We start from the raw sequence: 72089 nt of genomic DNA on the forward strand, positions 1-72089 counted from the left end.
TTAGTTTTAATTTGATACAGAAGGGAAAGATTAATAAAAGACCAAGTAGAACATAGTGTTTAACATTTCATCAGAATACTTTTTTTTTTCTTTCAGCTTTTATGTTTGGTGCACAGTGCACGGAGACAAATCAGTGGCTGAAAAAAAAGAAAGAAAGCATTAACACTCAATGCAGCAAAGATGTGTTGCTTCAACAAATGTCTCAAAACCTACAGAGAGACAGAACATAAGCTAGAAGCTTTTATTTTTTCTCATTTTCATTGTGAATTAAAAGCTAATTTGCTTTATGTTCAGTTGGTTACATGTCAATGTTTTGAGAATGCCTTTTATGTGTTTCCCTTTGAAAAAAGAAAAAAAGAACACGTCTTATGTTTCCTTTAATTCTACTAACAGATTGCTGCAAAGACTGCTGGCAATTGATTGCAGAAGTACATGCAGGGTTTAATCCATGTATCCTGCATAAATCACACACTAACCTTGACAACTGCCCGCGCCAGACATTTTATCTCTATTAAATCTGTAAATTATAATTAACGTCGTCGGCGAGTCCTGTTTCAGTCACTACGGCCATATGCTCATCTCCCTCAGCTTCGCAGCAGCTGAATCGGTGGTTGCCTATTTCGACCAGATAACGCAATGTGACAGTATTTGGCAAAGTCTGCTGTCTTCTCTTAATGCCACTGTGGGTGCCAAAGCTTTCTCTTGAGAGCCGGATAGGGTGCACAGGAGGGGGCAGTGTTGCACTTCCACAGTTTCTGTGGTTTCTCTTGGCCTTTGCCCAGGCCCAGCATTGATTAATTAGCTTAAAAAATGTCGTGCAGACTTTGGTGCATTGGCTCTTGTCCGTTTTGGCTCTCCACCTCAGGCTGCAGACAGATTAACAGATAAATGGATCACCATATAGTGGTCCAACGGTGCAAGTGGAATCAATATCTTTTGTCCAGTAATGGCATCAGTGGAGAGACAAGAATTTCTAATTCTTTTAAGTTCAAACCACAGCGCCTTCAAACATAAGGATATGACGTATTGTCTTATTGTAAGCTAAAGCACACCACAATCACACCCAGAACAATGTACAATTCATTCTGAATACGTCTTTAATAATTCATACATCAAGTGATGGAGAAAAAAAAACTTTTCCAAATTACCAGTGTTTGCTAAGCACACTGTTAATTTCAATGAAAATTAATTTCCTTTCATTTTAATTTTGTAAGGTCAGCCAACTCTGAATAGCTAAAGTGAGAGTCCACTATTATCATTAAATGTGTCTTGATTGGGATTGGCCTCGAATGAGCAGTTTGTGTGCTCGGAATAGAACAGGAAATTGTGGGTGCAAGCCTCCTGGGAAAATGATAAGGAGAATCCTCTCTTTTTTAATGAATCAATTGTGTTTCCAGCAAAAGAAATTAATTACATACCTAAATATCACCTATTGAAACAGACAAAGAAGCTAAACACTTGGCAATCAGCTGAGACAGAAAGACACTTCATTTCTCATATAAATGAAATGGCGAATGAAACATCATTAATTAGGAAGAACAATAAGAGCAGTTGTTTGAAGAAGCCAGTGAAGGGTAAAGGCACAAGCGAGTGATCAAAAGCTCGAGAGCGGAGAAGAACTTTGGTCTTTTTCAGATCAGATGAAACCATTTAAATGAGCTAAATGGATATAAACTGTTGAACAGACACCTGAGCATTTAGTTACAGTTCCTTGCAAATCTATTCCTACCCCTCAAACTTTTTCACATTTGTCAGGTTACATCCACAAATTATTTTATGGGATTCTATGTGTCCATCAACTATACCAAACCCACCATCATTTATATATCCTATACCCGCTTATCCTTACAGTATCACAGAGGCGGCTGGTGCCTATTTCCAGCGGTCATTGGACAAGAGGTTGCTAGTTCATCCCCGGGCAACACAGAGACACACAGAACAAACAACACCAGAAAGGGTAAGAAAAGACCAACTGACCTGACAGTCTTGTTACTGGACTATTGAAGGAAGCTGGAGCACTCCCAGAAAACTCATGCACACATGGAGAGAAAAATCTTTGGCTAGGATTTAAACCTAGAGCATTCTTGCTGAAAGGCAACAATGCTAACCAACTGCACCTCTGTGCAGCCAATATTAATAATAATAATAATAATAATAAATGTGTGTGGTGTGTGCATATGTGTGTGTATTCTCACCCTTACCCTTATACCCCTTGGGCAACCAACTGCGTTCAGAAATCATCTAACTAGTACACCAAAAGTATGTTAGAGAACATTAGTGAAACAGCCTGATGAAGACCAAGGAACCGTACAAAGGACCTCTTGAAGGCTTAAAGCAATTCTGGTGTCTAAAAATGGTTTCGCTTGTATCATGTGATAGCAAATCAGTTTTGCGATCAGTTGAATGATGGTGTTTTATGTGCATGTGTGTGTGTTGGGTGGTCGTATTGCGAGTATTGCCTGATGGGGCCGACCAAGTTCAAATGCGTCCTGTGATCCATGCCACCTGCCTTTGCCATAGGTAGTGTAGGATATACTGCAAACATGTAGGAAAGGTGCTCTTGAAATGCATAATAAATAAGCTTTTTGTGCAGCATAAAAAATGGTGTATTGTAGAAATGATGTTGTGGTGGAATACTAACAACACATATCATCCCAAACGCTGTAGATAGAGAGTCCTTTCGACGGCTCCCTTATTCAGGAGTTGTCACAGCAAGTCATTACAACTCACACGCATAAACTGGATGCCCTTCCCGGCATAAATGGGATTCAAACTGCTAGTCAAAGGCTTAAACCACTAAATCACATTTGGACCACCCCAAAAACTTTAAACCATGATAAAAGGGTGGTGGAAACATCACACATTCGTTTCTTCAGTTGGGGTGGGGAAACTGGTCAAAGTTGATGAGTATGGGCAGAGGTACATATGGGGTAATCCTGGTAGAAAACCTCTTGAAGGCTGCAAAGGAATTGAGGCTGGGGTGTAGATTCATCTTCCAGCAGGACAACGACCCTATGCATATACCATATGCCAGAGCCACAACTCAATGTTTAGATCAAAGCACATTCGTGTGTCAAAATTTCCACAAAATTTAAACCTATATCCATTTCAGAATTTTTGCAAGACTTTTGTTCCCATCTGACTGGGCTCAATGGGATGCCAGTCTCTACATGTGTTAAGCTGGTAGATACACCAATCAACTGTGACTGCAACCACTGGTGGTTCTACAAAATACTGATCTGGGTAGACTTAATACAGTCTTTCCATACTTTTATTTGTATGAACCGCCTTATATCTGCCCTATTTTGTGTTGGTCTACCACATTGAATACCCCAGTACCCCTAAAATACACAAGATTTTATGGCTGCACTGTGACAAAATGAGTTCAAGTATGGTATGGAGGCACAGTAAAGTATTTTTATATGGTCAAATTAAAATAACAATACATCTTTTTTTGTGCAGTTTTACAACATATTTGAAGGCTTGATTGATAGTTTACCAAAAGTATCTCCAGTTTTATATATGTGTGGCTTTCTTTCCCTGTCAGAGTGCGTTGATATAAAGATGTCAGGATTCTGCAAGTATCATGGACCACTGAGTTTATCCCTTCTATTCCACAAAGAAAAAATATATTATGACAGACGCTGTGACTGTGTTTCTGTTGCTGACAACGTGCTGTGCATTCTTACGTATAAATCCCTCCTCAAGAGGAACAGCAACACTGGCTTGTCGACAAATCTTTTAAGAACCCAGTCCTTGAGTTTGATTGCTGAATAATTGCTGAAGCGCAATTTACAATTGCGGCACAGGGTGCCCTCTTAACCCAACAATCCGATTTTTAGACAGCCTCTTTTAGAGAGTCGCCACTATAAAAGGCCATCACTAACTTAACATCCAGTGCTCCGACCGGGCAACAAAAAGAAAATGTCCCCAAGAAAGAAAAGAAAGCTGCTGCTTAACATAGCCAATGCCAGTCGTGTGTGAATACAATCATAACCATTCTCTTTGAAACCCTTAAAAATGGTAATTAAATTTTCATGGTGTGAATTAGAATCCTAATTTGGGAATGTAAGATCAAAAGAAAGTATTTCAATAGCTGGCGAAGTGGAAGTAATCCTCCGTGGCCAAGGACAAGAGGCTGCAGTGGTCAGGATATTCCCGGTGGAAACGACACAGTAGAAAGCAAAGAACCGACTGTTTCTTTTTCTTCTTCGCTTGACTCCCATTAATAAACCGTGTACCAATTAAATCACAGCAATAGTCACATTAGAAATGAGTCATGCCCCTTTTTTCAATTACATCCTGCACTTCTAAACAGCAGTAATTCTGTGCCCTCTGTGATTGGTTCATGGGTACTGCAACCCATAAGTTGTGCAATGCATGTTTGACAAGCAGCTTAATGAGCTTCACACACACATTCAAAGCACAAAAAAAAAGGAGCAATTGCGTCGGGTTAGAATCAGCGTTGCAGGCTGGATGGAAAGGCAGCTGGTTGCTGAATCACTGAAAAATCCCGATCGGGCCTTGTTGCAGTTCTAATTAATTACAGCCCAGAGGGTAAGAGATCATAGAGGGACCTACAGCGGAGCACACTTGCAAATACTGACATGAAAAGGAAAATGATATCCTCGGATTGGTTCGCGTGTATCAGTCAGTCTGCTCACAAGTAGTTAATTTAGCATATACTTCACCGCCGCTTTCCTTCAGCTCGTTGCCTCAGGTAGACTCAAAGAGTCACAGTTCCTATTTTACAAGAATCAATTCAGACACTGTTGTCAGTTTCTCTCGCTGGGGTTTTCTCTGGGTGAAGTAGAGAATCACAAGATAATCCGCTGGTGCGTTTTGAGGAACAGACATGAAAACTTGTTTCACGATGCCTACACACTCTGAAGCGGTAATCTCATAAGAATAACAAAACAGATCGTGGATTTTAGACCATGTTTGATCCGTTGCAGACAATAGCCTTGCACTGAGTTTATTTGCTAAATTTATTTTAGCAAATAAACAGCCAAGGAGGATGTTATACAACGTCCTCCTTGGCTGTAAAGTTAACAACGCAAACTCACAATCAACTACAGTTTAGATGTTACCTTTAATTTACTTCCTTTCCTTCCCTTGTTTTTCATTTTTTTTTATCTTTCATTGTTTCTTTCCTTCTTGAAATCACTTATAATTTCAGTGTTTCTCAGTAAACACTTCAGCAACCTGCACAAAAGCAAGCCTTATCAGCCTACACACAGACTTACTTTTGAGGGGTAATGGTGGAGCAAGTCATTGGGCCTCCTGCTGGGATCAGAGCTGGAAAGCATTTTTTTTTCTCTCACTTGTTTTTACCTTGGAAGCTTTTTTGTTCTTACTTTGATTAACTTTAGGAATCATAAAGACTTAGTTTCGAGAAAGAAAAAAAAAGATATCCACAGTCTTTTATAACCCTGACTGTATGATGATATGAAGTTGTGAGAAATTCTTTCTGCTGAAAAGCATAAATATTCAAATCAGCCATTCAACACATTTTGGAGATCAGCATTAACCTTCCAGATTCTACCTGGCAGAACAAATGGCTTCCTGCAGGAAAAATGCTAGTAAATCATGTCATTTATTTTATTTACAAAGCTTAAATCTTTTAATCAGCCTTAACCTAAAATAGAACTACACATTTTTTATTAATCATCACACAACATTCACTTTACTTATTTATTTTACAGTTTTTGCCATTTTTGTCAGTATAATACCACAAGAAAAAAAAAAAAATTCAGAGTGGAATATTTGGGGTGTTTTGAGGGTTATCCCGTCTATTGTGTGTTGTGAGGCTATATTTTATCTCTTTGTAATAATGCAACAAAAATATAACAGAGGGGCTCATTTTCGACCCGTGGCTTAGCTCTGCTGTCAACAAGTGAGTCATTGTGTTATTTCATGACATTGCTTTTTTGAAATTGTAATTTCAAATCAGAGGCTAATTTGGAACAGGCAGCCACAAGTGTCCACTTATGTAATGGCTAAATGAAAGTATATCCAACAAGTGTCATTTGAATTGTTATCACTGGGGACTTGGTTGGGTTGGGAGTCCTATCCGGATGTGTGCAGTCTGAGTTTTGTCATCTGGAGGAAGCTGGAATTAGTCACAGCTCTTCCATGTCAATATTAGTCAGTTGAGGTGTTTGGGGCATCTGATGCTTCATAAGTTTTTTCTGGCACTAAAAGGGCAAACTCTTTACTCACATGAGAAACTACTTATCCATACTTTCCTCATCAGCAACAAATCCTTAGGAAAGGAGCTGAAGCGCATTGCGGGGCAATAAATTAGGTTTCCCTCCTTAACCTGGCACCTCTCAGTTGAATAACCGGAGGACAATGGACCAAATGGTGGGTGTAATTCAAATGTTGGTCCTGGTGAATTGATCTTTTGCAATGACTTAGCAGATGGACAATTACTTTTTCTGTCAAACTGTAAAATGCCTGCATCTTTTTTTCAGATGTATTAAAATAAATATGAACAGATCTGCGTGTTTGTCTTAAGTTGCAAGTAACAAAGCTTAGAAATACAATTTGAAATGCAATATTCACTAACTTGCCTGGTATGCACATAAATCCCACTGATTCATCCTTTCTGTGTCTGAATGAGTCATAGGTCAACAATAAGTGGCTTAATAAACAAACTGCTGTTGTTGAGAAAATGTAAAAAAGGATTTAAAGGGAGTGGGAAAAAATGTACATCTGAAAGTCTACCACAAATCCTTTTTCAGGAATTTCTGGATAAAATTCACTTATGAGGAAACAAGTGTAGTTTGAGACATTTTACATAGTGCTGTTACAGTTAAACTATTTAAAGTTACACACAGACTCTCAACAGTAAATGTACTAGGTACACCTTTCTGGTGCTGAGTTGGACCAGTTGCCTTAAGAACTGTTTTGTTTGTGGCCCGGATTCAACAAGGTGTCTGAAACACGCTTCAGAGATTTTGACCTATACTCATATGACAGACTCATTGCTATTTTTGGTATGATTTGAGATTTGTAACATGACACATTGTCCCGCTGGAAGCAGTAGTTAGAAGGTGGGCACACTGTCGTCATAAAGGGGTGAACATCGTCAGCAAAATTCCCCAGGTAGGCTGTACTGTTTGAATAATGCTTTTTTTGGTAATAAATGGCCATAAGTGAGCCAAGAAAAACACCCCACACATCAGGGGTTTTCATGTTCAAAGATCCAAATCTGATTTTGGGATAATGTTAAAGGTCTGGAACACCTAGGAATGGGAAAAATCCTACTAAATCCATCCATCTCCAGTGTTCATTGGACAAGAGGAGGGCTACACCCTGGACAGATCGCCAGTTTATCGCAGGGCAATACAGAGACACACAGGACAAACAACCATGAACACTCACACCTAAAGGCAATTTAGAGTAACCAGTTAACCAAACAGTTATGTTTTGGACTGTGGGAGGAAGGCAGAGTACCCAAAAGAACCCACACATGCACACTTCATATATAAAGATCACAGGTCAAACCTGGGGTTCGAGCCCAGAACCTTCTAGGTGTAAGACAACATTGCTACTAGCTGTGCAGCCCCTGCTGGTTAAGTCTGTCAGAGGCCTAGTCCACACATAGCAGGGTTTTTAAAAAGACAAATACCACCCGACACCATTTTTAAAAATAATACCATACACACAGGAGATTTTTTTTAGAAAAGTTTTCATACCAATACACAGAAAAATGCCACTGAGCATTTTTAAAATAAGGCAGACGCATGGGGGGCAGTTTACCGCAAGATAAAATTTTATCAGCCAATCAGAATCCTTCAAAACAACCACCACTTCCTGTTAGGAATTAATTATGGCTCTGGAGGTTCGATGTTGTGGACAGACACCATATTAGAATCTAAAGTTACTAAAACTCAAGACAGTGTTAATTGGGAATAACTTTTAAGTCCACCATATGGCCAAGTGTATAAACAATTGTCGCACATGCGTGCCGCAGAACAGTGATATTCGTCGCAGACCGTGATGCGCCGGACATTAATATTTGTGTTTTAATGGACACAAGCAGGCTCGAAACAAGGGCGTTTATACATCTCCACTTTGGCCGGAGTTTTTAGGATCATTTAATGGATATATAAGGCCATTTGTGTGTGGCTGAAAGGCACTGCATAAAAATGTCTCGCTTTTCCCAGATATCCTGCTATGTGTGGACTAAAACTGACAAGCAAAACAAATAGCATTTACATTTCTGAAAGTAACATGCAATGATTCGCTGTTACACAATTGATTAAATATTTTCATTGTTCATATTGGAATATATTGTAAGGCAAACACATTCTTTAACCTTAAAGGAGCAATAAGTGAAATTTCACCACTAGGTGGGGCTTGAGCACTGTGTGTAGAGACCAAAACAAGATGTGTGACAAGCCATGCGTCTTTTCGACTTTCATTCCATCTGCCACTCAATCCCTCCTTTCTCATCTCATGTGTCGCCTCCTATATGTATATTTGTAAAGGATAAATACACAGCAAAACAGCCTCACCTTTCAGAGGAATGTTTCTAGTGAAGAAGTAGGTAACTCATAACTTAATAATGCTGTTAGTAAGAGAACATCTTGATCTGCTGCGCTGCTCTGACCATGGCATTTTAGGGCATGTTAGGGGCTAAGCCCTGAGAGGCAGCTGTTCACGTGCACGTACACGCACGCGTGGTCGGCCTGGCTTTGTAAACAAGAGACTGGAGAACAACATAGAGAGATGCGGTGTGACATCACCGTAGTCCATCTGAAACATTACATTTAGTTCTTGACATACCTATTTTTTAGTTCTTTCTTTCTAAAATAATGAAATTTCCCTTATTGCTCCTTTAAAAAACATTATCTAATCAAGGGGGCCACATGGATCAACGGTAGAGCAGGTGCTCCACATGCAGAGGCTACAGATTCCTGGCCCTGGTTCCATTTACTGCATGCCTTCCCCTTCTCTCGCTGCTCTTCTTCCTGTCCAGCAACTATTAAATAAAGGCCAATAGAGCAGCAGATTATCCAATCATATGGTTTTAATGTATGTAGTTTCAACAGTTTAATTGAAAAATAACCTCACATTCATTAGAAATTAAAAAAAATACTTGTCACAGATCTGTAATTGTTTTTGTTGTAAAAAAGCAGCCAACGTTTCATATGACAGTCCTTCCTATAAACCAACTCTGTGGATGTGAACCTAAATTGCCCACTTTCGGTATAAAATTATCTATAGTGGTAATGTAAAAGTATTCAGACTTGTGCACCTTTAATGATGACAGTGCTCTAAGCCTTTTGCCTCGCAAGTCGTAGTTATTAAGGAACAGTGCTACGCTGCAGTCAGGTCTCTATCAGAAGGCTGTCTGTCTATCTGAGGGAGAGCTGAGCTCCGGCAGAGAGAGTCACAGAACCGACAGGCTGAGAAAGCAGCCAACAAGACAGGCTTTCTTTTAGTGCTGTTCCACTTTGAAGGTTGGTAAATGGGCACACTTATATGACACTTAAATCTTTGAAGGTTTGTTATGTCAAATGCACAAATGACCAACATTTAGGGTACTTTACATGTTATATGTCAAATTCTGCTATTCGGTCTTCATTTCCTGCAGCATGACCCTGAGTCTGGACTTGGGGAAAGGCTGCCCCACACCATTACACTACCACTAACTTTCTATCTGTCAGTTCAAGACAGGAACCATGCTTTTATGTCGTTTACCCCAATTTCTGAGCTTACCCTCTGAATCTTCCAGCTGAAAATGAGAGTCATCACGCCATGTTGTTCCAACCCATTTTTGTCCAATTTTGCTACTGCTGCAGCCCGTCTTCTTCAAGGCGCAACATGTCAAGGTTAGACGTGTTGCACATTCAAAGATGGTATTCTGAAAACCCGGGTGGTAATGTAGTTACTTGAGCTACTTTTTTCCTTCTATCGCCTCCAAGCAGTCTACTGTGTTCTCCTTTGCCCTCTAACACCAACAATGCATTTTCACTCACACAACTGCTGCTCGCAATATGTGTTTTGTCATCTTTCAGAGCATTCTCTGTAAACCCGACATTTGTTTGTATTTGGAAATCTGAGTAGACCAACAGTTTCTGAAGTACTCAGAACAGCCCTCTGGCACCAACAACCACATTCAAAGTCACTTAAATTGTCTTTCTATCTGATCTTTCTGTTGCTCTGCTGGAACTACAGGAAGTCGTCTTCACCACATATAGATATAGTGCATGTGATTGGCAGATTTATTATCGCCTTAACAAGCATTTGAACATGTTTGCCAAATAAACTGAACGTGAGTTTAAGGTTGCTGAAGAAAAAGCTAATCTAAGCAAGATGATATGATGGGATAATCGATCAACAACATTTGTTAATTTATTTTGAAGAACTTGTTGACTGTTTTAATGTCGCCCTTGTGTTCATGGCATTAGTGCTGCGAGTGTGTGGTAGGCCCTGATTAGCAGTAAAGAGGCCAGCCAGAAGCTTCTAGCACAGCTATGTTTGCAAACACTGAAAGGGGCAAGGGCATCACCGGGTTGTGTATCTCTGTGAACCAGTGTGTGTGCATGCATAATGGAATGCCTCTAAATTAGATGATGAGGAGTGCAGCTTTGCTGACTCAAACTTTGCACATTATTTCCAGATTATCATTGGCTGTAAAATATTATGATCTTTGGCAGAGCTGGGATTAAACCAGACTAATCTGATGAAGATGATGATGATGCCATGGATATTGAAGTAAAAGTTTGAGACAATTTAAGTAACTTAAGTCTAGAGTTTAGCATTTTTCCTAATGTGCTGAGTGGGTGAAAAAAAAAAAAAACTTCAGCTATGGCAATGTCAAATTCTCACACTGATGGAGAGTACATATTTTTATAATCGATTTTGGAGCAAATCCTCCAATGAAGGCAAACAGGGCTTTAGTATTCATGGGGGCATCTGAGCCTCCCTCTGTGTTAATAATGGTGTCCTCAGACAGCGTTAGGCTATAATGAGGATTTACGAATTCAAATCACAATCTGCTACATATGTCAATGACGTCAATATATCAGAATTCAGGCTCCACAGTTCCCTCTCCGATTCTTTAAAAATAGGCAACTCATTGACCCCTCCCGTCTCGACAAGGAAGTAGTGAGAATGGTATCGGATCTTACATCAGACGATGTCAAGATAATGATTGGCCTCTGGCCCAAGCCTAATAAGTCTGTCCTTTACAGGAGACGTGATGGGATGAAAAGGATGCAAAAGTTAAGAAAAAGGATCCCTAAGATCTTCTGCTATTTAGCACTATTCAGTATTTCAGCAAAAGGTGGAAGGTAACCAAGTGGTGGAAGGTAATATGGATGGAATTTAATCCAGATTATTAAACAGGCTTTTGTCTGTTTTGGCTTCTCTGTATGACATGTCAGCTCCTGTTAACAACACAAGTTTACTCCATCCATGCTATCAAAGCTACTTAGCTAGACTTTTCTGGGTAGAAGTTTAAAATTAATCAAACTGACCTCACAAAATTTGTCACTTATAGAACATGTTATGGTTAAGTTAGCGATTTTATTGTGAAATATTATTCAGTCTATATACTGTAAGTATACCCAAGCAATAAAAAAGGTCCTAAGTGCTTCTCATTACCTCACCTAATGTAATTAATTTATAACCTTTTCAATATCTTCCAGTCTTTTTTCTTCTTTATTTTCATGTCTTTAATCAGATTCCCTTTTCTATTGTTTTTATTTGTGCTCTGTTCACTAATGCCAACAGTTCATCTTGAACTTCTTGTGATGTCATAGAGCCAAATCTGCCACAACACAGAATTTGTATTTTTGTTTTCATCTGGGCCCCATTTCAGAAAGCTGGACTAATGGATATCCAGAGTAATTTCTGGGGTAAATCCCTGCGTACCCTGACCTTTTCATGTTAAAAAGCTCAGAAGCCTTTACCCTGAGTCAAACACTCGACAGAAATCTCTGTCGGGAGAGGCTGGTCAGACTTCGAAAAAATGTCTTATTATTTCTCGATTAATATATTTTCAAGCGTTACCAGTTTTCCATTCATATATACAACACATTTGTTCACTTAAATAACACCACCTTTACTTCGACTTCAAATATAATTATGGCCAAAACTGAGGTTGGCACAAATTATACACACAAGAAAATCAGTGTCAACTAATTTTTAGGACGAGTGAAGCCACATTCTGGCAAAAAGATTAATGAATATATCAGTTTTTTCAATAACTCGCACCATCTCATCATTAATTGTAAATGTTGATTATAGCCAATTAATGCTTTAGAAGAATAACTTAGAACTGGACCATACCTGATTAAACAGTGTTTTCATACTTTTGATTTACTGCCACTTCCTTTTTATGTGGTTGCACCTAGACACGTAATCGATTGATATCACCTGTTCTGAAGACGAAAACACTGAGTATGACAGCATGAGGTAGAACTACTCAGAGTAGCTGCTTTCTACTCACGGTAGATCAACAATTCTCTCTGAAACGGGGTCCCAGGTGTCCTAAAAAAATATGCATTTTGTGAAATCTTGAAGTAGCATCCATCAATTGTCACCACGCTGTGTTTTTATGGTCTGGGTTGATTTGCTAAAGAAAGACATACCCCATTGGAAAGTATCTTCAACTGTTACCGGTTCTGCTTTACATGAATTACAATTTGATTGTTTGGTTGAAAACGGTCTTTAATGATTATATTTTCCTCTCATAAAGGTAGAAAGCAGTGAATCCATTATATTGTTACAATATAGCTGAGCTTCTCGCAGGCTACTCTTTGTCATGTTCACTTCCTAATAGTTCCTTTGAAGAACTTCGGGTCATTAAAGCCAAAGTAGTTGATTAATTAAGCAGTTAAAAGTGAAAGCACAAGGCAGTGGTTTGCTGCCTTTTGGTCAACACTTGTTTGCTGCTGTTTATTAAAAAGAGTCCTTTGGGTGAATGGACCTCCTAAATGAGGTTAGGGCTTGTTGAAAGCAGCATTTGGTGGTGAATAATTGGATTGCAGCCTTGAGCATGAGTTTAAATGCTGAAGTTGAATGGTGCCTGGAGTCTGTTTACCCTAACAAAACACTATGTTGCTTTCTCTCTTCTTTAACTATACTTTTCTCTTTCACTTTCATATGTGCTGGTAAGGGTACCCACTGCCCCAACAAATAACCTTGACAATCTCAGGGTTTGCACACACATTATCTTTGGCCCACTGTATAGACTGGACAAGCTATGTTGTGAGGCAGGTGTGCATATGTGAGCTACAAGACTAAAGGTCAGACAATAATCTGCTTAACACTCCACAGTATCTGATGCCAGTATACAGATCACTCTACAATGTAGACTCTACATGCATATATTTGTAAACATATCTCTGTTTTCTCATTAAAAAATGTACTTAATTTTTGTTCACTACATGAAAGCTTTCAATCTTGAACAAACTGTTAGAATTTCCTCAATAGACTTGTTGTAATAACTTGCATGCATTTAATTTGGGTAGATTTTAATCAGTGCATCTGAGTTGAAATTATGTAAATGTTTAATGTCAGGATCCCCAGGGCTTTGATTATTTATTGTAGCTCCCTTATTTATTGCAGTATGTTTTGCACTTTAGTGACGTTAATCCCTAGATCAGCCACTTCTAGTTCTTTAGTCTTCTGGCTTCACCTGTCATCCTACCCTGTTCTGGTTGCTTCCCTGTCGTGTTCCTAGTTCCTGTTATCCTGTAAGCCTGTTTCCTTCAATAAACAATCATAATTTGTATGTGTGACTGGCTGCCGAGCTCTAGTCCAACCACAACAAATCTGGCATCAGATAAAACTTGGTAATTTCCAATTTTAAACATACTTAATGAACACAATTATTTAAATGTTAACAGATTTTTACAATTATTTTTCTTTTAATTGATTACTCTAAAAAACTTAAGGGTAAAATATTTGGTTTTAGAATAAATTTAACATGAGAAACCACAGGATAATTTTATATTGTTGTATTATTCACAATGAAATATAAAAAAAATCTGCACCACTTCATAAACAGTTGCTTAACACATTTTCTCCGTCCCGAGTCTGCCTTAAGAAACATTTAAAACCAACAACCTCACATCGATCAAAAACAAATAGACTTAATAAATGAGGAGACATTTATAGCTCCACATCTCATAAGTATGCAGGGGATCCCTTCACGATGACTTACAACCATCTTCATGTTTTTTTGTTTTTATTTAAATCATGTGGTCTGTCCTGAATTGCTTTGCAATTTGGGGCATAAGAGTTAGTGAAATAGTGATAAACTTTGTAAATCTATTCAAACAAGATGGGATTTATTCCTTTTGTCTGACAACCTGCAGCTGACCAACAATTGCCTCAGGGTTAATAATAAGCTCAGCTAGCAAGTTTAACTGTAGCATCAGTGCATCCTATAAATCTGGATACAAACTTAAATTCTCAGAGACTTTCTCAACCAAAATTCTTATGACAGTTCTTAATATTATTAGGTTGATTTATTCATCCACCATACAACAACATTTAAATCAGCCTTAATTTTCCCTGCTTGACATTGCAATGGTTGACTGAGCCAGCATTGTTACTTAAAATTTTATCAAAATGTATAGGTGGGATGTGTTGTAATAATAATAATAATAATAATAATAATAATAATAATAATAATAATAATAATAATAAAGGTTGTTAATGTAGTTTGAACTAAACACCACCAAGCAAGCACCACAGTGAAAAATCAAGCAACTTAGGAAAAAAAATAGTTTTATGGTACAGAAATTGAATGACTAACCTTAAAGAAATTTCTCACTCTCATCTAAGAAAAACTTTCATGCTTGTCAGGAAGTCAGATAACAAACTGGACAACACCAACCACTTAAAGTCAAAGACTCCTCATTTTATCAAATGTCAGGCAGCCATCAGCATGGATTTGAATCAGTTTTGACTAAATCTGTAATATTACTAATTCTAAGTGACCTGCAAAAAGAAAGTATTGCTGTTTAAAGGGTATAAACAGATTTTATTCACCCTCCTGTGTTGCTGCTCCATTCTTAATCATTTCAGTTATTAAACAATTTGGATGATTGATGAAAAAAGGGTGAAGCCTGGACCATTAATCACTGGCCTGTAAATGAGAACAAGAATGGAGAAAACATGGCATGCAGATTTGTATTGCACATCACGCATCTTAAGCCATCCACCTCCTTTGCAAGTTGAAAGGTAACTTGCAGGAAGTGGGGGGAATGCAAAGCTCACAGGGCTTTCAAGCTTTTTGGCATCTGTCTTTGAAAGGTTGCTGAGCAGTCCTTATCATGGAGTTTAAGTCATAAAATCCTTCTTATACATGGGAGTACAATAACATTTTCTTAGTGCTTTATTATATTGGAAATCTGGCCTGGTTCTTATGATACTGCATCTTTTTTGCTAAAAATAGAAATGTACTCACATTATGCAAAAGGTAAAAAAAAAAATAAACTTCTGGTTTTAATTATCATGGTGATCTTATAAAGAAAATGTATAACAGCCCTCCATAGAGACAATCAAATTATACTCCATCAGTTTAATCAAACATCTTAGCAAGCCAACAAAGGAAAAGATGATACTTGTTAGTTACATTCAGCTGCCTTCGTGACAGGTGAATCAAGACAATTGTACAAACATGATTACGTGTTTAATCCACTAAAACGAAATACACAATTAATTTTGAACTGTGACAAGTCGTGTGAGAACGGATCTTTTAATTACTGCTGGGGAACCACAGCAGCCTTCCATACACGGCACCATTTCCTTTTATGTTCAGAGTTATCCTCCTCTGCTTTGCCAGAATGTCAAATTCTTCTCTTGCAGGCATGTGTAATGCCTGTTTGATGTTTTAGATAAATTATTTGAAGGCCAAGCAGTTTTATGACAATAACTCCACTTAGAGAGTCTAGAATAAGTAACGTTGTGTTTCCAATGGAACAGCTTTTCTCGTTGTTAACGTGTTGTCCTTACAGTGGCCGTCCCAAAAGGTAAGAAAGTGAATAGTAGTTTTGGGCAGTAGGTTTAAAGGATTTTTGTGTTTGCTGTAATGCATCAACAGTTTTAAGCTTAAAGATCATAACAATCTCTATTTTTCTGCATTTGAAGCAATACAGCTATTCGTTTCAGAACTAAGTTCATTTATGATAAGTTTGAAATAGGGGTCATATGGCTCAGCTCTCGAGAAAGTTTATGTCGCCTTGCTAGGTATGACAATATTATTCCACAAGCACATTCATATGGCTTACTTACAATGAAATCTCTGTATTTCCAATATCATTTTAGGATTTAGCATTAACTAATTTTGCTTCAGTAATTTCTGCACTTGCATCAGTAAAGTTATGTGCCAGTTTTAGTCACTTTTGTGTGACTGTAGGCAACAGTACGCTCGACTATGAAGGGTAAAACGTCCATGGAGAGTCAGTGCGAATGCGGGAGCCTTAAACAGTAGGCATCATGAGAAACCACAACAACTTAGGTTGGTCAAGACATTTCTTGCTGTTCTTTAAAAGAAGAAATTGGTTTGGATGTGGCTTTGGCAGCTCTTGCCTTCATCACTGCTGGTATGTCCAGCCTTAAACCATAATATCCCAAAGTGATTGGCTCAAAGCATTTTTGGTTCGATTGAAAGCAGGACTAGATGGAATCTTGTGTGTTTGTGAACGCACAAATACCATGAGAATTCAGCTTTCAGGCAAGGTTATTTATCTGGCATAAGCCAGTTTACAACCCTGGCTATGACCAAAATCGCAGATTCTAACTGCATGTCTCAAATAGGAAAATGCCTGATGGTGTATTATATAAAAAAACTATTTTATAAAACAGATGATTACATTTCTGACACATTTGTTTTCTTTGCTCATTGAAGTTTTCTGATGAGGCTGTTTGTAGCCCCAGAAAGTGATTTGAAAGATTTTTCCCTTCTGTTAGAGGCTTAAAAAGCCTTGCTGGTCCAAAATACACCTTTCAACAGTGCATCTGAGATAATCGTGGTTTCCTTGACTTTATAAAACTGGTCAGCCGAGAGTAGCCCACAGCTGAGTCTGTCTATGAAAAGATACTGAAAAAGTACAATGCCTTGCAGGCTTATGACACCAAGCAAAGAATGTAGTGATGATTCATGGGTTAACTAACTCCTTTTTCCTCACTAAAAATATTATTCTGTCCTCATCGCCACCAAAGTAAGCCCAAAGTTTCTCTGTGAACTTGATTGTAAATCATTATGACCTCATTTAGGTTCCCTAATGCCGAACAGCAGCTGTTACGAGCCCAGATTCTTCACGACCTTGATTGTTGTGACACTTGGCTTAAATCATGTATTTTTATTATCTCGTTTCCCACCCCAATGCCTGAGACCAAAGAAACATGGCCGGCTCAGTAGCTAAAAAAAAGTCATCTCGTTGCACAGTGCTGTTCCTGGACTAGGTTTTAGATTTACTGTTGTCAGACCTATAAAGGGCAAGACCGTGGAGCCTTTTATCTATGTTCACATTTTTGTTGTGAGGAGGACCTATTACAACATGACACTGGGGATTAAACACTGCTTCATAGTGTTGGCATTGTAAAGGTCACTGATCAATGGATTTTGCTGTAGAATTTATTTAAGCAATAAATAGGTGTTATGCCATATTGAAAGTAGTTTATTGCTATATTCAAAAGTTACCTTGAAACAAAGAGGCAGGCTCTTAAATTTGTTAAAGTTTGGAGAGGGGTTTTGTTGGTGTTGTTCGTTTATACTTGCAAAACTGGTTATAATTGCTGGATCAGGCAAGGAAATTGTGTTTAATAAGGTCCTGAACTTCATCAAGACACACAGCATGACGCCATTATCTTCACCCAGAGAACCATGCCAAGCTCCGGTGGTTGATGGGATTAGGGAACAAAGAGCATCATGGGATTAGTTGTTTGTGGTAGTGGTCCTGGAGTCTGGAAGGCAAGCGTTTTGTTTACTTTTGTCCTTATTCTTTTATTCCATTTTCTTAGCCAACTTCCCGACACGAGAAGGGAGCGCTGAATGTGGGTGCAGAGTGATATCTTGTTTGACTCCTGACAACATCACTAGGAGAGGAAAATGAAGAGAGTAGGTGATAACGCAGTAACTTGTGCATTCGCACGGCTCTCATGCTGGCCCCGTCCACCCCACGCTGCTTATGGGGGCAATCCAGGCATGGCAATTTAGGACTACGTGAAAGTAGAAGGTAAAGCCTAAAATGGTGTGGTGTGAGAGAGAGAGAGCGAGAGAGAGAGAAAGAGAGAGATAGAGAGAGAGAGGGAGAGAGAAAGAGAGAGAGAGAGAGTAAAAGCAAAGAAATAAAGGAGACCCATGGAGTGATTGGTGCAACAGTGGGGGACAGATGTAATTTTCAGACAACGGCAGGGAAGTGATGTAATTTTCAGAATGCAATTTGTGTGCGAGTGTTTGTACACATGCATATGTCTGCACGCTGTGTATTGTCAGACAATGCAGATGGCAGCTCTTGGATGGAGGGCTCATCAGCAGAGGGGAAACAAAGCATGTCATTTTGGCACTTAGATGTTTTTTGAGAGATAAAAATTGCTACAAGTTTTTACAATATAATGGGTATCTTTGAAATAAAAAAAGGAAGTTTGTATTCTCTGAATAAAAAGGTCACAAACACATTTGCTTTTAGGAAACATTAAATGTGGCTAGACTTAATAAATGTTGCTTTCAAGTAACACATATTTCTAACTTTCCTTTTTGCTTGTCAATCTAAAAAAACCTGATAAAGTTAGCCAGAGCAAAAGTGTTGCAAAGAAGCTTTAAGTTTCTTATGGTGATATGTCTATCAATGCAAACCCAACTTATAGTTTGCAACCTGCCAAACCAATGCTATCTATACCAGAACACAACGTGTAATGTGTTAGGCTTTTGGCTGTGTTACTGGACAGTTAGCCTGACAAATTAATTTAAGAGTATGAGGCAATTTTCTGCAAGAGAAAGAGCCCTCCTGTGTAAACAAATTTTCATTCACATGTGAACAGTAAAGTGTCACTTTTGCATCAAAAATAAAGACAAAAAAAGAAAGGATTTGTCAATTGACTGGCATATGTATTGCAAAGTTAAGTTGTGCTTCAAATGTTTTTATGTCTGTGCTAAGGGTGGGAAATTTATCCTCAAATGTATAATTGCAAGCAAATAAGAGGTGCAGCTTGTGCACCCTGTGTCGATGATTGAGACTCTTATGTTCAAAATAACAAAGTGACTCAATAACTACTTCCTTTCTTAAGTTGGGGGAAAAACACTCCTCTTGATAAAACTCAAAAGTATTGAAGAAGCCTTGAAGGAGCTATAAGTAATCCTGACACCTTGCAGCTAAAATCAACGCAGCAGCTTGCCAATCACAACAATCTAATATTACGTTTTTAAACGGTGTGTTGCTGTTGTGAAGTTTTACTTCCGCAGGATAGGTTTGTGATGTTGTATTCTGTTCTGTTTCTGGTCTGCTTCTCTTACTCGCTTCCATGTTAGCAGGCTGCTGCTCTTTTACCAAGATAAAATACCAAATTCTGCGCTCTGTTTTGGGAACCCTGGGAAATCTCATAAGACTGGCTGAGGAACCAGGAAGTACACACGGGCTGCACTCTGTCTTAATCGAAGTAGTTCCGGTCCGTCTCTGGGTTTGAAAGGAGGAAAACGTGACTAAGACAATGTTGATGGAGAAGACCAAATGTTTATAGGGAATGTTACATCCATCCCAGGTGACAAATGAAAATGATTTAGGCTGATTTGACAGTAAATATCTTACTTATAGCTCTTGTAATCTACTGTAAAGCTGATGTGACACTGTTTCCTTGCCTTGTATGTTGGCATTTTGAAGAACATCTCTTATATGGGTCTAAACATGTATAAACTAAGAAGATGCTTTGTAACATAAATACTTATGATGTTTGTCCTTTTGGTACACTCTAGATGTAAGAATTTCATATTGGAGATCATTTGCAGGGTTAAAGTGTCTTGCTTGGTCAAGAGTGTGTATGTTAATTTTCAATGTTTCGAGATTGCCCTCAACCTGTTAAAGGCCACTACATACTCGAAGCAATCCGAGACAATTTATCCCGCTCCTGCAGCGAATGACATCTTTTTTTTTCTCCCAGCCCTGTCTCGGTGGGCTCCCTGCTTTGTCTCAACACAATGTCAGGGAAGAACTTTTTTTTCAAGGGGTTTACAACTACTGTTCTGTGATTTGACATGATTTAGATGGACATGTTTAGGATGGAGAAACGGATTTGCCTCACGCATCTTTAGAACTGCAGTCATGCTGTTCAGTTTAACTCTGGTTAAATCACTAGAGTTAAACTGTGATCGAACATGCTACTTCCGTTCACTTGCAGCATTTACTCTATAAATTATAAAAAAATGATTACGTGTCTGCTCTGTAATCAGCTCTCCGTCCCCCACACCCCCCCCACCAACCCCCCCCCCCCCCCCCCCCCCCCCCCCCCCCCCCCCCGCCCAATCTTCAGTGATCTGTAGCTGACTTATGTAGCTGAGCGTTTCATGCAGTGTGAACAGATGGAGCCAAAACAAACTTTTTTCATGTTCTACCAGACAAAAACTCTCTGTTCTCATGGAGTATGTAACAAGCTTTAGTCATTATCAGTCTGATTATTATGTTTCACTTTCATTTTCACATCTAAGATAAGTAAAGCATCTGTATTGCATGCAGTTAAATTAAGAGCTGTTATTATTGGGTCATTGTGACATTTCACTTGCAACTGCAAGGAGTTACACCCCTGTTATTTTAGACAAACAGAAATGCAAATAAATAGGCACTGTTACTTTATTTTGCCACTTTCTACACTTCCAATTTCGGTCTGTTCTTTCATCTGGACAAATCAGAGCCAGCTACAGGTGTTTTTGTACAAACTGTGCAACTTTTCGTTCATTCTGTACACACTCCTAATACGTGTCCACAGACAATGTAACCCTTAAGCCCAGAGGGTTTTAGAAGCAATCTCGGCCTGAAATTGAATACCTGATTTTGATCAAGTAAGAGAAGACCTAGAGGAAGACCCAGGACACGCTATAGGGACTATGTTTCTCAGCTGGCCTGGGAATGTCATGGGATCCCCCCCCCCCGGAGGAGCTGGCCCAAGTGGCTGGGGAAAGGGAAGTCTGGGCCTCCCTACTGAAGCTGCTACCCCCGTGATCCGACCCCGGATAGGCTGAAAAAGATGGATGGATGATGGATGGATGATCAAGTATGGCTCCACAACTATAAAGTCTAAATGGCAACTTTTGGTATCTGTGTAAAGGTAAGGTGTAGCACAATATTCTTCCAGTGGAATCACTGTTGCAAATGTCACTATATCTGATTTATTGATGAAAAAACATAGAAATAATAAAACATTTTAAGCCTCGTCAAATTATAGGCCTGTTTTGCTACTTCCACAATCTTCCAAAATTCTGGAACAGTTATTTTTGGGAGATTGGAAACATTCATTAATAAACATAAACTACTCTCTGAAAGTCAATATGGATTTAGAGCACAAAGATCTACAGCAATGGCAGTCCTTGAAGTAATAGAATAAGTCACTAGCTCACAAGATAAAAAGACATTTGCAGTTGGTGTATTTATTGATCAAAAAAGCATTCGAAACAATAAATAATGAAATATTAATCAAGAAATTTGAGTGCTACGGTATCAGGGGAGTAGTCCTACACTGGATGAAAAGCTATCTAAGCAACAGGCAACATCCATCCATCCATCCATCCATCCATCCATTATTTAACACGCCTTTCCCTTGTGGGGTCACAAGGGGTAGTGGTGCCTATCTCCAGCTGTCAACGGGCAAGAGGCGGGGTGCAACAGGCAACAATTTGTGCAAATGGGTGACTTTCAGCTATGATGGAGTGGCGTCCTGTCCATGGTGTACCCCACCTTTTGACCATTGACAGCTGGAGACATCAGCACCACTCGCGACCCTAATAGGGATAAGCGTGTTGGAAAATGGATGGATGGATTTAAAACCCCAAATAATTAATTGCGCCTAACAAAAAAACAGATGTTTACATACAACACCTCTTACTATTGCTGCAAAGAAGGAAATAAACACAATAAATTGTAACTACAATGTATTAGTTACATCTTTGGCAAGTTTGTTGTCCACACAACAAACAATTGAGAAGTTCTACATGTTTAGATTGAAAAACAAATCCAGGCAGAACCCATACTATTTGGTGCCATTTTGGCACAATTTTTGAAATTTATTCTTGAAATTGAAACTATGGGATGCTATTATATATTTGGTAGATACCTTTGTAGAGGAGTCTCAGATGAAGATCTGGACATATGAAGTGTGTCTCTGCCTCAGTTAGTCAGCTACAAGCACATTATTGTTGCTAATAAGCTCAAGCCCCCTTTAAAGGGGAATCACAGGCTTAAGGGGTTAACTGAAACTTCATTAGATTAAGTTGGTAGTCCAACTTCTGTTGATTCTACTGCAATGTACTTTCCTCTATATCTTTTATTTTCTTATGTTCTGTTCATGCACAGCAATGTGAATTGTCTTGTTAGTGAGATGTACTATACATCCCTTATCTGGGGCACAAAAGTTGGAAAAATGTGTTTGTATGGAATCTGGCGAAGCAGGGTAGCCAATGGAGTTACAAGGATATGAAGGGATCCTAGAGCCTTATATGACAAAAAAAACAAAAAACTCCAGCAGGTATATACGGAAAGGCTGAAACGCTTCTAAGTGTTCATATGGGGTGGGGGAGGGTCTCCTTTTTTAAGTTTTCAGATCACAAGTCACAAATAAACTTCACCTATTGTTATTTTTTGAAATAGCAGATGGGTATTGCAAAGATGCTGGAAAAAGACTAGCAGTAAGAGGTTAAACAGGGTTTGGTTGGCTTGGTCTCAACAGACAGAGGCTTTTTACCAACCTACATTCATAACATGGGTGCTATAGCTATAGCTGAAGTAATCAGCTGTCTATTTGTGCTTATCTTTAAACTTTCACATGCTGAAACAGATGTACACAGTGTATATGTACAAACCCTTTTCCACATTGATGTAAGGTTTTATTGTGACAGCCTCTGGGACAAATTTCTACTACATGAAGACTCCAAGAAAGTTATCCATTGTGGGTAAGTTAATAATGGCGTATACTCTTTTAACAGAACCACCTGAACTACCCTTTTAAAAGCACAATATTGCTCGGTTTTCACATGTATGTGAAACACTGAATATCATCAATGCAGCTCCTTCCAATCTGACACTTTAAGCAACTGTGATAGCTAACTGCGCGGAAGCTAGTGATTTAATCTTTATCACTGTTCAGATAACTGAGCTGGCTCCTGATTGTTACATTTGTATTCCCCCACATTTCTATGATTATTTTGACAGAGTTAAGAGATTTCAAAACGTTGCAAATTTGCAATTTAAACCTATTGATGGTGTGTGTGCGTGTGTGTTAAATACGCCTGATCAGCTTTATTGGGCTGTGTCATCATGTGACTAAGTAGTTGATTCAGTAAATCTTCCAGCCGGAGGTCACCGAAAGGCATATGCATTAAAAACTGTCTCATAATCTGCCCACATAATTGGGTGGTTTTAAAATAAGAGCCTTTAACCAATAGGGGATGTTATTAAAGGCGTAAACACACAGGTCATGACCTCATGAAATCACAAAATCTTTGCAGCTGAGCAGATTTTATTTGGGCATTCACCTGAAAAAGAATAAAAAAATAATAAGAAGACAATGTTTACTGGCTCAAAGTGCGACCTTCTTGTCCTTGCAGTACCTCACTAGGGCTGTTAACATCTTGATGGAGGGTTACCAACTAATATAAAACACTCAGCCTTTGCAACAACAACTTTATGGAACACCTGTGGGAGCTGGAATTTATGAGCTCATTGGCTGCATGATTTTACACTTTCCGGTTGACAAGGTGACATATGCTGCTGGAAACAAACACACCGTCCTGAAAAACCTTCCATCAACCTGACGAACAGCACAGTTTTCACCAGAGCAGCGTTCTCCCTCGCTGTTCTGCTAACGACACACTGATAAGTCAGCATTAACAACAAACGCATCTTTTCATTTTAATATAATCAAAGCCGAAACAACGAGTCAGCAACAGTTTGATGCTCATTTAGCACTCCCTTTTTTTTTTTAAAGACCCTCCTGTAAGTATTTCCATTTGCATTTCATTTACATGACCAAGCTGGCAGAGGCAGATTTAGGACAGCTCTAGTTATATATCTCCTTGCAGACAAGTGCTCCGCTTCTTCTGGGTGCAGTTGAAATTCTGCAGGAGCCCAGTTTTCATTTTCATGGCTACATTTACATGCTCTCCTCCAATCTGCCCCTCTTTGAGTTATACCAAGGAGGTGGCTTTATCACCTGAAATAAAGCAGAGAGAAATGTTGCTGAGAAAACGTAAAGCATCCCCGCTCCATGTGTGTTTGTACATTTGTATGTGTGTGCAGTTATGTGTAATTTAATGCTCTAAATCTTGAGCCTGGATGTGTGTGCAAACTATGACCGTTGTGCAGACTCTGCTTCTTGGCATTCTTGGGGTTCTGCTGAAGGGGCACTTTCCGCTCAGGGCTACAGGAGGTCAGTGTCTTCTGAAGCACTCTCTTAACGCGTGTGCACAGGGGTACACGTTTGTCCACGTGTGCGCGCTTGTATGTTTCTTGACTTTTAACCCCAATATGGATCCGGCTGCCACTAAAAGATGGCCATTCTCTGGTGACATTTACGTGGGGTTATCAGAAATCCTTAGCTAAGGCCACTTTCATTACGCCTAACTGGGAGCACAGACTTCATCTGTGGTAGTCCACTGAGCCATATAGCTCCACAGACATGTGGATGCTGAGCAAAAGGAATAAAAGCTGCCCTATAGAATATAGAGCCATGTCTCCGCAAAATCTTCCCCATTTGTATTTTATGATTGCGTATAGCACTTTGTTCCTGTGGGTGTTTAAAGTGTTTTACAAATAAAATTGGTATGGCATTTGGTCTCAGTGCCACCTCAGACTCAAATGTATTTTAATGGAACTTTATTTGAACAGAAATGAGTAATAAAAGATTAAGTGATAACTAATTACTTATAATTGTTAAGCAGAAGGAAAAATATACATTGTTTTTCACAGTACAACATTCATTTGTATCCATTGCCCTTTATCTAGTGCAACCATTGCCATGAGAAATGATCTAATTTGTAAATACAGACCACCTATGTAGATTTTGATCTTAGAATAAATACAACTCTTTTTTTAGAGATCTCAGGTGTTTGTTATAGAGCAACAGTGCAAACTTAATACTGCACAATACACCAACCATGCCATCTCATGACATGAAAAATGGTGTTGGTGCCCTCATTTTGTCGGAATGCTGTGTCCACGTGGAGGAGAGTGGACTGGAGCAATGGTGCAAATCCACTTTGACTACCGAATTTTGGTAACCAATTAAACATAATTTAAAGGGGAATATAATGCCTTTCCGTTCTTCCTTTTCACGTTGAAATCAGTCAGTTGTGGTCTATATAAAGTGGAACTGCAATTGCTAACAATACTTTTCAAGGTGCCAAAACTGGTGATGAGCTGTGTGGAAATTCCTTAAGAAGTCTATACTTATCAGAGCCTGTACTCATTTTATTTATCCTATTTTGAGAGGGGGTGGGGTTATTTTGCACTGTATAATCAATTTTTTTACAGTTTCTAAGTCATACACTGTTTGTTTTGGGGTTGTTATAACCTCTCCTGAGTTGTTCTCTGAAAACACCGCTCAGGAGAATACCATCCAAAAATCAAGGTTTCATGTAAAAAAAATGTGCAGGAAATACAAGCACAGATTTGCTAATGGGTAATGGGAGCCCGTTGGGGATTTAATAGATAGATGTGCTGAATCCTTCCCTGATGATTGTTTTTCTCACTAATTTGTTCCTCGCAAAATCACCTAATACCCCCCACATTCGATACACAAACTTGATCTACCACAATATTTCTACTTAAGGCATTGATTGACTTGGGATTCAGTGAAGGCTGTTGCAGGAGTGCGCATGAGGAGAAAGTCCCTGGACGAAACAAGAACCTTTACATCTCACAAATGCAAATTGATTCACAAGAAACCAATCTCACAGGCGCAGCAAGAAACAGCAAAGGACAGAAATATTCCGATCATGTAGCTTTGGCGTGAAGTCGTTTCTTTTCTTCTCCCATTTTTTTTTCTTACTGATCCCCCTTGTCTCAGCTGGCCAAGAGTTGCGGGTCTGCATGCACTCATAAGTGGTTAACCAAGGACTGCGGCGGATCACCAATCATTTAATGACACAACATGAAACAATACCGGGATGTAATGTAATATCACAGTGCAATCCAATTTCATTATTCCTAGGGGGTAATTGATGGAGTGGGCAGAGGGGGGCAGTGACACAGCTAAAACCCAATAAAGAAAACAGAAGTAACAAATTCTGCAGGTGCAGTGAAATAAGATGAAGCACCAACACTTTATATCATCTCGCAGTGTCAAAAAGTTTCATCTGCAGAAGTGTTTTCGGGTGAAAAGAGCAAATAGCTACAGTTAGAAACAGGAATTTCTGTCAATGTGGAAAACTCTTCTCTATTCTCTGCAAACACAGCCCTTCCTTTGCCAAGCACGGCCCCGTTACCAAGCCATGCAAGACAGATCAGGACCAGACTGGACTGGATTCCCCTTGAGGGTGCCGCAGTGATTCTAAATACATTGTTTGGAAAACAAGAAATAGATGCAGACAGGTACAGTAAGATGCTGGCGATGCACGGTTTGGGCAGAGAGGCATCCTTTTCCTGAACTCAGCAATTCCCATTGCGACGTGGAAACAAACTTTGTGCCAGTCCAACACAAAAGAGATTTTCTTTCTGTCAGCATAATTTTCTTTGTTGGATCTGAAGTAGCCCTACAACAGATACGCACACAGAGTAGAATTCTATTATCTCCCCTGCCTCCCAGAGCACATTGGCGCTTGTGTTATTGTTAGTGTACACACGGTGCGAGGTGGAGACATGTTACAGAAAATGAAACTACATTTTCAATTGAGAATCAACACACGACAGCAGTCTGAGGAGCCCACCCTTTGGACGCAGAAGAAAAGGCAAAGGCTCAGGGAGGTTATAAGGAGGATGATTGAGGATTTTAGGGGATATCTGAGTGTGTGCTCGCCTGCAGTCTCCCAGCACTGAGAGGAATAAAAACTAGTCTTAAATAGTCTTCTAATCATTGCCTATATTTGAGAAAAAGAATCCAGATTTGTACTGTTAGAAACAAATTTTAGCACAAAAAAATAAACTGTCCTATCATACAAACTTGAGTAGTGTGGGATAGTATTTGTATTATTTTATAAGCTTTAAAGATTTAACAACACATTTACAGTACATTGATGTTGCTCCACTCTTGAGGCACACAATCATGAGCATGAGGATAATTTTCCAGCTAATACTTAAGCTGGATAATTTTCCAGCTGATGTATCAGTTAAATTGATAGTTTAAGATTTTTGGAGTGAGTTTTTCCTAAACGTTTATAGGCATATAATACTTTAACTAGAGCGGATTACTCTCTTGGTGGGTTTGTTTAGGACAAATCCACATCTTTTCCCCAAAGGCTGCACCTAAAGCAGGGTTTTGCCACCTTTACAATACTAAGAAAATTAGTTTGAAGCCACAAATGTTGCATGACCTTTAGAGAAAAGACAAATTACAAAATTGGATGAATATCAAATTCCTTAATGTAAGAAATTTGATAAAATTTTTGAAGAACCACCATTTTATTTCAATCTTTATGTATTTAAATTAAAGAAAAAATAGGATTTTGCGGAACGGGTGGATACATTTTCCTCTACGTGATGCGGATATTTGTGGAAATTGACTCATGAAAAAAGGCGCATCGCTTCCAACCCGATGATGAGAAAAATAGAACAAGCCTCTTATCTATACTCAGCTTCTTTGCAAAAAAATATCTTGTGCAAAAATGACAGTTGCAAACAGTGCAAAAAGTTTAATGGTTAAATATTTTTTTTTACCTTAAATCACTAACACTTTGAGAATGGAGTAGTTTTAAGATGATAGAGGTGTGTTCGTTATATTCCATTCTTCAGGGTATAGAAAAAACTCATCTGAATAAATAGTAAATTAAGACAGCTTACCGTCATGACATTTACTGCAGGAAAGCTTTCATTTATATCTCAGTTCAGAATGTTCTAAAACTATTCTTTTTTTTAGCAAAAAAAATTATTTGTATATATGGTTGCTAAAACAAGTCAACTAACTTCAAAGCCCCAAAAGCCATCTAGTTGCTTTATAAAGTGAACAATAGTGCACTTTAATTTCTTCAAACCACCTTTTGCTATTTTGTCATGTAGATGATGGAATATTTTTTTTTTTTCAAAAACACATACAAATGGGTTTTGTCTGTTTCAATTAACAATCCAAACCTGACAGAAATAAAACAACATTAAAACGGCAAGCAGTTTTTTGGCGGCCCTTGTAGCTTAGTGCTGCCATGACCACGCTCTCCAGTGAAAACTGTCTGTGCTCTAAATGAAGTGAAACCAACAGGTTATCTGTCATTTGACACAGTTTCAAGTTGCTGAGGTCAAGGGCGTCAGAGAGAGACCATTCCAAGGGAAAACGTGACTTCCTGTTCTCAGGAGGCGTGGCTTTGATGATCTCAGCGTCTGACCACATATGATTGTTGGTCACCTAAGAGGGATCAATCATACTAACTTTAGTTTAATTCAGCCTTTCTCAGTGAAAGGTGAAACTTTTTGAATTCTCTGGCGAGAAATTCAAGTTTGAGGTCTCACCACGTTCCTTCAATACAAAAACGAAATTTGTTGATTACTTTTAATCCTCCATTCCTTTAGTGCATACTGACCAAATTTAAAGCTGAAAGCTCAAACTCTCTAGGAGGAGTTCGTAAACATTTGACATGTATGAAAATGAAAAATGACACTTTGACACAAAATGGCTGACTTCCTGTTGGTTTTAAGGCATACCTCCAGCAAACCTTTTTTTCTTGATTTAGAGAGCTCTACCTGTATATCAAATTCCAAATCTTTACAACTTACCAGCTGGCCTATGGGACGTTAGGAGGCACTGTAGAGCCATTTAGCCACACCCACTTTCAATTCCATTAAAATCCATACATTTTTGTTGGGGGACAATTTTGGGTAAAGCTTGGTTTGTTTTTAACTCGGTTAAGTCTTCCAAAAAGACTATTAATTTGCCAGGAGAAAAATGATAAGAAACAGTGCAATTACAAAAGGCCTTTACAGTGCTTAGCTGCTCAGGCCTATTGTTCACAATGTGTCTACCACTTAGTTATCACCCAGCATCTTATTACACATATTAGTCATTACAATAACAAAAGTCTATTTTGGAGAAGAGCTCTACACCAGAATCTTTATTCAGCTTTACTGCCATCTTCATCTGTTATTAGACCTTTAGGAAACAAAATATAGCAGGATCATTTCAAATCAGCTAAAATAATGTGAAAAAAGGAACACTGCTGCTTAGATTCCAGGGTTCATTTGTATTATATGTATATATTCTACAGTTCTGTGGTTGCTCTTAGTTTTTCACATTTTGGCTTTGTGTGTAAAAAAATAAATAAATATGGACATTATGGAACCTGTGTTGTGTAGTTTCTTATACTTAAGATACCACACAGAACCTGATAAAGACCAGAAAATGAATGTTATATTTGATCCTGATCATACCCACACTGTGGTCTAACACAATAACGCCCAATTCTTTTCTTCCCTTAAGCCCCCACTTTAAAATAAACACACTCTAAAGAGGACTCAAACTCAGAGTTAGACTTTAACATTTTAATCTAAAGAAGGCAGAGGCATGATTACAAAGTACCAGTGCTGGGCCCCTTGCTGCCAACCACACAAGCTCCAGGAGCAAAAAGAGACAGAACAAAGGAATTTACAAGTATTTGTCTCTTCTGCTTCTTCCTCCTTCTCCTTCTCCAGTTACTAGATGACCCCTACACGAGGCACACCCACCAAAGGGGATGATGCCTCCTCATCAGTAAGAAAAATATGCCACATCTTAGGTTTTTATATGTATTTTGCATATGAATCCTTATGTGCACCTTAAGTGTCTAAATAAATGCATGCATCTATTCCACACAGGACAAATGTTCCAATAATTGAACCCACTTTATCCAGTGATCAGTGGACCCAATTCGTACTTTTACCAGCTTAATAATGCAACCATTTAATGATCAAGTTATTAACAAAACCATGAAACCTTGAATTGATTAAGGGTGTGCTTTCTTTTTATTGGAGCTGTAGCTAATAACAGTATCTGCTACCACACTAATTAAAGTTAGGTTTCTCTGCTTTATGGCCAATACAATGAGTACTTCAATGCTCTGCAAATGATGCAATTTTTCAAAGATACTGGATCAGCAAATTGGATTTGATACCATTTGATTCATCTTGAACTGTAACTCACTCTGATTCAATCTGTTGTTTTAACAGCATGATAAGAGAGCAGTGGATGAAGCAAGGGAACGCTGCTCTGAAACGAAATGAAACTAATTAAATTACCAATAAAATCTTTATTTTGCAAGAAAGCCTTCTATTAGAGGTGTGCGATACCGGGAATTTTTAATCGATCCGATACCAAGTAAATACAGGGGCAGTATCGCCGATTCTGATCCGATACCGATACTTTTAACATTTAAGCTTGATGTATCATGAAACTGTTGACCTTTCGGGTTTTGTGATTTTTTATTTTATTATTACAATTAAATAATAATAATGTTATGTTCAGTGTTTTTTTCCCTAATCCACCTCTTATATCTTTAAATTCGTATGTAATTTTTTCTGTGTTGTTTGTACCTGCCTGTTGCTTTAATCCTATAATTTTCCCCGTCGTGGGATAAATAAAGGATTAGCTAATGTTACCTTATCTTAAATAACACTTTTTAATAGGATATATGTGCTGGGTTCTTTCAAGGTCTTAATTAAATTTTCTGTGTGGGCTCCAGTAACATTTGATAGATAGTATCTACTTTGAAAGTTAACATGAACTGCTGCTGAAGATGACCACTCTGATCTACCTGGATGTTTTCTGGAGGACTGAAACGCCTCAGTCAGTGACGTCAGTCTGTGAGTCTGGGTCTGTCGGGGCAGTGAGAGAAGTTTCGTCTGTCTCTCGACGTTTTCTTGCTCATGGTTTTTCACGCGCTTGTATAAATTTGTTGTGTTTCCACTGAATGTAACCGGCTTTTTACAAACCATGCAGCTTGATTTCATTTACGGTGTTAAAATATAGCCAAACAGGGCTTATTTCTCTCTTTGTGTTTTTCCGCTCTGGCGGTCTCTTACTCTCTCCATGTCTGAACAGGGGCCTCGCGCGGCGGTTGTTTGTGTGTTGAGTGGAGAGAGCAGAGTGGGCGGGCCAGGCTGAGCCTGCGTGCTGATTGGCTGGCGCCACTGAGCCATGTACAGGGGGAGCAGCAGAGTGCTGTGACACAGAAGGGGAGACTGGTGAAGTTGCTGCAGTTAGCTTGCGCGGGACAGAATAAAAAGGATAGATCCTGTTAAAAGAATATTGTTCAATATCAATGACCGTGTTGGTATCTATAGTATCCGCCCACCTATACCTTCTATCATGATTTCTGAACTCTCACAAAACACGTGTCATGAACTGCAAGGTGGGAGCCAAACCAAATTACAGACATGAGTTAGGGAGCAACAGGATGGAATTCAACATAAACACAGAATGTATGTGTGATGAACAGGAGTCGGACCTAAAGACTACCCGAAAACAGGTCAGTGGTGTTTAGAAGTTTGTTTATTTAAAGGAGAGGGGAAGTGTGGCTCTCGGGACGCGCTGTCTGCGTCTAACCGACCAGCAATCTCCTGGAAACAAGGGAACAGGTTAGTGACCAGCGGGGTAGACGTGAGAAATCAGCAAAGCTGGATCACTAACCTGATTGCGGGCTGAATTGTTCGGGGAAGGTGGTTCTTGAGCTGAGAGCCGTCCGCAGGCAGTTGAGGCCGACAGGCAGAGTCCGTATGGGGTAATCCAGGGGTGTAAATCCAATGACAGTCCGGGTTCGTTAACGTTGGGGCCAAAGATCCAACAGCAGGGATATCCAAGGTTGGGTTCAGGTTCGGCACACAGGGAGACAGTCCAGGGGGAAGGGTTTCCAGACAGACAGGTATCGGACAGACAGGACCAGAGAGGGCTTCGGCAGGCTCGGAAAAACAGAAGGCAGGTCAGGTCGGCAACAGACAGGCAGGAATAAACTTACAGGCTGGAAGGTGCTCGGCAAAAGGCTAGAGACGTTCTGGCACTGGAGACTGAGATTGACGGGGCTTTTATGCAGCTGGAGACAGGTGGGGCCAGTGACGGTTAATTGCAGAGAGGTGGAGACTGAGCAGGTGAGTAAAAAGGGGAAATTGATCAGCTCCAGTGCCAGAATCATTACAGTATGAGCTATATAATAAGACAGTGTGCCAAGAATAACAGCTGATTGTAACATCTAAATGCCTCAATTTATATCCAGTTATACTGAAAGAAAAAACATTTTGCTGTCAATCAGATGCTTACTTAAATTGACATTGTTCATTTGAATATTTCACATACAAATAGTGTGAATTTAGGTATGATACTAATTAGCAATTTTTTGGCACAAAAGGAATGAAACAAATTTTCCAGTTTCAATTGTATGATTTATTTTATAGATGTTACCACAACAGGGTTTTGGGTTACAACAAATATTTATGAGCAGGCAGTGCTTTTTCATCATGATAGTGTTTCAAATGCGGCTAAATACAGCAAAAAAATAAAAAATAAAAAATCACTCTGCTGCAGTCTCAGGGGCTGCTATCATCAGGGGAAAACAGTATTATAAACTGAACAGAGTTACAACTTGAAATAAAACCTGTTTTTTGAACAACCACTGCTCTTTCATCATCAAACTGTTTGAAAACAGCTAAATATTGCAAAATAACTAAAGCACAGTCCCATGTGTAGGAGTGTAAGTACTTATGCCATTAGAATAAAGAATCAAGAATCTTTATTGTTATTATTTGTTACTATAATGAAATGTTTGATGAAACATTCGTCCAGTTTGATGAGACAATGGCCCAGAATGCAAGGTCACGCACATATTTTGGCTGTTGTTAACTGAAAGACAACTTTCTACAGCTTCATACCAATAAGAGCTGCCAGTATGTGCCTGCCTCAAGAAAGCAGAAACAGGTTGTCTGCTATTTACATGCTATGCAGTCAGGTTGTCACAACTGTGCAATTCCATCTTTATTTTGTCACTTCTCAGTATACATATATTAACTGGGACAGTGCAGCACAAGTTTTATTTTTCAATGATGTCCGTTTTTGCAGGTATTGTTTTATTTAGATTGAGCATATTAAACTTGCTTCAGCTCATTTTGCACTTTTAAGTGACCGTAAAACAAAAGTCCACTTTTAAGTCAGAGCTTGAGACTTGTTTTTCTCTAAAATAGTTTTTTTTTCTAAGGCAGCAACAGTAGCATTCTCCAACAAGAGACCGATAACTTATTCTATCTACAGATATATTGGCCAACTGTGTCATGTGATGTAAACAAAACTTTTCCCACACAAATGCTAGCCACCTGACCGCTACTTCGTTACCCGGGGCAGCAGTGATTCTTCCAGGGCTGCCCTGTTCTGGTACAGCAACATACCAGCTAAGTGGAGCGGCAGACCTTTCTTCTGAAGCTTCCCCAGGGTGTTCATGGTCAGAGTTGGGTGAGGTGACAGAAGCTGCAGTTTCCTCACCTTTTGCTGGAATTGAGCCAAAAGAAAGGTAATTTTATGCTGTTCCGGTAAAACTTAAACGGTATATAGCTACATTATATGCTTATTAAAAAAAAGATCATTTTGATTATTATAAAATAAAGTTATATACACCAAGCGCCCATCCTGATAGTGTTTTGAGGTTAAATAGAACCTAGCATCAGGCGCAATGAGCAAATATAAACAGACGTGGCACCATCTACCAACAGTATCACAGAACTATCAGAATGCCAGTTTGCTTAATTAATAAATCACTTGTAAATAATGCCGGACCAAGCCTGACACTCTGTAATACATCGCAGTAAAGCGGCAGGTCGGTGTGATCAAAGACCCACCATTATTTATTAAATATGCCAATCTACAGCAACTTTAAGAGCCTCATATCAGAACATTTACCCACGTCAATCCACTCTGCAGTTACATCTGAGCAATCGGCAGGTTTAGCATCATATCTAACGATCTGTCTGTCTGTCTGTTTGTTTTTTTTCTTCCCTGGATCTTGCAACATTTGTCATTTATTCGCTGGGAGATGCTAATAGTCATTGGCCGATTCCTTGCTTTATCCCTTGCTGTGCATGTGCAGTGTCATACTTCTGTTGTTATTATAAATGAACATGAAAGGCTTTATTTACTAACAAATTGAGAAAAAACAAAGCATAAAACACGAAAATAACTAATATGCCAACAGGACGTGATAATCTTTCATAAATAACTTTGTATGTAGCGAGAGTGAGCTACTAAATAAAAAAAGTCAAATAATGGGGCTATGCACCTTTAAGGCTGGTGGTGTCTAAAAATGGTTTCACATGTATTGTGTGACACAAATCATGATCAGTTGTGTGATCAGGGCAATGTTGGTGATTTATGTGGCAAATGTGTGCTGGGTGGTGGTATTGTGAGTGTTGCCTTATTGGCCCGACCAGAGTGTTACAATAGGCACCATGCCCAACCAATTTTAAACACGTTCTGCGGTCCATGAGTAGTTCAGATGTATATTGTATATTTGGCCCAAATAAGATGCAATATATAAGGACAGAAAATTAAAAAGAAGCAAACACATAAATAGGATGACCAAAACCAGATTGTGAATGCTACCTGATGATTATTGTACAATGAACATTGCCAGCTATGAACATTCAATATGTGATGTATGATAAATGAAAGTGCATGAATTGCTTCTTGTGGTATTGTAATTTTAGATCTAAAGTTATAAGTGGTGAACTTGGAGCTAGAGTAAGTTTATTTTTTTTAGATTCTTTGTGGACTAGTTCTCAGCAAGCATGGCTGTGCACAACTCAGCTGTTGTCATATGTTTTTAATATTGTATCTAAAACAAGACAATTCTTTTTCTTCATTCATGTTTGTTTGTTTTCACAGGAACTAATCACTAATGGGATGTGTTGCAAACATTGTCAAAACATCCAGAGGACAAATACTGTGCATGGATCTGTCAAATACATCAGTTTGTCAGCGCCCCACATAGTTCCCTTTCTTGGAGCTCTTGCAGAGCTTTCAAAGTCACCCTGATAAATTAATTGTCTAATTTCTTATGCAGAGGCACAGGAAAATACAGAAGTGGATGAGTCCAGTGAACAGTGGGGGACAGTAATTGAATCCCAGAGTTATTGATTCAGTCAAAGTATCACCATGGGAAACCTATGGACAAGATACTTTAAGACTGATTAGCATTTACTGTAATGGTAGGGCTCTTGTAATTATGTTTTGGGTATTTTCATATCTTCATTTTATTCCTGCCCCTGCATTTTTTCGTTTACAGCTCTGCAATATATCCTGTAATCACAACTTATACTTCTTTTTGGCCTCTTGTCATATATACTTTATGTTCCCTTCTCCATTTTCAATAATTAGGGCTTTATGAAGCTTTGATATATTTTGTACAAATCTAGGTAAGTACAATGTTAGGATATTTATTCCAAGAGACAAAACTTTGAAAATGTCTGCATTTAACACACAATAGTTGGTTGCAAGGTATTCTAACAGAAATCTTTTAATGCAGCTCTTTTGGTTTGGTGCAAATCTGTACAGCACAAATGCAGTATTTATTTTTTAAATTTTGTTTTCCCAACAAGTGTCTTTATAAGGTTCATTCAAGTGCAACTTGAACACAGGATTGTCTACATACCAAAGCAAAAACAAAGTGATTTAGAGATTTTCTTACCATAAAATGTGGGCACAGTCAAACATTACTCAAATTGGTTTAATCGTTATGTAAGGATTCTACTAATTGATCAAATAAAGCCAAAACTCCAGTCATTTCATTACTGTCCCATCTTAAATCGCTAAACATTTGGACAAAACCAAATTGTTACTAGAAAATGTTACCACTCTTTGTTCACTGTAAATTAACAGAAATTTTTTTTATAGATTATTTTTTGTCATCTTTCTTTCTTGATTAAAATGTTCTGAAAATGTGCTTTTAAACCAAGACAAGTGTCGACCAGTGATATCGCTTTGCCGTTGTTTTTCCTTATTTCAAGATAGTGTTCACGGCAAGCAACCCATAAATCTGAAACTTATAGTCCATTAGTAGAGCTGAAGAAACCTGTAGGGTGAACTGCAAAACGTCTTATAATAATAAAATAAAATAATAATAATTGCAGATAAAAAAAGCAAGATTTCCTTGTATTTACCTCCATCCATTTTCTTTTCTTTCCTTTTTTCTTTACACTCCTGCACAACTTTGTGATGGTGAGTCACATAAAATACCAGAATAAACCACTGTATGTGGTTCTAACGTGACAAAATGTAATTTCATGTCCATAAGTCACTCTACATAAAAATCTGTTTTAACTCTGAAGCCCTCCCTTTTGGATCATAAAATTAAAGCTGAGTGCACTGAAAGCCTGAGATTACTTGAACTAAAATATTTTAGTAAGCTGCTAAAATAACAAAAACCGTCTCAGTTTGCATATATGCTGACCTAAATATGCACACACAAAGCTTGCTCATTTATTTCCCGTAGCAGTAAAACTCTGCATCTGTTCCTGGGCCCCAAGCCAAGGGCCGGCACTGGTGTTTTACAACGGGGGGAACTGCAGCGATGGCACTTCCTCGGTTCTCTGCTTTTTCACCCCTCTCCCTCAGCCCCTCTGTCCCCGGGGATCCATGAAGATAAGGACTGAATATCTCCAGATTCCACTTTGCATATATGTTTAATAGCAGGGAAAACATTAGCATCAGTAATTAAAGCAGTAATTTAACGCCATCAACAGGCAAGCTACTTGCACGCTGGAATAACACCACTGAAATACAGTAATTAGCTTTGCTTTGATTGGGTGTGAGACTAAGTTCAGGGAATGTGGGTCTCTATGTGTGTATATGTGTGTGTTTGTGCACTTTAGCACATCTAAACGCTCATTACAAAGGCGGACATACTTTTCTAATGTTTGTCGAGCATCCGTGTGGGAGAATTTCACAAACTGCTCATGCTTTCACAAGAGTCAGGATTGATTCGTTGCACCCCGCATGCTTATAATCAGCATCGATCGTATATGAGTGTGTGTACATACACCCTACGTGCACAAGTGTTGAATGGAATTTGACATCAGCTTGGACAGTGTTAAACATTGGCCTGAGGAGGTCAAATATTGTCAAAGACTTCCCCAAGGAAGCTAATATTGTCCTGTGTTATCATCCATGTGCTGTAAGCCTTTCTTTCCCTCTAATTCTCCCTAAACTCCAGACTCTAACCTTTCTATCTGTCTGGGACCTCTGGGACAGTAGCCCGCATTCTTTTTCATTAAAGTGCTATGATAGCAATATGGCTGTGAGGGGGTATGATACGTTTTGCTTTTTTCCACTGGCATCAAAAATCGTTAAGAGTGCAAGGAGGTCACTCTGGCTTGTATTTGGCTTTTAATGGCTCCTTAAAGCGAGGCCCCAGGGATGGATGAACACGTACGTGCGTCTGCACGTGTGCGCGCGCACACACACACACGCACACACACACACACACACACACACACACACACACACACACACACACACAAATACAGAAACTGCAGGATGTCTGAACCCAAGCCAAGACCTTGTTTTTATCTCTCCTCTCTCTTTATTTTCCTTTTTTTTGCTCAATCATTCTCCCACCTTCTCTGGCCAAATAACTGCAGCCTTTGATGTATTGCAGAGTACTTTTGCTGGAGCATTAGCGTTATTCTATGATTCCATCTCATTCTACTTTAATGGTCATCTCTTTCTGCACTCAGTTGAGTCTTTTTATTGACATTTCAAAGCATGTATACCCCCGCCCCCTCTTTTCAAGTTGCATCTCTATCAGATTGCTGTAAGAATTTTTCATTCCCATTCCGTTGCTGTTAAACTCCACCTCTGACCTCTTAGCAAAGAGCACTTTCCTCATGCAGCACCCTGCTGATTCTACTCGGTGGGCTGATAGAGTTTCTGTGTGGAATGATTAAGCATATTGAGTTTGCATCAGGAGCGGGGTGTTATATGGCTAGCTGGGTGCACGCATGCCCCACATAAACACTCAAGCACCGAGTCACGAGGCACGCTATTCCGAGTTGTCGCGCGGGGTTCTATCCATCCCAGCTGACAGCTTGTTAATTGCCCAGGGGTTAACTGGAAGTGGTGGTGTAATTGCATCGGAGTTTTAATTCACCCTGGCCTTCTTATTTATTTACCAAGCCATAGATTTTAAAATGGCATTAATTGTCTCTGTGGATTGGGACAAAGTGGGCATTGACTTGTAGGGTTTTAGTCTAGTTTTGGTTCAGATAGTTCGTTCAAATGTTGCAGGAAGATCTGCCCTTTGATTGCACGTTTCTGTGATGGTCAAATGTTGTGAAAGTTCGTACCGACTAAAAACTATGCTAAGTGAATTTTGAATGTGGGTTATAGTCTAGACTTATACAATGTTTTTTATCTCTGCTTTATTTAAAAACCCAACAATCCTGGCTGTGAACCATCACTGTCGCTGTCACATGACTGAACAAAACCCACATAATCAACCCCTCCCCTTCATGAAATTTAGGCACAAAGGGCCACTGGATGGAATAAACATCGATTATATTATTGTCCCAGTTTTACTTGTCGGACCAATACTGATATGTTAAAAATTTACTGACATTGGCCAATGTCGATGTTAATGCTTATATATCAAGCATCCCTAGTCTAAACCACATACTTACATGCACTGCCTAAAAAGACACATCACCTTTTTTTTTTCACTGACATTAAATGGCATACAGTATTTCTTGTTTTAGGTCAGTTAGGATGAATTAAATTATTATTTTTTTCTATTCAATTCAATTCATTTTCAATTCAATTTTATTTATATAGCGCCAATTAATGAAACATGTCATCTCAAAGCACTTTACAAAGTCAAATTCAATCATATTATACAGATTGGGTCAGGTTACACAGATTGGTTAACAATTTCCTATATAAGGGAACCAGTTGAAGTCCCGACAAGCAGCATTCACTTGTGGGGAAGCGTAGAGCTACAGGGAGAGTCGTCTGTATTGTCCATGGCTTTGCAGCAATCCCTCATACTGAGCAAGCATGAAGCGACAGTGGAAAGAAAAACTGCCCTTCAATGGGAAGGAAAAACCTCCATCAGAACCAGGCTCAGTATGAACGGTCATCTGCATCGACCGACTGGGGGTTACAGAAGACAGAACAGAGACACAACAAGACAGACAAAAAGCACAGAAGCACACACTGATCCAGTAATCTGTTCTACATTAGATGGTAATAGCGTGTAATCTGTCTTCCCTGGATGAAGTCACAGATAACAGAACGCCAGAGCAGATGTACCTATTTTGAAGAAAAAAAAATTACAGAGAACAAAAAGTTAAAAGCTGAAATGTCAAAATAATAATACATATTGTCAAACATTCTATAGTATCTAGTAGAAGTGCATTTTAAACTCCAAGCTTTCAAAATGTCTCTGAGTCATGCTCAATCCACCATTTGAAAATCGAAACCTGATTGTACAAATGCAAACCTACCAAGACGTGGCCACCCACCTACACTGAAGCCATGTGATGAGAGCACTGACTCGAGAGGCAACCAATGGGCCCATTATAACTCTGATCGAGCTTCAAAACAACCACAGCCCACAGCAAGAGAAACTATCAACAGGACAATTATTGTTCATGCACTCCTCATATCTGACCTTAATGGAAAAGTGACACAAAGAAGAATATTTGTGAGAGAAAGTCATATTAAGTCCTGTTTGCAGTTTACCACAATATATGTTGCAGACAGAGCAAACATGTAAAAGAACAGATTCAGGTGAGATGAGCCTACATTTAAAACACAACGTGTGACAGAAAACTAACTGCACATAAAGCTGAACACAGAATCCCTGTTGTGAAACATTTTGGTGGTAGCCTCATGCTGTGGGGTGCATTTCTTCAGCCTTGAAAAAAGGGGCAACAAAAAGAACAGATACTGGAGCAGAGGTTCCAATCATAGACATCATAAACGTAGACGCCTCGTTGGGCGCGGGTTCGTACATCAACATCACCGCCATACTGTATGTGGCAGAAAGGAGTTCTACAACACTACAACAGAAAAAGTTCTGTTGTAGTGAATGTCGATCAGAGAAGATGCCTCATTCCTGTGGTGCATGGAAATGTACCAACCATTTTATATATATATATATATATATATATATATATATATATATATATATATAAAACGGTTGGTACATTTCCATATATATATATGTATGTGTGTGTGTGTGTGTGTGTGTGTGTGTGTGTGTGTTATGAATATAAAAGTCAATTGGTTAAATTTAAACACTGTGGTCTTCAATATTTCATAAAACCATGTGACCTTTTATGTTCTGGTATAGAAAGAGAAAGTTACTAATATGAGGAAAAAAAAGCCCTAAGACAATTAAGTAAAAAAAAGACAAAAGTGGTAATATTATGAGAAAAACGTCATATTATGAGAATTAAGGGGGGGCATTTCCAGAATAATCACAGTTTGCAGAACTATTTCAGTCCTGGAGTAATAGGGCCAGGTTAGATTATTTTCATTATTTTTTTTCTTTACGAGTATAAAGTCAGGAGAATGAAGCCAAAGGGATACAAAAATAAACTTGTAATATTGCAAAAATAAAAATATTACGAATATAAAGTATGTTCTGAAATTAAACTCCCTCTGATACTGTTTAAGTGACTCAGACTAACTGCAGATGTGCCACATTCAACATGGCAGACGCTCTGACGCATACGCAGCTTAGGCGTCTACGTATATTATGTCTATGGTTCCAATACAATATAGTCCCGAGCTCCAATAGAATGTTTGAGATCAAACCTTATTCATGTGTGAGAATAGCCCCTTCAAAGTTCAAACCTAAATACAATCGAGAATCTGTTGCATGACTTGAAAATAATGTCCACAGACAGCCTCCACAAAGTCTGACTGAAATCGAGCTGTATTCTGCAAGGGCGAATGGTCAAAATTAAAAATCTTTAGAAGTATAAAAAACTACAAATCAGGGGAACATCCTTTTCCTCCCAGTTCACAAATATAGGCCAGTTTGTGTTAGCATATCACATAAAATCCCAATAAATTTCATGATTCTGGTTGTGATGATAGAAAAGGTGAAAAAAAGAGTTGTAAGGGGTAGGTATGTACAGCCCTCTCTTTGAAAAGAAAGTAGCTTTTCAGCCACAGAGAATTCTACAAATTAAAGATCTTTCCTTATTCAACTGGATATAGTTAGTTATTTGCAGTTATTGGTTGTATAAACTATGAAAGGATGGACTTAATATTCACTGCATAACTGTCATATTAATAATAGATTGTCTTGCATTTTTCAAAATACTGAAAATTACAGCCTGTGAGGCCTTGATGCTTGAATGCATCACATTTTATGACTGTTTCTTTTATTTTGCTGCAACTTTTCCCTTTCTATCTTTTTTTTTCTTTCCTTTTTACTTGCGACCTCGAGGAAGCAGCAAAGCAAGAAGGCCTAGGTAATCATCTTTATTTGACAGGAAAGCAACTTAAAAGCTCTTCTGCAGACTAGCCTTTATAGTTCAAGGCTTGGAGTGACAGAATGGACCAGACACTGAAATACCTATATGAACCATGGTTCTGAAAAACGTGTTTTTCTTGATCTATTTAACAAAGATGGCATTGCAAACGAATTGATTAATTGGAAAATGGTTAAATCTGTTCACAATATACTTTCTCTTTTGTATATATATATATATATATATATATATATATATATATATATATATATATATATATATATCTGTCTGTGTGTGTGTGTGTGTGTGTGTGTGTCTGTGTGTCTGTGTGGATGGGAGGTTTGCTCACACTCTGCACCAGAATGACACAGGGTGAAGAGGGCTGGGAAATGGGATAAATTCCCAGAAGCAATCGACATCTACGGCTTGATGCTTCTTGCTTTTTATCTATCCAACTGTCTACCAGCCCATCTTCTGACACTGAGACGCACATGCGCGTGCATGTACACACTCAATCCCTCACTCACTCCCAAGTCCATCCATCCATCTCTTTGACATGATTGTTCCTCTCTTGTTACTTTATGTTCTAATCCATCAACGCTGAGTAAGAACGGGAATTACACCAAGCCACTGATGCAGCTAACAGACAGAGTCAGAATTACGGCATGGCGCATTAATGCAAATTGCTATTAAAGTTCCTTTTTTCTACTAAACCAAGCAGAGCAAGTGGAGAGTAATGGACACTCAGTATAAGGAACATCATTAGAAAAGATCCAGTCATCTGAGTGCTTTAATTGCAGACGGTAAATTTTCCAGACCTTCACTTCAGAAAGTGGGTATTTGGTTTTTACTCGTTTTGTTCTTGCAGCCCTTACTGCTGAGGTGTACTTTGAACCCGTCTCCCAACAGCACATAGAGAGCTACATTATTTACCAGTTGTTTTTTCATGGTTTCCCCTGCACAAATGTGCATTAAAAGGTGAGACTGTGAGACATTTTTCATATGACAAACTGATGCATGAATCCCTGTAATAACAGTCCTAAACTGGATTACTTAATGCTTAACTGAATAACCTACAAGCACCATGCATAAATAAAAAAAAAGACAGAGTACCAGACCCACAAAAAGCATGTTGGAGGAAAGATGAGGGGAAAGGTAAGGTGATGAGTGGTGTCCTATATGCCAATGCTCAAGGAGATGGATTGTTTGTGTGGGTGGAGTTGTCCTTGGTGTGGTACTGATTGTGTATGAGGTTGGTGCTCAGCAGGACAGATGGTGCTAGTGGGCAGATGAGTGAATAATGATGTTTCACCACAGTGCAGTAATTACCTGCTTCTAGGCCTCTTCTGCACAGGCTGCATGCACATGTTCATATAGATGGCTTTACACACACATTCATCCACACCTTCATGAATCTTCAAATGCAAATGGACACATAAAACGCATACAGACAAACAAATGGATAATTTCTAAAAAATAATAATATTTTTCCACTCCTCTCCATGTTTACTTGCTGGAAATCTAACACGATATGATGTATCTGTGATTTAGATCAATTAAACTGCAGACTGCACTGAATTAAATAATATTCGTAATGGTGCTATGAAGCAGATGACCAGAATTTGATTCTAAATATTGACACCTTTGCTAAATGTCTTTCCCATTCGCTTTATCCATCCATCCATCCATCTTCTGACCCGCATAATCCCTCAAGGGGTCGCGGGGGTTGCTGGTGCCTATCTTCAGCGTTCACTGGGCGAGAGGCGGGATACACCTTGGACAGGTCATCCGCTTTATCCCTATTTCCTAATTGTTATGAATAAAGACCTGTGTTGGCACAAAGTCTAAAAAAACAACAGAGAAACTCAAACACTAATTCCAATGCCAATGCAGTAGGTGGTATCAATGATAACAGCAACACCAGAAAATACGGAGGAAGACGGTTCTGAGCAGTGCCTGTTATTCTGATTGATTTCAGATTATTGCTACAAATATTAAACCAGAGTAGAAAGAATTCTTCTTTGTTGTCCAACAGAGTTGCCTTTTACTCACCAACTTACAAAATAATTATAAAAGAAGGATTGAGCACAAATGACATAAATATACATATAATAAACAATTATTTAGCTCAATTATCTAAGCTTTTGCCCAATTTTTTTTAGACTCAAATCTGAATTTAAAGACTAAATTATTTTATTTTATTCATATACTGTAGTTTCCCAACTATAAGCTGCTACTTTTTTCCCATGCTTTGAACCATGTGGTTTATAATGAGGTGCGGCTTTTCTGTGACCCGTGAGGGGGCATTTTAGCAGAAAGTAAAAAAAAAACAAAAAAAACGAGACAGGTGGGAAGTCAAAGTTGGAAATCAAAGAAGAATAAAGCGCTAACTTTCATTAAGCACATGCAAGCAGCAGGCACAACGGAGGATTTTTTTCAAACCCATACCTACTCATCATGGAAACCACACGAAGAAGTTATGATGCCGCATTTAAGTTGAAGGCCATCGATCTGGCAATACAGGAAGGAAATAGAGCTGCCGCACGTAAGCGTGACGTGAATTAATTCATGGTTTGGGACTGGGGACGGCAGTGGGACGAACTCATTCAATGCCAAAAGACTAGAAAGGCTTTCAGAGGACATAAAAGCAGGTGGCCTGAACTTGAAAATGTTCTTGAAGACTGGGTTAACAATCAGAGAGCAGGTGGCCGAGGTGTATCCACTGTGCAAATCCGGCTGAAAGACAAATCAGTCGCCCACAAAATGAATATTGACGATTTTAACGGAGGACCGTCTTGGTGTTTCAGATTCATGAGAAGAAAGAGCCTGTCCATCAGGGCGTGGACAACTCTGTCCAGGAGGATTCTTTTCGCCGGAAAAAAGCACTGCTTGTCTTGGACAGTATGAGGGCCAACATGACCAATTCAGTGAGCAGTCATCAAGAGAACCAACTCAATTCCTGCTGTGATTCCTGGAGGTGCAATAAGGTTTTTGCAACCCCTGGACACCAGCATGAATCGAGCGTTTAAAGCAGCACTCCGGGGTGAATGGGAGGCTTGGATGACTAGCGGCGAAAGATCCTTCACAAAAACTGTCCGCATGAGAAGTGGATCCTAACAGCGTGGAACAACGTGAAGGAATCTACCATCACCAATGGGTTCCGAAAGGCTGGACTGCTGCGTGAAGAGGGCACCGCAGCTTCAGAGCTAGCTTCACCCCAGGATAAAAGCGGCACGGAGAGCAACTCTGACATCGACACAGAAATAGCATGTGATGAAGCTCTTCTGAGGCTGTTCAAGTCCGACACTGAAGAAGATGACTTCAGTGGTTTCAGTGCGCAGGAGGACAATGACTAAACCAATCAATAACTTTTCTGTTTTGTTTGATAAGCACTTTTATTTTTATGCTACAGGCACTATTCTGAAACTAATCAGTTCAGTTGTGTTCAGTTAAACTAGGTACCGGTAACCAGTTCAGTCGATTTCAGCAGCTTTTAGTCTGTTGCTAACCTGACTGCGCCAGATGGATTTGCTTCGCATATCCATCTGGAAACCTTCCGTTGAAGTAATTTTGGGAAGGGGCGAAAATACTGGTTAGCTGATTGGCCTATGTTGGTGATAGACGGGCCAAATAAACCAATCAGATCAACGAAGCATATGACGTACTAACAGCGATGACGAAAACACAACCACAAGCTCTTGCCGAAACCAGTCGGGAGAAGAGCAAAAACATCTTTTCCTCTGAGAAAAGCCTCCAGAGCAGTGTTTTGCTCTTCTTTCAGTGAAGAAATACTCTGTAATTCCCATAAAACTTGCTTGATAGCCACGCTAACGCTAGTTTCATCAGCTGAAGCCGCCATGTTCTTTAGACTGAACAGTCGCGCTTCTCGTTGCGTCACACCTCAACCCGCCTCAAAGCCAACGCTGATTGGACGTTCGTTTGGTGAACGGCTCCAAACTTTCTTTAACGGAAAGTAGCCAGACTGATCTGCGAGCGAAACCTTGAAAGCTCGCGAGATCAGGATGGTCTCACGAGGCTAGTCTGGAGCTGCTTATATTTACGTTTCCATAAAAAAAAAAAAAAAGACTTTGTAGGTGTGGCGTATATTGAGGTGCGCTCTACAGTTGGGAAAACACGGTATAATGAACTATACTGACCCCTTCTACTTTTTAACTGAGGGTTACCTCCTTTGCCCTCCTCCTCACTGTGCATGGAAGCAAAAATTAATTAAGTGAGTGGTCTGTGTGCGGTATTGGTTTTTAAATTGTTAACATTGCACTGCTGTGTAATAAAATTTATATAAATACAATTTGTTTGACTGATTGACCATTTCCTAAAAATCTTTATTTGTCAACAACAAAATATTGCAATATAAATCAAGCTTTAAAAAAAATCTTTTCATCTGATGGCTTTTGTAAAAATTTTAAAAATGTTATCAATGTATTTGAAAAATACAATTTGCATGTTGTTTACAGCAAGTATTCAAGCAGAAATGGTTTTCTTTAGTAAATATCTGTGATAGTGCAGACAGGGACAAAATTATACTACATGTTTACACTTCTCTAAAATAGAAATGCAGGATCACTGTGTCCCACTGACTGGGTGCTTTCAGGATTACACTGTTTGGAATTTACTGTCATATTTCACATTTCTAATTCCCACAGTCATGTAAACTGAATTAACACTGTTGACCTTTCATAAAATTACCACAACAGACGGAGCCCTTTGACTTAAATTTTTTCTTTAAATGCCTTGAATTTTACCTCCATAACAAGTAACCATTTTCACTTTTAATACAGCTGGTTTAGTTCATTATTTTATCAAGCACTAAAAATGTTTATTGTGCTTCAAACATTTTCCTGGTGCCCCTTTGAACTTTGCTGGATAGACGACAGAAATAAAGTTGGATACTAAAGTCCCATTTTATACATGTAAAACTGAAATGGGTGGAATTTGATTGTTTCGTACATATGTGTGAAGCTGAATATTGAAATTGTTTTTTGAATATTGTTTAAGTTGGAAGGCTGGCTGGTCTGAGCCCCTCTGACATCTTGGCAGTTATAAGGGGGGTGAAGGTGACAAAGATTAACTGATATAATTCAGGTAATGAAACTTTGTCTGAATAGAAAAAATGTGCAGAAAAAATAGGAAAAGAAATGAAAAATGGAGCAATTAATTATCAACGGATCTGACCGATATAAAGCCAATTTCATTAAAAAAGTCATGATACTATGAAAACAGAGCTATGTTTCACTTTTCCTGTCTTGCAAAATCCATTCCTGATTCACAGCCAATTTCCTATTCATCATTTAAGGCAGTGGCCTACAGGGGAACGGCAAAAGTGCAAAAAATACAATAAAATAAAATAATAATAATAATTAAAATGCTTTATTTTCCCGACATTGAACCTGTTAATCAGTCTGGTTTTCTAAATACAATGCCACTTTAATTTCACATCTAATTTCTTCTGTTGTGAAACATATCAATGAAAACCAAATACATAGCAAAGCCCTCTGCATGTACCGAAGAGGTCAGATGTTTCATTGAGGGAACCAAATAGTAATAATTTTGTACCTGCTCTGAGTTTATCTTTAAAAAACAAATCATTCTTAGATGACTGCCTACAACAGACTTTCAAAACTTTTCCCAGATGTGCCAATGTATACCCTTGCATTTAACATGTATATTTTTATTTCCTATTTGTAGCTTCAATGAAGGTCTGTAATGTACTAGGTTCTACATGTCAAAACTGAAAATTGTTTCAAATTCTTATCAAATATTTGATAAAATGAAAAATATATTAACGTAATAGTTTAAATTTCCAAGTAGATTTAAATAATTGTCCAGTAAGACAACTAGATTTAAATAAATTAAAATTTACAATCCCAAATACCTTTGCATTGCAAACGCATTCATACCCAATGAAAAATTTCACATTTCTCACCTAACAGCTACAAACTTCACTGCATCTTACTGAGATATTTTTTGTGATGGACCAACATAGACTGGTGTATGAAGGAGCATTAAATGTTATATGGTATAAAAATATTTTTACAGATAAAGATTTAAAATGTGAGGCAATTAAATTCAGACCCCTTGAGTCAATACTTCAAGTACCCCTAAATGCAATTACTACATCAACTCCTTGCAAGTCAAATCTGATTTAGACATCTAGGATTTAGGTCTGGACTTTAACTTGGCCATCCTAATACACTAATATGATTTAAACCATTTCAATGAAGCCCTGGCTGTAAGTTTAGGGTAGTCTGCCCTCTGGAAGGCTAACCTCCACTCAAGTGTTTCACAGTCTATGGCAGCTTTTTATTTTCAATAGCACCATCCATCTTTCCATCAACCCCGACCAGTTTCCCTGTCCCTGCCCCAAAAAAAGCTATTCTCACACCACAATGCTGCCACTGCCATGTTTTACGATGGGAAATGTACTTTGATAAATATAATGTTTTTCATGTAGGCCAAAAAGTTTGGTATTGATTTCATCTGACCAGAGCCCCTTGTTCTATATGTGTACTCTGGTTGCTGTATATGTTATCTTGTCAATAGATTCTCCCACCTGAGTTGTGGATTTATTCCAGTGTTTCCATGGCTACTTCTCCTCACCCAATTGTTCAGGTAAGGTGGAAAGCAATGTCTTGGTAGGTTTGCAGTTTAACCATTCTCTTTATGTTTTAATAATAGATTGAACTGTGCTCAATGAGATGTTCAAAGCCTGAAATATTTAAAACTTATTGGAAAATTTATAACTCAACCCTGATTTAAACTTATCCATAAATGTATTCCTGACGTGTTCTTTAGTCTTTATGATGCTGTTGGTTTGATAATGTTCACGGACAAACCTCTGGTACGTTAGCTGTCCTTATGATGAGGCTAAATTACACACAGGTAAGCGGTGTTTAATATTCCGGTGACTTCCAAAAGCTGTTTATTGCACTTGATTGTTTATAATACATCATAGTAAGGGGTAGGTGTGTGTGTGTGTGTGTATGTGTGTTTGTGTGTGTGCGTACTAAATATTAAAGCTCACTACACTTTTTAAAATAATCAAACTATCTTTTCCTTCAACTATGTGCCACTTTGTTGATCAATCATATACGATCCCAATAAACACATTTGTCATGGTCTCGTTTAAAGGAGCAATTAGTAAGAAATTTACTGCAAAATCAACCTAAATCAATCTCACTTGTCAACTGAGATGGAAGTAACATTCCTTATAAACAATCGGTTCTCTCCATCAACAATGTCTTAGTCAGAATTTTTTTCTGTCAAAATTAGAGGTATGGTCAGGAACTGCTTCGGTGCAGAGAGTAGCCTGTGTTTACTTCCTGGTTTCTCCGCCAAGCATAATAGAGCTCTCATGGTTCCCAAAACAGCAGCATTTGGTATCCTGTGTAAATAAAAAATCAGTGGGGAGTCACACCAGCAACGGACCATTGAGAAATGGCAGTTCTCTGTGAAGATGTGTATGTATTGTTCCGATTTGCAACACTAGGTGTCAGTATTACTTATTGCTTATATGCCCAGGAGAAAGTTTAAAGAGGTTTATTGAATACAATGATAATGAATGTGAAGATCTGGATCTTGGGCTTTCCAAGGGTCTTAGGAAGTGGGGATACAGAAGAGGAAGAGGTGAACTGGGAAAATTGTGCAAAAAAAATCAAAAATAAAATCAAAAATCTTTGTCAATATGTGTTACCGTAATGAAATTTTGGTGAGACACCAGCTCAGACTGCAGAAAGACTACACATAACGGACTTCCACAGCAAGACATATTTTTTTTTTGTTTCCAATAAATTAGTTGATTTCACCTACACATCCTGAGACACTTTAAGTGTACAAATAGTCAAATGTTCGAGGCAAAAAGACTTTACCCTAAAATACTGAAGTATTGGCAGCCAGCTCCTCATATAAAACTCTATCCTCCAAGGACCTGACAGCTCTGGTCAAACAGCACCCTCTGGGGGAGACCCAGAGTCAAGGACCAACCACACAGAACCAAACACCGCAGATTCCGAACAGCATTGAAGTCTGTGCTTGTAAAAGATCGTAAAACGTGAAAGGGTTCAGGAAGTAAGTGGCAACTATTACGGCTATATTTTTAATCAAGTATTTTAGCATCATATTGAAATATATTGTATACAGGTTTTGGTGTTTTGTTTTTCTTTTGTGTTACTTTCCAGATCATTTCTAGGGTATTTTTGCCATTTAGTTCTTGCCGTGTAGGTTTATTTCTCAGTATTCATCATTGTTGATGGGTCTTACCATACTAGTTCATATTTTTGTGTTTAGATTCTTAGTGATTGTGTTCTGTTCACTATGCATTTTATACTATTCTCTTATGGTTTTAGTTTAGAAAATACTTTTGTGTCTTAGTTCATCTCCCTTTGTGTTAATTAGTCTCCCTCCCTCAGTTTCTCTGCTCTCATTCTGCCATAGCTGTTGCACATCCACATCCCCTGATCATCTCCCCAGGTTCTTTAATCATTTTCCACCCCTGCCACAATTCTTAGCTCCTGTTTTTTTTCTTCTTTTTTGCGTAATGTCCGGTTCTGGTTGTTCAAGTCCTTTAGGTTTTTCTGTTTTCATAATTGAAATCTTCAACATGCTCTTTCCAAGTTCACGTCTGCATTTTGGTCCAAGTCTCAACCTTCAAAACATGATAATCAAGCTCAAAGAAGCTGTTTTTCTAATCATTTTGGGGTGACATCCAAAGCATGGTTTGATAATCTCAGGGACATAATAAGTGGAATAGAGTTTAAGTCTTCTGCGAAGATCTGGATCTAAACAGTAAAATGTCTGAAAAATGGTAGCTTTCTGGGTGCCAATATAGACAAGGTGCAGTAGAGACTGATTACTTGGAAGCTATTTTGCAGTAGTTCAAACGTTTACATCTAGGCATTATATATTCTGTGGTGGCAGCTCACCCTTAATCAAAATTATCTGTATGAAAGTCTCACAAATTGCACACAGGATTTAACTTCAGAGCTTCAGTAATACCAATCAATTTCACTGCTATCACAGCTGATGTCATATATGGTAAACATAGCTTATGCTAATGAAGGCAGAGGGGAGGGTGGAATAGATGATTTGATTATATAACCCTAAATTGCAGTTAAGTAACAAATGTTGCGTGGTGAAAGCTGCAATCTAAATTTGTCCTTGGAAGATAATGTCATGGTTCATATGTGACTGTAACTAGACTAACATCGATATGCAATACAAATACCATAATGATTTTCAGATAAAGCCTCCGACAGTACTATCCCTCCACTATTACTGCTACCCTTGGTAAGGATGTGTCAAAAGCCTTTTAAAGAAATGGTTGTTATGGAGACTTGGTGACTCCAAGATGCTACGCTTTGCTGCAAGGTCTCTAACAGTGAGCTTTAGTAGATTTTTTTTACCTCCTTTATCACCCTCTTCACTATGTGTAGAGACAAGACAAACTAGGGGAATACGTAGTTTAGGTGAGTAGCTATTTTATTGTAATCATTTCTTGACTTTTGAGGAATAATTTTGAGCACAGGCAGAAAAAGCTAATGGGTGTGAACACGACTGTGCATATTGCTACTTTCACCCATCCATTTTCTGACACGCTTATCGCTATTGGGGTCAAGAGTGGTGCTGGTGCCTATCTCCAGCATTTCAATGGGCGAGAGGCGGGGTACACCCTGGACAGGTCACCAGTCTGTCGCAGGGCAACACAGAGACAGACAGGACAAACAACCATTGACACATTGACACATAAGGACAATTTAGAGAGACTAATTAACCTAACAGTCATGTTTTTTTGGACTGTGGGAGGAAGCCAGAGGACCCGGAGAGAACCCACGCATGCACAGGCAGGACATGCAAACTCAAATGCATACATTTACATACTGGTTTTTAAAGTATAAAACAAAAGATTTGAGGTTAGAAAATGTTATGTTTGGCTAAATGTAATGTCCACATATGCAGTTAGAAATCATTAATAAAACATTGTTACCGCCTTTCTTTCATGAGACACAAATCATAAAGAGGTCCTGATAAATATAAATCTGTAGGGTGTCTCTGACAAGGTCTGCTTTAGTGGGTGCTATATAAAATTCTTAAATGAACCAAAATCATCAATAATCTTGTTCAGTTATTAGGACTGTAGCCTTAAAGCAAGAATGTCCCAGGTTTGAACCCCAGCCTAAGATCTTTCTGCATGTTTTGCATCTTCTCCCCTTGCATGCAAAAACGTTACTTTTAAGTTCAGTTCAAGTCAAAAAACTTTATTAATCCTAAAGGGAACATAAGTTGTTGTAACTCCTATTGTCGAGGGATTCTTCTGAGATGTTGTAGATGCTGATGGCTTTGGGCAGGGAGGATCTTTCTGCTGTGGGATGGACAAGTCCTGCACCAGATCTTAAGAAGCCTCTCACCGAAGACAATCAGTTGTTGCAAAGCAGTCTGATGAAGATAAGGCTCAGGATTACATATAATGTCCTACATTTAATTTAGGTTAATTAGCTACTCTGATATGCCTCTAGGAGTGACTGCCTGCATGCGTGGTTGTTTGTGTCCGTGTTGCCCTGTGATGGAAGAATGAATTGCTACATGAATTACTACTTAAAAGCCCATAAACATTCTGATCAACCATAATAAGTAAAATCAAAGTAATATAATTGATTCAGTTAGCTTTTCTTTACAGGATTTGTTAGGGAGTCAATGGTTGGGGTTATAGAGAATTTATTAAAAGATTATTCATATATTTAGTCATTATAATGTTAATTTGTACATGATTGTTCCCTAAATAAATTCACTCAAATTAATGGTTTTATCTATATTCTTCACTGTGAAAATATGCTAATGCAATAAAATATTGGCCTTTTTAAACTTTGCCAGGGTTGCTAATAGTTCATTAGAATGTTGTGCAGGATCATTTCCCCAATTTACCATCTGGGTTTATTCCTAACTGTAATTGCCATTGTGGTCTATGTGGATCTGAAGGAAACAGCATATCTCCCATTGTTATGTTTCTTATATGAAATAGTTGTGCAATCTGTGACTAATTAGGATTTGATGAATTTGTTTGCTATACAAATTTTAATATGATCTTTTGTGAAAGCAAGTTTTGGATGAAGACATAAAGGGAGATAAGATGGCTTTGTTTCTTTTTGGAAATGAGAAAACGCAATCGGCTGACAGGATCTTTGTGATTAGGCCTAACTCTGGATGGAACAATGTGCGACTCTGAGCCTGTTGAGGCAATGGTCTGTCAACAAGCTAGGCTGAAAGCGGAAATCTGTATCTTCCTCTGATCCTCCCTTCACCTCCTTCCCTGTCTCCTCTGCCTCTCTGGGGGGGGGGCGGAGGTATCCACATCTCAAAGGCCACGGTGTCACTCACTCAACCTAAGCTATTTTCAGATGGAAGCTGAGTTGCAAACTTCTTCGTCCTTTTGATTTCCACCTCTTTTGGTCTTGACTCTCTCATCTCCCACAGGGTATGGGATGTTGGCAGACTTGTTGCAGATGTACCATAGGCTCTCATCAACACAACAGAGCTAAGTCATATCTGCTAGGAGCATCAGAGAAAGCTCCACAAAGCAGAGTGCTACTGCTGCTTTTGAGCCGTCTGAGCAAACTGCTGTACTCCTTAAAAGTAAGTGGACCACCTGTGTCAAAAAGCAAACACTGCAGCAGTTCAAAGTACGTCCTCTCTAACTTCAAGTCCTTGAATATATATTTCTTTTAAGTGAGTGAGACTAAGACTTGTAACAGATGTGAATTACAGATTCTCATGTTTTTCAGAACAAAGGGATTCAAGTCCTGAGTCACCTGTTCAAGGTATAAAAATTGGTGAAAAGATTGATGTTAAAGTAATAATTGTTCCATATACTTAAGAAAATAATTTGGCATCCTTCAGTCAGCACTCAGGAACAAGACACTTAAAATGGGGATGACATTTAAGCAACACATTCTGGTACATCCGGGAAGTAACAGAATTGACCTGGAGGTGGATCTAAAGATCTTATTATTTGGAATGTGAAGCAAATTGTAAGTATGGACAATTTGCAACTTTAACATTGCTATTTATTTGTTTGTTTGTTTTTTAGGTTTCAATCTCCCCTTATAATGGGGAGAAGCAATAGTAAATCTGAAGCTTTTAGTGAAAAGAAAAGGAAACAAAGCACTGCTTTAGATCCATTAGGAGCTGTGAGCTTTCATTTATAAAGTTACATTTGGCAAGACTTTATGTCATGTTTATAACCAAAAAACAGTGACGATTGGTTAATCTCAAAACTCCAAAAGCCGCAAAGCTGCGATTTTCAGTCATGGACTGCATTTTTCAGCTACATTGTATTGAAAGAATGAACAAAATAAAAAAAAAGTATAATAGTAGAAAAGTTGTTTTAGATTTAGATTAAATTACAGGAAGGCAGTCCAATGCAGAAGAGGTCTTTCTTGCGACTATTATTAATAACAATATTGATTGTGACACTTTTGCTTTTCTTGTGATCCTGCTCAAAGAAGCTGTTGACTTAGCTCACATTTTCGAAATCTTTCCTCCATCCTTGACAAAGCAGAGACTCCTGTCTACTTCACCCAGGACACTGTCTGCTATTGAGCTTTTCACACTACCCAGCAACTGAAAGAATGATGGCAGAAAAGTATAATTCTAAATGCTAGAAATTGTCTGTGAAGAATTTACACAGAAGATGGAGACGGTGACTTAGTAACAAAATAAAGATTTTCATTACCCTTTTAAAATAAACAAAGGGCAACTTAAAAAGCATAAGTGGATGTTTTTACCATGTCCTACACATTAGAGTTGTATCGAGATCATAAAAATCATTGGATTTTCCTGGATTGGATGGGCCTTTACAAAGCAGTAAACGCACAATGCTTACAGAACCTTATGGAACCTTCGAGTACAAATAGGCAAAGAAAAAAAAATGAATACAAGAACCTCAATGGCTTGCTAGATGAACTGTTCCTCACAGATGTTAATTGATACTAACCGTTCTATTTAATAGCGTTGCTTCACATTTTTATGCTTTTTTGGGAGTTTTTAACATGTGATGCATGCATATGAGAAATGATACTTAACATGTTGGAATTGGCCTTTCTTTGTAATTGTATGGATTCCTACAGTTATTTTGACCAACACTTTTCACCTATACCAACCAACCGTACACATGGAAGCAGCAATTGTCTAAAAAAAAAAAAAACGTAACATTACGGGTTTCTTTTAACCTACTGAAATATCAATGTTGGTCAGTGCTTAACTTTTTTTTTCTTTTTTTTTTTTTGCTAAGAAGCTGAATCTCTGCATGCCAATGAAAAGTGAAGCTAAAGAGTTTTGCTTCAAAGCAAATGCAGGTGAGGCTTGTGCTTTGAAGAGCTGAAAGGTACACAGGAGCGTAAGGAGTGCATCCGTGGCTCCTTCTGGACTGATCTGTAGCTAAAGTGGCAGGTCTGATCTTCTAAAGGTCATCCATGACATCAGAACTTGGCTGCTTTAGGTTTGATGTGTATTCATACTGATAGCTGCATCACCGCTGAAATCTCTGTCCTCTCTCCCTCGCTATAATTTCTAGACTGCACTCACTCGGATGAGGAGATGAGCCTGTTCGGAGTGAAACCTCAGGTATTTAGTGTGTCTCAAAGGTCAGTCCCCCCTCACTCAGTCTTTTTACTGCTGACCTGTCTTGAGTGAGCAATAAAAAGCTTTCAGGCCGTCCTACCATGCAGCTGGGAATATGTATGTATTTATGGTTATGACAGTTTATGCAGAAGGTGTCCTTTCACCAGAAGAAGAGTGGGGACAAGTCGAGTCGAAAGTCAAATAACAGCCAACACTCTTTTCCGACCATTTACTGGCTCCGGGTCAAATTCCCCCCCTGCATTTAGTCCTTCAAGAGTCACTGAAAAGTTTGAAAAGCATTATGTTTCTCAGTTTCACAGCTGTTTAATTTGAAATACAAACATTGTAAAGCTTCTTATCTCTAATATTTTTATACTTTGTAACATTATGACCAAAAACCCCAGTCTTTTGGGGGGTTTCTCTAGCAGGTGGGCAGATTGAAAGAAACAGTAATGAAGTGTTTCCCTGCATTTTGACTCGCGCTTCGATTAGATTGACAGTATCTATGAACACTGGTTTGGATGTCTTGCTTCAGATTCTCAAGTGGATTTAAGGATGGACTTCAGATGGTTGACTCTAAATCATGAATTTGTTTTGATGAAAACCCTTCAGTTGTAGCACTGGCTGTAAATTTATGAATATTTTCAAGGCTCAAACAGTATTTCTTCCAGGATTCCTCTGTGTTTATCTTCCCATCATCTTTAATCAGTTTCCCTGTCTGCTGAAATAAAAAGCTTCCCTACAGCATGATGTTGCCACCAGGTTTCACCATGGGAATGGTGTCATCAGAATGATGTGTGGTGTATGTTTTAACCACACAGTGTCACGATTTAGTTTTTTTTGCTTTGTTCTGGACTAATTAGTTCCCACTCTCCTCAACAAACAGCCCCTGTCACCTCCCTGTCCTCTCCAGTCTGTCTAGTCATCTGCCCAGAGCATTTCCACCTGTTGTCACTAATTGGTTCCAATTCTGCTCACCTGTTCACCTGCCTTCATATACCTGCCTCACTGACCCACTCACTGCCAGATCGTCATTTCAGATTACACATGTCATTTCCCAGCACTTCACATCTCCTGACCCGTGCCCTGCCGCCGTGGCTTTTTCAGTTCGTCTCCGTGCTCCACCCGCTTCGTCTCAGGACCGGTAACACCTGCATCTCCTGGTTTGGTTTTGCTTCTTTTTCAATAAACCCTTTTTACATAACTCGGTGTCCGGCTGAATTTCGGGTTCGCCAGCGGTAACCGTTACACACGACATCTATGAACAAAGGCCAAAAACTTACATTTTGTTCGCATTTGACAAGTTCCCCTTTCTTAACCAAATGTGACTGAATGTTGCTGGGTTTTTTTTTTGGTTTTTTGCTCTTGCCGCTTAACCATAAAGATTGGATTTTTGGAGTGCACAACTAAATCTCCCACCTGAAATGTGGATCTTTACAACTAAAATTACCATCGGACTCTTGGCTGCATCTTTGATAAACGCTCTCTCAGTTTAGGCAAACCCTCATGTCCAAGTAGGTTTGCCATGTCTTTATTTTTATTTTTTTTGATGTTCCATTACCTGAGATGAAGTTTTTCCCCTAGGTGGATTTTGATTACTAATTATATGCCTTTTGAAGGGTTGCATTAGGTTTTATTTAAGGGCAACACATTTAAGGGGACTGATGACAATCGTGTGCCCGCAATTGAATTTGCAAAACAATTTTGAAAATTGTATCCTTTTCCTTTTTCTTTACTCTGTTTTGTCGCACAAAATCCGAATAACATACATTGAAATTTGTGGTTGTAATGTGGCATAAACACGAGGAAATCTTGTAAATTATCTTGTAGGGCAATATAGCCATTGATACGTGTGCTGTGGTGTTGCATCTGAGTAAACTGTGGCTCTATTTCCAAAAGAGTGCCCTCACTAATTAGTCACCTCCGTGTACCCCTTTCTGTCTGTTACAGTACCTTCTCATCAAAAGCTGTTATGTCAAGCTATCGAGGCTCCTGAACTGTTGTGTAAAATATTTAACGAGAAAAGGTATCTCCCTAACCACTTATTCAAAATGTATTTTCAAATACTTTTCTAAAAACATGCCTCTGAAGCTCTTTATATTAGCATACCTTTCACCACACTATGAAGCATATTCAACTTAACATGATGCATGATGCTCCAGAAGCTACGGTTACTTGTTCAAAGTCTTCTCTAACTATCTGTGGCGCAGGAGAACACCTTGTCACATAGCACTAAAACTTCTAATAGCAAGCCAGCTGAATTCATGACTCTGCATGCATTGTGGGTACTCTCTACTGCCTGTCCTAACTGCGTTTTACATCAGCTGTAACACAAACCCTTGCCAATAACAGTTTCGAGGTTAATGTACCATTACTGGAATGGGAATGTTACAGCTTTGATTATTAATTTTCTTTTAAAATGTGTTCCGTTTAATCATTCCGGTATTGCAGTTAAATAATAGATTCAACAAAGTAAAAAAAAATTGCCCATAAGCAAACGCTAAACTAACTGGCTTGAGTGCATTGATTTTTGGCTGCACTTGTTCTTCAGTTCAGTAAGCTGTGTTAAAACAATATAAAGTAATAAAAATACTGAAATGATACAGTATAAAATCCTTGGTGGCAAAAGATAGACAGCGATGTTTGGCTTAAAATTCCTACCATATATTGCAAAGTGCACATAATGTAAATTACAAAGGAAGAGTTGTCATGTAGATGTGTTTACCAACCTTTCTTTTCCCAAGAACCCCTCTTGTTGCACCAAAACAAATGCTTTTATAAAGGACTAATCAATAAGTAAAAACACAAGTAATTGTTGCCATCAGTAATGCAACGGTCAGAAGCAGAGACAATAGGAAATATATACGCCAGATCATATCATCACAGATAAATGTGTTATTCATTTTTTCCTGAACAGTCTTGTACAGTTAGACTGATGGATAAGGAGTATTTCAGAGAAAGAAAGAGCTTTCAGCTGCAGGATACGCTCTTGATAGGTAAATACTTAATATGTGCAAGCTGAACATAGACATGATTATACTCTCCTATGCTCTGAGAAAACGAATTGCACATTTTTCATCGTAACTTTATTGCAACTACTGCGGCGATGCAACTTCAACACATTAACTCAACGGTGATGACAACAGTAGGTCAAACTTGTTTCACAGCTGTCACTAGAGTCGTGCTGAGTTAAAACTCGAAGTGAACCGCAGTGGTGGAAGCAGTCTAAGCAGAAAGTACTATTACATAACCCTAAATAGTGCAGTCAATGCACAGCTAATGTGTGCGTGGTGGAGTGGCTTCTGCTTGGCCTGCCTCTACTACAGAAATAAAAGTCTTTTGGTTTATAATGTAATGAAAAGTTTTTGAAATGTATGAGCAAGGCTGTTAAAGTACTATATAGAGATTTTTTTTGGCAAATAAAAATGGTTGTTTTGGTCTGAAAAGTCTCAGGAGGAATTATAGGTTCTCCTGTCCTCTGCATGTGGTGGAATTAAACCTGCTTATTGCCTCACATTAGGTCTTTGCTGTCTGACTTATTTTTTCCCAATTCTCTATGTTTAGCTTTTTTTCCCCTTCTTAACATTATTTCTGCTTTGATCTTTTGTTCTTTTCCAACAAGTGCATGAACCTTTTTCAAAGATTTCTTTCCAAGCTAAATTTACAGATACATCAGACAGGAAAGAAGGGAACCCACATTAAAGATTGTACATACAGTTATACATAAAAAAAAAACATTTTGGTAATTCATCACTGCATTGTTATTATTATTATTATTAATATTAGTAATATTTTGCTTCATTCTACCCATTTACCTTACTAATATATATATATAGATAGATATAGATATATAGATAGATAGATTTTTTCCCCCTCTCTTTTATCCGTTTCCTCTAGTCTTCTATCAAAAAAGATATGGAGAGTTGGGAGTGCTCTTCTTTTTTTCTTCTTTTTTTGCTGGCTGTTCATTTTCCTCTAATGGCTTATGGATAAAGAGCCTTTAGAGGGGATGTACAAACACATAAAAATGTTTTCCTCTGTTAGCCCAAAATAGCCCCATGCTTACTCTCGCTGCCTGCAGGTATGTACGCACCGCATTTTTCCAGTGTGCTTCAACAAACAACAGGACACCACTCTGTCAAACTGAAGAGTAAAGCAGTCTGGACACTCTCAGGGCTTTCTCCTGATGTAGACCTGTTTTTTCTTTTCTTTAATTGAGACAGAGGTGGGGGAGAGGTTCAAAGCTCTGAGTGCTCTAATGTCAGCTCCAGGTACAGGAACAACTTGGTGGACCACAGCCACAGCAGTCAAGAATTACTAAGGATGCTCACTGCTCCAGTCTGACATTACTTCTCTACTGCTGTTTTCTCTGTGCCTTGTCTTTTGTTTTTTTTACTTTTGCTTGGAAGGAAGAAATCTGGCGGCACTTTTGCTTTAACCTTTGTAAACTATGATGCAGGGACTGCCGCTGCCACTCTCTTTCAGGGAAACTAGCGCACATGCACAATATCTGTCTCTTTTACCTCACAGTCGGCTCCGTGTTGTGATGGAGCCTCTGTCCCTCCATCCTTATTACCAGAAGAAAGAGGTCAGTGCAAGTTCATGCTTGCATCACTCAGACTCTGACAGCTGCAGCACTTTCTGCAAAGAAAAAGGAACAGAAGTATGAAGAGAGGGAACAAGAGAAAGAAAAGACATGATTCTAGTTTATGGGGAGGGGGGATTACATCAAAAGGAGCTGCGTTGTCTGCTGCTGCAAGCTGTTGTTGGCATCAACCGGAGCAGTCAGTCAGCCAGCTGAGTCTTGTCTGTATTTGCTTGTCATTTAGTTAGACGTGGGGGTTATGGGAAAGCGAAGGAATGAGCTATGTTGCACGCATGTTGCCAGAGGAAGCCTCGGACCTATTTACACCATGTCAAGACTAAAAAATGATAAACGGGAAAACCAAAAGGTTGCTTAGGACAGAGAGAAATTTTGTCATATACAGTACACTGCAAAACTATTCATAGCCCTTGAACTTTTTCCCCCCACAATTAGCTATTTTAAAACCACAACTTACAAGGGAAAAAAGAGAGCAGAAGTGCAGACTGTTACAACGGCTAAGCATTGTTGTACTAACAATATACTTTTCATGGCTGTACAATATACTGTCATTTCACTAACAATATATGTATTAGCAACATTTTCTGTTGCTTGAGCTGTTGCTGTATACTTCTGTAAAGGAGAGCAGCATTGTAAAATGAAAGAAAAAACAATAAAGGGTTCTCAAAAGTCTTTACAAAACGACAATCTGAAAAATGAAGCATACTAACGCCGGGCTCACAGTGACTATGATGTGGGTTACGGTCCTGATCCAGTCCGGGCTTTCCGCGAACAGCCACTCACTCTCTGCTGATGGTGCAGCCAGCCCTGGCTGCGGAAACGGCGCTCGTGAGAACAAAAGTGCATGTGGTCCTTTTTGTTGCTGTCCCTGATAAATTATTAAAAAAATATCAATTATTTTTGTTTTCTAGGGCAAAACTCATTATCCGTGTGCATAAATATATAGTTTCATCCTCCAATAGCCCTTGTGTTTCCACGTGTTTCTGTTTTGTCGTTTTGTTTACACTAGTCAAGTTGGTGGGGTGAGTTAATCCTGAAATTCACCAGAACTTTATGCTGTCTGTTACCTGACAGACAGCATAAAGGAAGGATAAAAGAAGAGCATGCACTCTTCCTGTTTTGTTAGAATTTCTCAAAGTCCAAAATGAAAAATTCGAGTTCACAGATGTTCTCCACTATATGTGACTATATGTGTTATTTTGTTAAGAAGATTAGGAAAAATATTTAGCCTGTAGATGTAAAGCTACCATATACTGTACATACCTTCACAAATTTGCACCTGTAACTGGAGGGAAAGATAGAGGCTGAATGCAAATGTATGAAACACTTTTCCGTAAATGAAAAGAAAGAGTGAAAACTTAAAATAACATCAATCATTTTCCTTCCACTCCATGACATTGTGCTATTTTGTGTTGGTCTGTCACATAAAACCCAATGGAAACACATTAAGGTTTTTGGGTGCAACATGACAAAATCTATCAAAAAGCTCAAATAGTACAAATACCTTTGCAGGATACTTTATATTCATAGCAAACAACACTGTGCAGTCAAACTCAACAAAAAATAGATTTTTTTATTTATCTTTATTTTTGTGGCACTAGCGGCTTTTATTTAAAAGTAAGCTGATGGGGTTGAGAGAGAGAGAGGAGAAAAAAGGTTTTTGGGCCAGGACTTGAACCCGGGACAGCTGCGTCTAGGACTCAGGCTTCTGTACATGGGTCACACGCACTTCACCTTAACCAAAAATAGAACATTATTGAAAAGTTAATTTATTTCAGTAACTCCATTACTAAATGAAAAACATTAATTACACACAGGTTGATGTTTTCAAGCCTTTATTTCTGGTAATTATGATGATTTTTAACTTACAACTAATGGAAACACAATGGTTAACACTAGAATATTACATTAGACTGATAAAAGTTTTAGAACTTAAAGTAAGCTTAAAGAATAGTATGTTTCACACCTGCTTGAAGGTTGTTATTTTCAAAAAGTACTTTTAATCTGACAAATGACTCACATTGGAACGTATATTCTAATTTATTGAATGTGACTATTATTTAATGTTAAACGTAAGAAAGCTCAGAAACTGGACAAGCGAAGCCATTTTTTTTTTTTTTTTTTTTACCACTTCCCTTTAAAGTTGATGTACATTGAGTATTGAGATTCTGCCTCTGCCTCTCTATTCTCAGCACACCTGCAGGGCATCTAGCTTGGTGCTGAACATATGTAAGCTGTTACTCCTTCCACATTCGATCAATCTCTTCCTTATTCAACAAGACCTCTATTTTGCTTGTCTCTCCAGGACTTTGCCCTCCATCCCTTGTTCACTTTTGACTTCTTTCCCCCTTCATTTAGCTTAGTTCACTACCTCTCTTTCACACCCTGTAGGACACGAGTATTTCTGCTGAGATACCCAGGTCTGTGTTACTTTCTAAACTCTTTCATCTCCCCAGGTAACCACGCCTTCCCCTCTTGCCTACCCTTTGCTGTTGTCCTCCTTTTTCCGCTGAAAGGTACCAGCCACAAAGAGAGTCACGGAGCAACACAGAAGTCCTCCGCTTGCCTGAAGAGACGTGCAGATGGAGAAAGGCCAAACTTTGTTTTGTTATTGACATAATCCTAAAAGCTTGTGCCTGTGAAGCCAGATCAATTTTCTGCACCTTATCCTGTTATTAAAAGCTGGCCTGAGGGCAAAGGAGACCTGATTTAGAAAAGAAAAACAGACAAAAAAAACCAGAGAGAAGCAGAAAGAGACGCACAAATACAACCCCTTTCTCTAACCATCTCTTGCTGATAAAACATGCACCAGGTATGAATTTGATTTTCCAGTGCTGTCATTAATAGATGAGCTTGCTGGGGTCGGGACTGAGGCCTGTGGAGCGGGCAGGCATGCCGTAATACCCATGGACAGGAGTGAAGATAGAGACAATCACGGCTGCTATGAACAACACTTCATCACTGTCACGTTTGGACAGAATTCAATTTGCGCATGTCGAATCCCCCACCCCTCCCCCTTTGCTTCATGTCTGAGAAAAAGACACCAGCATACACACACGTGCAGCACCCCCTACCTCCAACACATTCACAAACATTGCACGGTTGTTTATTATGTATTTGTTTTACAGTGAAAAGCATATCAAGTAAAGATAACAGTGTTGTTCAGAACACAGGGGGAAGCGGTGAGTAAATGCACTCTGAATACCTGCCACTCTGTATGTGAGAGCAGGATGAGCTCTGCGGGCTTATAGCTGCAGATTTACGTCCCATACATAGACTGGGGAAACGGTGAGCTTAGAACTACAAGAAGGAAGAGCAGTTCAAAACTAAAGTAACCAAGTGAGTAAGCAAATGAATAGATGAATAAATAAAACCAAAGAGTGATGTTTTTTTTTTTTTCCAAGAACATTATGCACAATGTGTAATCAGTAATCAGAAGGAGCTTTCATTTCAAGACGTGGCTTTGAAAGAAGCTTAATGTTCATTTTCTCACAAACAATAAAAATAATGTGTATAATTAAAAAAAATAGAAAATTACAGGCCATATAACTGTGGATTAAAATATAATAAAGAACATATCACCAGCTGTATTTTTACTGTAATTTTGATTTAAGATTGGGCTGTGATGTGTAGTCAAGTATGATGTCTGGATTGGTCATTTGCTATTTGCTTGTGATATTTTTAAAAATGTTCGCCATTCTGGCAACATTTGATGTGTTGCTAGTGCTTAGGGTAATTATTTCTCATTCTATCTGTATTTAATATTATTTTTAGGCTGTTTTGTTATAGGTCAGAATTCTTCTTACGTGTTTATGTTTTTTTTTTTTTTACAAACAAACGTATGACAGGTGAAGAATTATTACTCCTAGTTACTGACTATGAGAAACAAAGTTTCTCAATAAGATCCCAAAGAAAGGTTTAAAGTTTGACAAACTTATCACAAAGATTCTGTCCACCAACTCTTCCTGTTGTGCTTTTGTGCACCTGGGTTTGAAGAACTTTCCAGACATGAAGCCTCTAGGCTGTAATTCTAATTTGACAATGTACCATTTCCCCGTTAAACCGTAGAACATTCTTTCCACCTGCATCGCTTCTTGGCCGAGCCTTCAAAATCAAGAAGCTGAGAAGCGCTCATGCTGCTTAGTCTGCGTTTATAATTTATTGCATACAATGCATTGTTTTTCTGTCCGTGTATTGACACAATAATGGCTGCCTGTGATGTATTCGACCACTTTGCTTCTTACTTTCAAATCAGCTAACATAATAGGTGGTGATTACGCCAGCCGAGCAGCACTGCTGTGGCAAATATTTCCTCTAAAGAATGGGACTGTTTGTGGTCCTTTCAGCCTAACACAAATGGAATCGATTAATAATTGCCTTTTCTTCCCCAACAATGATTAGTTATTTTATGCTGCCATTTGTGTCCTGTTTGATTTGTGCGACTCTTGACGCAAAGTTTATGTTTGTGTGTGTGTGCGTACCCAGAGACTCAAGGCTGTGATTTGTTGCGTTGGTGGCTGGGAAATGTATTCTTAATTGCGCTGAAACCTTGTTACACCCGCGGACTGGCAGGTCGCAAATAACTAGCCAGCTGCTCTCTGGCTTGTTCGCACACAGCGAGACAGAAATAAAAGATGGATGCATGTGAAAATGTCTGAGTACAAAGAGAAAGGAGAATTTCAGGCTCACAACAGTGAGGCCGCAGGTGTTGTGATGTCAGGCCCGAATGGGCAAGTGTGTGATTTGAACAGCTGTTTTCTTTTGTGTGAAGGAGAGTATATGCTCAGGTCTTTTATTTTAGGTTTTTCAAACAGGAGCTTCACAGCACACCACAGTGTCCAATTGCAGTACCTTAACCACAGGTGGATTTTATACATTTTAAACAGCAATAAAATGATTGATAATATTTCACTTTGCTGCTGGCACAGCTTTGGCTATTTGAAAAGTCTTATAGTGTTTTTCTTGTATCAACGTTTCATTCAACATTCAAAGCAACAACCATTACGGGGATAAGTGGGACTATAAATGGCTGCATATTTGACCAGATCAAACAGTACATTGAAGAACTATTGATACCGATCATGACAAAAGTTTTATACATTCTGTCATGTTACCGCTGAAACTATGTAAACAATGTGACCCTTTCCTTCCATTTCGCAGTGCTGCTTTCTGTTGGTCTGTCACAGTAATTCATAGAGAATTACATTGAGGATTTCACTTTTAAACTTTGGGTCTAAAAATAACTCTGAACACGTTTCTTTTTGTTTTTGTTTTATGCATTCTTCTTCTATCTGTAAACCATAAAGTCAGTAAAGAGTTAGACTTGACCTCACCTCTATACAAATCTTTACTTTTTCTAGCTTTTACTTTCTGTGCATCCTCTGACTTGCCTTGTGCCAGTGGGAGATAACGTTTTGTGTTGGTGTGTTTCCTAACAAAAGAAGAAGATTTCTATTTCTGCTTTTAGAAAGACAATTGTTAGGAGTTTGTTTCAGATTTGCAGATCATCTTGGTGTATACGATACTTTTTTTGGTGAAAATGGAAAAGTTTTACAGCATTTATACCGCACGTCTACACCATAAAGGAGGTTTTTTTTTCTGAGGATGGCAGAATTTCTCGAGTGGAACATTTTAAAATACGTCTCTCTGTTGTTTTGTAGACAGGAAAAAAGCAACATGCCTGTGTGGAGATGCCATGGTACATGCACAGAAGGACCTAGTGGTGGTGCTTTTTTTAAGCCGGAAGTATTTATATGCATGCAATTATCCCAAAATTAGTGTGAATGGATGAACATGTTCGATTCTCTATGATTAAAGAAAAGACATCCATCCATTTTCTACCACGTCTATCCCTTGTGGGGTCGCGAGGGGTCCTGGTGCCTATCTCCAGCTGTCAATGGGCGAGAGGCGGTGTACAACCTGGACAGGTCGCCAGTCTATCTCAGGGCAACACAGAGACAAACAGGACACGCAACAAATACTCACACACACCTATAAGGAGAATTTAGAGAGGCCAATTAACCTAACAGTCATGGTTTTTGGACTGTGGGAGGAAGCCGGAGTACCTAGAGAGAACCCACACATACACAGGGAGAACATGCAAACTCTATGCAGAAGGATCCAGGGCAAGGGACTTGAACCCAGGACCTTCTTGCTGCATGGCAACAGCCCTACTCACTGCTCCACTGTGCAGCCCATCTTTAAAGTAATTTCCATCTAAAATTGGAAGCATAGAATAGAAGACATATAATAGAATAGAATAGAATAGAATAGAATAGAATAGAAAGAGCTTTTATTGTCCCAAATTGGGGAAATTCTGTTGTACCAGCAGCAAAGATTTACAACATAAAAATATTGTACAAATATTAAACCTAACATACTCATGACATTAAAAAAAGCGTGCAACTGAGGAGGGTGATTTTAAGTAAGCAATGTATGAATATATATACATGAAAAAATGAAATGACTATTTACAGGACTGAGGCAAAAAACTGTATAGATGATGAACGCTTATTAGGGCTTTTGGGAGCAGTGATGGTTATAAAGTCTAACAGCTGCTGGGAGAAAAAAGCAATAATTCTCCTCTGAGCACCTAGGGTGCGGAAATGTGTCACTGAAGCTGCGCTCTAGCTCTGCACCAGCTCCATGCATGGGGTTGGAGACATTGTTCAACAGGGATTTTATTCTTGCTAGAGTCCTTCTGCCTCACCTGCACTGGGTCAAGGGGGCATCCTATAACAGAGCTGGCCTTCATGATGAGCTTAGCTAAGCACTTCCTCTCAGCTGTAGAGAAGTTGCTGCTCCAACAAACTACACCATAGAAGATGGTTGATGCCAACACAGAGTTAAAAAAAAGGTCTTCAGGAGAGCTTCTTGCAGTCCAAAACAGCACAGTATTCTTAGCAGGTAGAGTCTAATCTAACCCTTACTCTTAAGAGCAATCGCGTTGTTGTTGACATGAATCAAAATACATGACACCAGCTAGGTTTCATAGTTTTAAGGTAAACGTCATTCTCCTTTTTGATGTTCTCCTTTGTCTTTGTAAAGGGAGATTACAAAGGTGACAAGCTGGTTTGCATTGTTTGCTCCCTCTGTAGTAAAAAAAGCTGTGCTGTCTCTGGCATCTGATTAAAAGCAGTTGGCACAACATGAACCAGAATGTAGAGTCTAATTTCTCGGGAAACCATGGAACAAGATACAGATTTGTTACAGACCAAAACAAAGTAGAACATATTAGTGAAGTATAATAACGAAGTATAATATATAGATTTTTTTTTAAAAATATTGTAAATAGAGATCTGAAAAAAAATTACTATGCATTTTAATTTAGACCCCCTGAGTTATCAGTTTACGTAATATGATCACCTTTTGTTGAAACTTAAACTGAACATCTATTGGCCTGAATCATCAATAAAGAATGGGAATGTGAATAAAAACAAATTGATTTGAAAGCATCAATATACAGTAATTATACAAAACACACTCGTATAAAAACATGCAACATGTATAAACATATATACGCGTGATCATTTATATAGTATATTGCATGAATCTCTGTTGTTTTCACTAGCTTTATGTAGTTTTTGCCTTCAGTGTTACCGTGGCAGGTAAGAAGCTATAAAAAGCCAGGCATTTGTTATTACTGTCTTTACTTTTCCTCAAGTTGTATGCTCAACCAAGTCAGATTAGATGCAGAGCACATGTGTATATTCATTTCTAGGTATGACAATAGGTGCTTTATTTGATTTAGGTTCTGAATGAATGTGCCCTTCTAACACATAAATAGCCGTTCAATTAACCCATCCTATTGTAGTTCATCATGTTTAGAGTTGTTTCCCCACTGGAAGACAAACCGGTACACCATTCTCATGTGTATTAAAGTCTCTGGCAGGTTTTCTTCCAATGTTCTCCTGTCTTCATCCCATTGGTTCATGTCCCTGCTAAAGATAAGTATCCTGGCAGCATGGTGCTACCCAGCATTATGTGTAGATTGTGGAGATCATGTTTTTAGGATAATTTTCAGTGTTAGTCTCTCATCACATACTCATCTGAGCAGAAGCCCCTTTTCCTTGTTTGCTGTATTCACTACATTGCTTGTAGCAAGCTTCCTGTTAACCCTGCTTTAAACTTCTCCAGAATGTTTTCCGTGACCTTTCTCCTATGTTTCTGGTTTCCATCATGCTGTGTGATCACAAATGAACACAACTCATGTGGGGCTTTCACAAAAAGCTGTCGTTATACTGAAATTAAATTATACATATTTTATTTAGCTCTATCGGAAGAAATATGGGTAAATATAAAGCTTGACAACACTTTACAACACAGAATATCTTGTTGAAAACTGCATATATAATTTCTCCCTCAATGTCACGCTAGTTAAATAGTTTAGATTTCTCTGTCTCATAAAATCTTCCAAAATGCACAAAAGAAAAATATGACATTCAGAAATAGTGGAACAAAGGCTATAGCAACCCATAAAGCTTCTTAATTATATATATATATATATATATATATATATATATATATATATATATATATATATATATATATATATATATATATTCTCTTTAATCAGATACAATTTTGTAACAATCTCAAATATATCACAAACTCAATATTAACACTTCTATTGATATAAAGTTTTTGTACAGGAAAACTTTTAGAATCCATAATTAACCTATTCAATGATTATTTAGGCAAAGAAACAAAACACAATGGTCTCTACAAACAAACATTAAATTTAACTGATAGAAGAGGAATTGGAATTGAGATGAACATTCAGTATATTTAAAGCTGATTAAGATCAAAACTATCAAAAGTACTATGTCTTTCACTCGAAAACTTAAACTCAAAATTTTCGCAAATATTTTGGAGCTCTAAATACTAGGCTAAACTTTAAAGAAAAGGTTCTTAAATGAAAATGAGGAATAAACTCTACGTGGGCTACCGATGGTTTTGTTGGGTCAGGCCAACTCTGAATGATCACGACATAGCTATCGCTTTAACTCAACTTTTTTTAAATAGCACTTTACGATATAACTCAGTTGGCCAAAGTGCTTTATACACCCTAAAAAGCTAGTAGTGTATTTCGAGTAGCATTACGGCAAAAGCAGCATTGTTTTCTCTTGCTCTGGGTCAGATGCTGGCTCGAACATGTAAGGCTGAAGGATAACGTCTTCCACTGACATTTTTTAGTAAATTTGGGAACAAAAAGTTCATGCCAGATAATAGTATATTGGCCATTAAACTACAAAAAAAATGGTTTAAGTGGTGGAGTGGAACACTGTGGGAGAAAGGAGGTGGGGTGCGAAGGGCCACATCAAAATGCCATGAAAAAGATGGTGTCTCAGAGGCTGCTGATAATGGGTAAAGGCTGGTTCACGCGGCAAGATTTTAAAATAGTTAAAACAGTTTGATTTTCAAAGCCTGAGAGTGACCACACGTAACAATGAAAAAATCTTAGATAAACCTTGTTTGTACACCACACACAAAGACATTTCACTCAGGATCATTAAGATATCAGATGGGAAATCTTGCGAATCCTTTCAAGATAAAATGTGAGTCCAGAGTAAATAAACATGGACAACGAGGAAGAATAATGGCAATAGTTTGTGGACTGGGAAAAAACATAACAAAAAGAAAAAGCGCTTGAAGATAACTCAATGGGGGCTCTACGCTTGCTGCACTATAAAATGGAGGCAAGTTGTTGTTTTTTTCTCTGAGGCCATCCCTCACCTCTGATTGGCTACACATCACATTCATCAGGCTTCGTGCTCGTTTATCTTCGGGGGATCTTCTAGGATATCGGGGCAAGACAATCCAACATGTTCAACATCCCAGATGTTGATACCCGACGTTCTACTGAGTGGACCCCATCGCTCTTAGCACACCACACACAGCAGGATTAATTCTTGAGATTATTTTAAGAGACACACCAATAATCGGCGCCTCTCAGAAGGGGAAGATCGGGGTGAAAACCAGGTGAAAAATCCTGCCGTGTTCTTGACAAGTTCTTGATCTTGAACTGACAAAAAAAATTCAAACCAAAGCATTGCAGTTGCACTTTATTTAAAAGCATCTGTCCTTTAAAACTCAAAGGAACAATTCCTGTTTCTAAACTGCTCTTGATGATATTAAAAACACAAGGTGCCAAGGTGAAGAAAACTTATTTAACAATGTAAGGTGGGACTGGGTCATGTGGACACCCAGCAGGCTTCATATGACCAATTATCTCTATTAATTATTCACAGACAAGCTCCAACCAGTCAAAAAGAGCTGAGTCTGTAACAGAGATGGGAGAGTAAGAAGGGGAAATGAGAGCTCTAAGTTCTAAAGTTTTTACACGCTTCAGTCCAGCACTCCGGGCAGGTTGATTGTGTGGGGTTAAGAGAGTCCACAACTTTACAAAGGACACATTGTGACAGTTTGAGGCAACAATATCTGTGCTTGGTTTTATTAGCTTTCACAACTATTTCATATGAATGCCAGGTATTCCTCAGCATCTGAAAGAAAACCTGTGACTTGCCCCTTTTCCCTTGTTGTTCTGCTCTTTGGCACTCACACGCGGCAAACCAGGCAGCTTCATCGGTGCAGGGCTCTGATCTAGGTTTGGACACTTGTTTTTTATAGGGCCACAACACTCTGCAGAATTGATTAATGACATAAAAGCTATAGAGAACTGAGCAGCAATGGTAGTGTTAATAAAATGGCAGAGCTGTGTTGGATCGCAAGGTTTAACCACATAACAAGGAAGAGGCTCATCAAATTAAAGGCATGGTCTGAAAACACATTGGGCAGCTGAAACATACATTGTTTACCAATAAACAAAATGAAGAACAGGAAGGAGACAAGCTCTTTCATTTGGTTCAGAAAATCCAACTGTTGTGTCAACTCTCTATGCAAATGTAATGTGGACCTTAGCAGGTACACTTCCCACACTCCCATTTCTGACCGTGCCAACAGTAAAACACTTGGCAAAAAGTTGTTTTTTGGCAGGAAGGGTCGCCTCTTCTCCAGGCATCACCATAAAATGTTTGGTGGGTTTCTTACTTGGACATTGGAAGTGAATTGTAAAACAGTACAAAGAGTAAATCTGTTGGATAAGCTGACAGGAACTTTACAAATCAGACAGACAAAAACAGTTATGCAACTGAATCTTAAATCAAGAGGATGAATCTTGTATTCTAATTCCAGTCAGGCTTTTTGCTGAGTTTTGCTTCTGTGTCTCTGTCAGTCTGTCAGCTTATCAATCTCTGGCTCTCCTCTTCTGACTCATCGTTAGCCAGCACACAAAAGTGCAACAAAGGCAATTTAGGAAAGCCTGTCAAGTTGCATTAGGAAGCTATTAAGAAAATTAATATCAATATCAACAATATTATTAATGTTTTTAAAGGAGTGACACTCCCAAACCAGCCCTAGAAAAGTTGTCACTTGCCAGAGGTAGATGTTTAAACAAAGGTTACCAACGTGCACAGAAACACACAAAAAATCCATCCAGTTCAACACTCCAAACATTAGAGCTAATCATGAATGAATTAAAGGTCATTTCAAAATTTTTACTGAGTTCCAAGCTGGTGAAATACGATTTATATTCACGCATATATATCACAAATGCTTATAATTTCAGTGTCAGGGTTGATGAAGACTGTATTTGAGCAGTTGAAGAAGTGTAATGTGTGGGATAAAAATATATTTTAGCTCGATCTAATATCATGAAGGTGTTTTGTATTGTCTTGGTCATGTACATCTGTGTATGTAAGGGTACGGACAGGGCACGTGATTTTGCAATGCATTCTGTGATGTGGTTGTCATTTCCCAAGCCAAATGGCTGATTCGGAAGCCATGTTGTGAGATATAGAGACACAAAGTGCTTGTAAAATACACTGTACTAAAGAGATAAGCGATGGTCTGTACGTAGACAAGCTAGACCCTGTTCTGAAGTTTATCTAAAAAGAATCTCTAGGATCTGTGGGATTGCTCCATATGAGTATGATGAATGGACAAAGGATTTACATGATCTGTGTCGCCATCACCCGCTGCTACCATTCTCAGAA

This window comes from Fundulus heteroclitus, chromosome 23, assembly GCF_011125445.2.
Source record: "Fundulus heteroclitus isolate FHET01 chromosome 23, MU-UCD_Fhet_4.1, whole genome shotgun sequence".
NCBI classification, from domain to species: domain Eukaryota; kingdom Metazoa; phylum Chordata; class Actinopteri; order Cyprinodontiformes; family Fundulidae; genus Fundulus; species Fundulus heteroclitus.